The following is a 61,847-nucleotide window of genomic DNA, read 5'->3' as shown; positions in this document are numbered from 1 at the left end:
TTTTTTCAAATAAATAATCATGAAAAATAAAGAAAATGTTGTTCGACGCCCCGACCACACCTTTACGTCACGCAATGCGACCTTCAGGTTCTGCGGGGGAAGTTAGCTTTTCAGCCTTCAAAAGACTAAAGCGCGAGACTGAAGAGCAATGCTGGAATAGAAGCTTGCTGATTGATAGGTGAGATTTGAAAAGATGAAGATATTTACGCTAAAGAAATAACAAAAAACACAGTCTGTGAAGATTTATGTTTTAAAAATAAAGTTCCACCCAAATGCTTAGTAAACACCTTTTTCATTATGTTAGGAAAATTGAAAATAAGTGCAAATAGATTTATTGAAAAATGTACGTGCGTGGAATTACAGTATAATAAGGCAAAAGCAGAATTTGTATTGTACTAAAGAGCTTGAAAGTCAATTCTTTTGTAGGTATGCATTTATTGCACCAGAAGAGTGTTTAGCATCACTAACATGCTGAAAAATAAAGCTGTTGCCATTAAGATGCTTTCCAGAAGGTACTGCATAGTGGATGAATATATTATGGTATTTTTACATGTTCATAATTCCATCAGTTCTGACAAGATCCCAAACACAAGTGACGGAAATGTAGTTCCTTCTTGACAGTCCTCTCTCAATTGACTCAAACAGCAGATGGATAAACTGTATGGGTAGATGCAACTCTCAGGTCCTGTTTCAGGTCTTTGTTGTGTGTGTGTGTGTGTGTATATACAGTGGGGCAAAAAAGTATTTAGTCAGCCACCGATTGTGCAAGTTCCCCCACTTAAAATGATGACAGAGGTCAGTAATTTGCACCAGAGGTACACTTCAACTGTGAGAGACAGAATGTGAAAAAAAAAAATCCATGAATCCACATGGTAGGATTTGTAAAGAATTTATTCGTAAATCAGGGTGGAAAATAAGTATTTGGTCAATAACAAAAATACAACTCAATACTTTGTAACATAACCTTTGTTGGCAATAACAGAGGTCAAACGTTTACTATAGGTCTTTACCAGGTTTGCACACACAGTAGCTGGTATTTTGGCCCATTCCTCCATGCAGATCTTCTCGAGAGCAGTGATGTTTTGGGGCTGTCGCCGAGCAACACGGACTTTCAACTCCCGCCACAGATTTTCTATGGGGTTGAGGTCTGGAGACTGGCTAGGCCACTCCAGGACTTTCAAATGCTTCTTACGGAGCCACTCCTTTGTTGCCCGGGCGGTGTGTTTTGGATCATTGTCATGTTGGAAGACCCAGCCTCGTTTCATCTTCAAAGTTCTCACTGATGGAAGGAGGTTTTGGCTCAAAATCTCACGATACATGGCCCCATTCATTCTGTCCTTAACACGGATCAGTCGTCCTGTCCCCTTGGCAGAAAAACAGCCCCATAGCATGATGTTTCCACCCCCATGCTTCACAGTAGGTATGGTGTTCTTGGGATGCAACTCAGTATTCTTCTTCCTCCAAACATGACGAGTTGAGTTTATACCAAAAAGTTCTACTTTGGTTTCATCTGACCACATGACATTCTCCCAATCCTCTGCTGTATCATCCATGTGCTCTCTGGCAAACTTCAGACGGGCCTGGACATGCACTGGCTTCAGCAGCGGAACACGTCTGGCACTGCGGGATTTGATTCCCTGCCGTTGTAGTGTGTTACTGATGGTGACCTTTGTTACTTTGGTCCCAGCTCTCTGCAGGTCATTCACCAGGTCCCCCCGTGTGGTTCTGGGATCTTTGCTCACCGTTCTCATGATCATTTTGACCCCACGGGATGAGATCTTGCGTGGAGCCCCAGATCGAGGGAGATTATCAGTGGTCTTGTATGTCTTCCATTTTCTGATGATTGCTCCCACAGTTGATTTTTTCACACCAAGCTGCTTGCCTATTGTAGATTCACTCTTCCCAGTCTGGTGCAGGTCTACAATACTTTTCCTGGTGTCCTTCGAAAGCTCTTTGGTCTTGGCCATGGCGGAGTTTGGAGTCTGACTGTTTGAGGCTGTGGACAGGTGTCTTTTATACAGATGATGAGTTCAAACAGGTGCCATTCATACAGGTAACGAGTGGGGGACAGAAAAGCTTCTTACAGAAGACGTTACAGGTCTGTGAGAGCCAGAGATTTTCCTTGTTTGAGGTGACCAAATACTTATTTTCCACCCTAATTTACGAATAAATCCTTTACAAATCCTACCATGTGAATTCATGGATTTTTTTTTCACATTCTGTCTCTCACAGTTGAAGTGTACCTCAGGTGCAAATTACTGACCTCTGTCATCATTTTAAGTGGGGGAACTTGCACAATCGGTGGCTGACTAAATACTTTTTTGCCCCACTGTGTGTGTGTGTGTATATATATATATATATATATATTTTTTTTCCTAAGAACATTATTTTCATCTGCTAGTTTGTTTGTGTTTTAGGACTGCCCGAAGAACTAATTCTCAAGAATAATAATAATAAAAAATACAACAGTCTGGTTCCTTACATGCAAAATATATGGAAGAAGTTCTAAGCAGGAGTTCATGGTTCCTTTTCTGATTAAGTCAGATCCATTCTCTTCCATTTATCCTCATCAGGGTCGTAAATCCCGTCTAACAAAGGGCGAGAGGCGGGTACACCCTGTACTGGTCGCCAGTCTGTCTCTGGGTCACATGGTTTATGAATAATGAAAAGTCCAATTATGGTGCAGGAGGCTTCTGCAACATTCATACTCTAATCAGGGAAGACTTGCCAAAGGTGAAAGTACTTTCTGAAGAAACTCACCTTGGGCAGCAATGCTTTAGACATATTGAACTAATGCTCACAATGCTAATAAACAGAGCACAAACTTTAAACATGAAGAATTTTGATGAAAGCCAAATTACTGCACTTTGCCTCTGTGGCCACAAGAGGGCATTAAAGTAACACAATTCTACAAAAAAACAAAACCAAAAAAAAGTCTGACTTAAAAGGGTCAATTCACCCCACATCAAAATATATTTTAATGCTGCCGACTTAAAAAAAACAAAAACAAAAAATCCTGATGACTTTAGTTAGATCTTCAGATTTAACAAGGCATTGTCTGGACAATAGGTTAGACACTAACTAGCATTTGATCTGTAACCATGAAATAGTTCAAAACAGTTTACAAATGTAAATTAGAGGTCAGTCATTCCCTTTTTCCTCACTCCATATAAAACATACATCTTGTTCTTTTAACAAATCTCTTTATTTTAAACTGGCACTGAATATGTGACTGATGTGGGGGGAAAAGAAGAAGAGTCAACCAATACACCAATTAAGATTTTAAAAAGAAATTACAAAAATACTCCTCAGCACACCACACTTGTGTAGAGACTCATTTAACCATCTGATAATAAAAAAAAAAAGTCAGATCTAAAATATCAACAAGATAAATACTAACTCCAAACAGGTCACAGGGAAAGTTGTAGCAGGGGAATGCAGCTTGTTACTTTGACTAGTAAGCTAGTAAAGTATACCAACATAGTATCCACTTCAGTAAACTCCACACTCATGATTCATCTAAACTACCTGCTTGTTCAGTTTAAGCTTACACACGATTATGAATAGAGAAGTTTCCTTAATCCATCAATATTTACATCATACAATATTAAGTGCGGCCTTTAACAGTAGCTAGAGGCAAGGCTTGCAAAGAGCTTAAGTTGTTGGCTGTGCACAAAAAAAACAAAAAACAAAACCAGATGTTTTGTACAGTGTGGATAAGTTAGTGATATATTTTTTTAGCATATATATTTAAAAAAAAAAAAAAAGTGTTTACTGCTCTTCTGCTCGTTGAACATCCTCAGCAGTGTTAAAAGGTGCTCCTCTCTTTAGCTACAGCCTCATCGCTTTAAAGATAATTTTAAAGAAGCCACTCACACGCTTGACCAGCTTAATGCAACACAATTCGCTGAGAGCAAATATGCATTGTCCTAATTTTGGTCCATATTGTTTCTACAGCTAATAAAAACAACACATCATTACACCTCTGGAAACCTTTCAACCAACTACAACCTGAAGCATTCAAAAGTAACACCCATGGAGAGCTTCATTCATTGGCAGGGATATAAACATGTCCTGACATGGTCTGAATATTTAATCTACTCAAACCATGTCTTACCTCCTTTGTTCTCTGTAACATGTTATATAAACACACTTCATAAAATGATAGCAGGCTACACAAGTGTTAAAAAAAAAAAAAAAAGACAAGACAGCAGGTCAGTGGCAACTAGCCTTAAGGGAGCACCAATTTAGGGGCCGAGGGAATGACAGCATGTCCCCGGCCATCTCCCCCCGTGAGTCCACTCTCACTGAGGTAACTTTCTGTTGGCCACAGCATCCAGCTCTACGCTGGAGAGGAAACGCCTGGACAGCCGGTGACAGTTGTAGCTCAGCTCTGTGGTATAGATGGTGCTGGCTTTCTTGGGGTAGATGATGGTGGTGCTCTTGAACTGCTTGGGACGATGGCGAGGCTGGAACTCTAGCTGTGTCACGTAGTGGCGCCAGGTGCTGTTGGACACAGCCATAATGGTCTGCCTGCAGTGTTCGAGGCTTTGGCCCCACGGCTCCAGGCTGACATTCTGGATGAAGTGGCGGTCTGAGTCATAGTGCACTGAGGAGGTGTATCTATGGATAAGAGAGAATGCAGCGATTTTAGTCAAACAAAATACAGTAAAGCTAACTCGTGAGCCAACAGTGCCACTTTTCTCTTGTACGTGCTTTTTGGGCTGTCACATCAAAGACAACACACCTCATTTCCTTTGGTGGTAATGGATCAAGTGCTATGCCTTCCCCGAAGGACAGCGGGTGTAGCTGTGGGAAAGATCCAGCAGGTAAAGCTGGAACCTGCAAAACATGAAACAGACCCTCAGTGGATACATGGGACCTTTGGCCCAGTTCAGAGCCACAGGCGCTTTAAACAAGACGTTTTGGTTTTTTACGCATATAAACAAATAACTTTAAAAAAAAAAAATGTATGTTCAGTGCTGAAGTGCCCTACTTCTTTACTTAAAAGAGGGCTGTTGCCTAGTAACTTCAATAACCTCTACTTTATGTCTCAAATCAATAGCAACATGCATTCAAAAGTAAAACAGTCATTTTTAAGAGCAAGAAGTCAGATTTCAGGTGCAGTTCACGACCATTTGTTTTGCTCCGACAGGAAACTGATGGGTTAGATCACAGGATGTAGTGAGACACACTGGTGGTACGTACCAGGGAACCCCTTCCTTCGTCTTCGGACACAGAGCTCACTCCACCGGCTTTATCTGCGGACACAGGCAGCAGCCAGGCACTGGGGCTCGGACTAGGGGGTAAGCCAGAGTCCGGGCTATCAAGTCCTCTCTCAGCCCTGCAACTCATATCCAGAGGATCTCCTTCACATAAATTTGGCAAGTTCAAACTGCCAACCATTTCTAGGTAAAAGTTGCAAAATCCCAGCGAGTAAGAGGCAGGTTACGAAAGAGGATTCCTTCCAGCGTGCAGTCCGCCGTATTCTTCTTCTTCTTCTTAATTATTCCGTCACAGAGTCCCGCGGTGTAGCTGCTAACCTCTTCCCGGACAGCATTCACGGCTGCACGCTGGAAAAGTCATCAACCAGGCGGTAAATCAGTTTCCTTCCCTCCACAACGCCAAAGCCAGAAACTCGAGCTTTCGAACTTCTTTATCTTAACATCTCAAAAACGCCGAGCACTTTGTGCCACCTCCACGGTGAAGACATTCAGAGAGACTTGAGCAGGTTTGTCTCTGAGAAACACTGAGCTTGTCCTGCTGCCCGCGGGTCCTCTTCAAACTTCTTCCCCCTTCAAAGGGGGCTTTCAGATCCACGAACACAGGAAAGGAAACGCCTTTCGAATCACTTGAGTGGCTGCTGATTGGTCAGAAGATAATTAGCAACAAGAGACCGGGCCAGGCATGGGAACTTTTCCAGATCCTCATTCACTTGCAACCTGGCGAAATCAGGTTGATGCGTTTTCCTGGTATTGTTCGAAACGCGCAAGTGAGAAAAGTAGTGTACGCCCATGTTATGAAGCATAAGGAAAAACTTTATGCTTTGCACTGTTTTTGCACTGTTGCCCGTGGAATACAGGCAATTCAAAGCAGTGGCATTTTGCACCTGAAGGAACTAATGCAGGAGTATCAAACATAAGGCCTGGGCACAGGAATGGCAAAGACTTTTTCCTAACACAATTTTCCAAAATGTGAAGGAGTGCATATAGATTTTGATTTTTTTAAAACTGTATTTTCATAGGACTAGCGTTTCCTATTGATAAAGACCACCGCCCCACTGGCATTCATACTACACCAAAGTAATAAAAGTAATGGATACAAAAAAATAAAATAAAATCAGTTAACTTACAGAAAATGTTTTTTTTTTTTTCTTTTTTAAATTAAGTCCACATTTTTAAAAAACTTTTTCTCCAGTTTTACACGTTTATGTTGTTTTACTGCTCTGGCCAATGTAGCATAACAGAGGGCTGCATGTGGCCCAAGATGTAAAATAATGTGCACACTAAATGCAGCCATCTAGTTTGCCAATGAGGACTTATGGAGTTGGGAGACACCGATGTCAAAATGCATAAACACAGCCAGGGAAAAGGCATCGGATAAGGTTTTGGTGTCTGCAAGCCAAATTTGGAATATATTTGACCTTGAGATCAAAAAACAAACCTATTTGTGCACTTTTATGGACACACATTCACTAAAAGAAAACCTTTACCTTCTATCACTAAAGATGATTTTTAACAGAGGAGTAACCTTTACAGAATATGACTGCACACTTGTGCGATTAAGGTCAAAGACAGCCTAAGTGTTAAAAACCGAAGGGAATCCAAAGATCCCGTTTGCTTAAAGAAGCTACGAGTTCAGTTTGGGTCACGGGACAAACACAGCAAAAACAATCAGAACACCTATGATCACGCCCCCTTTTAATGAATGGCACACAGATTTCAACCCCACACTGAATTAAAACAGATGAGCAAAAAAAGAAAACCCACGGTTATCCTTGAAGTATAGTATTTTCAGCTTTAATTAAGATCAGGCCTCCTGGAATAGATATGTCGAGAGAGAAGCAGCCAGAAGCTCTCTGATTAGAGTTTAGTCAACAACTCCACATTCTGCAAAACAACAAAAAACTGTGCAACAATTAAGTAATGTTACAAAACTCGGGCTTTAGTGTAATAAAACCACAGAGGTACATGACATGTGTAACAACATCAAACAGTTAAGGAAGTTTCCTCATAATCCACCCTCAGCTTGGGTAGGCATCAGTCAGAAAACTCAGTCAACTTCTTCCTCCTTCTCCACGAATACAGAACGCAGCACAATGATGGAGTCTTTGCGATGAATAACCGCAACAAAGTTGAAGGCCATGCCAGCCTACGCTTTTCAAGATGCGATTTCACAGCCTCTTCTTAATGAGCTTCTCTAGTTTGCGGATACGTGAGGATTCCTGCTCAGGGGTGGGGGTACTGAAGGACAGAGAGGGCCCACCGTCTGCCCCCGAGGGCGGAGTGGGTAGCCTTTGCCTGAAGAGCTCCAGCATGCTGCTCTGCTCGCTGCGCTTCAGGCCCTACGCACACAAAATAAAAATAAAGCACACACAAATATATATTTAAAAAAATAATAATAAAGGACGCAGGATAACAACGACAGGTAAATGAACCTATGCAGCACAGCCTTATGGGAGATATCGTTGAAAGCTAGATGAGAAAATCCACACTGGCAGAGACAAGCTAACTGACCTTCATATCCAGAATCTTCTGGAAGGTCTCGGGATTGCCATCAGCCAGGAGCTTGATGTAGTTATCAACAAACACCACCGGAGGTTCATGTGGGGCCATCACCACCTGCAGAAAAGTAGAGTTTAGGATTGTTGATGTCGCCTTACCCTCCCACCACAACCACCAGCACCAACCACCTTCCTGTGAGCCATCACACGATGACCCGAGAGATCTTTAAGTGATCCCATATGGGGGCAGCTATGGGCCAAATGGGAGGAAAAGGAGGGGCTCCAGCTGATGGAGCCATGCAGTTCTAGCTGCAAACAAAGTTTAGATTATACTTCTATATTTAGGCACTTCTCCTTTTACACACCAATTACCTCAAGCACCAGTGGATCACCCATAATTATTTTGGAGGTATAATGAGTCTGGGTGAAAATCAGCTTTACGGAAGAGCAGGCAAAAAAAAAAAAAAGTTTAATGGGGCGCAACTTTTCTGGATTTAATCCTCTTGGTTGTTTTTTTTTGTTGTTGTTTTTTGTTTTTTCCCTACAACAGAGACTGGGTGGAAAACGCAGATCAGTTAGCATTTCTTGAAGCCGCTACAAAGAAGGAAGACCAACACATGGCTGACAGACCACCCCTATTCCCATCTCATGCATACGCGTCCACAGAAGGGACCAGCTCACAAAATGTTTCTCCTATCTGTCACTTAACAGAGTCTAAAGTCTTTCAAGCTTTGGTTCCATCTTCACTCGAGGTAAAATAAATGAGAAGACGAGCTGCGGAGGGAGTGAGCGAATGGAGGAATCAGAAGCAAAAGACGGAGCGAGTGAAGAGCAAGCATCAAAGGCTCAGGATCGTGTGGAATTCTCTGCTTTCTTACAAGCTCTGCTGACTGAGTGATTTACTAAGCAACTGTCCTGGAGCCAGGCCAAGAGCAAGGCCTGTAGGGACCCTTGTAAAAAAAAAAGAAAAAAAAAAAGAAACAAAGAAAGATGGAGATGCAGTTTAGAAGTAAAATGGGCATTAAAAGGGAGAGAGAAACCGAGTAAGTGGGGTGGGGAGATTTAGCACAGTGAGAAGGGTAGGGATGAGAGCTACCTTTAAAATACTCTCTAAAAGAGAAGAGAACTTCAAAAGTGGGAAAGAGAGACGGAGCCATGGCAGGCTGGGCTGGGTGTGGAAAACAGCCACGTCTCAGAGGCTTTGTACCGGCCAGGAGAGGCCGTCTCAGACGGACCAAAAAATTCCTATGCACTTTGAACATAACTAAGTACTGGCTCGCAAAACAGACAGCCCAAATAAAGACAGGTGACAAATTAAAGGAAAAAACCATAAGGAAAAACGAAACACACCCATTTCATCTTTTCCAGGATGACAATACTCCCATCCACACACAGGGAATCACAAAATGGGTTGACGAGTAAGAAAATAACACATGCTATGACTTTGTCGTCAACAGGTCGCAAATGTGATCAGAAAAGGCACTAAATAATAACACACACAGAAAATTGTCCTATCTATAAAGCATGGTGGAGGGATCATTGTTGTTTAGAACTGTTTTGTGTTTTGGAACTGTTAAAAACAAATTAATATTCTGAGCTAGGCAGGCTGGTGACCTAAAAAGCTGCTACAATAAACATCTCATGGAGGTTGCACTTGATAACTGAGGTTCCCTAGGTTACCAAATTCAAGTATACCAGGGAGCAGATGGAGTGATTTCTCAGTAGGTTTCATTTATTTTTGGCACATTATGTATATATTTTATTTTGTATAGATGTTATTTATTTATTGTGATTACTTCTTGGCCTTCTTTTAGCGCCAATGTGCAACAGTACCGCAATTTTGTTGTACTATTGTACAAATTATGAGTGTGCAGTGACAATAAAGAGGTAAACTAAAAAAAACATGCCTGTGTGTTATCAGTTTTATCTAAAATTCGATTAGAGTTCCAACTGAAATTTTGGTAATTTTAAAAGGTTAAACACAAAAACATGAAAGACTGCATTTATCCTCTGTTTTATGGAGCATTCTAGCAGTTTTCAGGTGATTGTTTTGCTTCATGACACAAAACTTAATATTTTGGTGGTGGCACACTCAATGTGGACTACCTACCTTTATAGGCTAAAGAGGCAGAGTCTGAGATAAAACTGAGCAAAAAAGCAGAGCGAGTGCTGGATGTGTATGAATCACATCACCGTGTCAGAAAAACAACTCCAATAAATCATTATGTTGTTCCACTTGTGCTGTCAGTGAAGTGTTTGATAATCTATTAACCATAACTCTACCTCACACACGCAGCTTGTTATGCTACTCAGGAAGCAAGCATAATCAACGTCTGCTGCTTTAAGTCACAGTAACATCTACTTGCAACAAAACACCATGGTTTTGATCTTCATTTGGTTCACAAATGCTGTTATTCTTATGATTCTAAGATCAGCTGATTTAAATACTAACTATTTTAAACTCTAATTTACCCCCATGGACTTCAAGTTCTCCAGGGTATAAATGAAAACTTGCAAAACAAAGCTGTTTCCGTTCAAAGAACTTAGACTGCACTTAATTAATTGACACGTACAAGGAATCTGCTTTAATCTCAGAGCTTTAAATACTTAAAATTGCCCCTTTAACGCTCCCACTGAATTGCAGTTTCTCAGGAAGACGGATTTTAATTTCAAGCCACAGCATCACAGAGTGTAATTTAAAACTATCGTTGAGGTTAGGCAGAGGAATTCTCGTATTGACCTCCTTTCATTGGGATTGTCTTTCAGAGGCTTCACTCTAAGCTCAAGGTGGAAGCAATTACCTACAAGGAACCTTGATGTTACACAAAGTCAATGCGTAAAATGTTGGATAGTACAAAAAGCTTCTCTTTACCGTCTACAAATAGTTACAGTAATATATCTTCTTTACATATAGTCTATATTATCATTCAGGCTATCATATCATTAGAAATACTCCCTGTTAATGTATTTACAATTTACAGTGAATTTTCCTCAGCAGTTTGTTTGGTATCAAGTTTTTGGTTTTTTGACATGTCTGCTGTATCAGATTTCTAGCCTTCGGAATGATGATTCTGTCTCCAGTTGTCACAGTAATGCATATAAATCAATCAAAGTTAGCAGCTATGTCTGTGAGAGCTTTCCACAAGCCATGCAGATCACATTCCAGCTAAAGGGGCCCACTGGCAGTCGAATTCAGGAAAAAAAATAATAAAAAGAAGCAGACAGTTGTGGGTTGATGTGAATGAATTAACATAATTCTATAATGTGAAAGCCTTCTTAATGTGTGGCAGATGAGTGGAAATGTACGTACGCACATTCAGGGCATTTATCAGGCAGACAAAGACAGGTTCTACAGAGGCCCCGTGGAACAGAGCGTATCCCTGCAGACAATGGGCTGAACAGACGATCGAATATGAAATGGTTAGGAGGGTTTGCAAAGACAGCAAATGTCTAAGACAAAACAATGTTAGTGCGCCCGAGGGCCAGAATCTAAGCTAGGGTGTAAAAGCGCCATCAATCTAAACTATTTCTTATACAGTCTCACAGAAATCCACTCCCTTACTGGGAAAGCTTGGCCAACATAGCATGATCAGAGCAGGTCACACTTAATCACACATCAAGACTGTCCATCTTTTAGAGGAAACACGGCCTCCTGGGAGCCCAAGAGGAAAATCAGGGACAGGCGGGTGTTTTCTACCCTCGTGGGACAGTTAATTAGGGCGAGATTAATCTATGGCATCCGCATACCAGTGTCCTCAGGAGCCTCATAAGGGCTGATCCCAGTGACTGCACTCCACAGCTGAAAACAACGTCCTGCATACAGCATGCCATTCTGCACGTGTGGCTGTGTATTTTTCCGCGAGTAGACACAAGGTTATAAGCATTTATTTATTTACTCACTCATACCTTTCCACTGGCTCAAAGTCAACCACATACTGAGTTAAGAGTATGAGCGTGAGTATTACGTTGGCCTGTTTAGCATTCATTAAAACAGCAGTGCATTAGATTTGTTCCTATTCTTTCATTACCTCCTGTGAGACGCTTTATTTTGTGGAAACATGCTTATAAAGTGTTAGTGTAAGTGGGGTTAAGGACACAATTAAAGGACTGTTCTGCCCAAAATAAACTCCAAGTAGATAATCTGCTCAAGTGACTCAAGACAAACATTTAAAAGTTGGCTCGCCCGTCCAACCACAAACACTCGCAGGAGAAATGTTTGTTCAGTCTATTGTTGAGATCGGTGGAAAAGCAGTTAGCTGTAGGTCGTGCCAGATTGTTCTTGGTTAAATGTTAGTGTCAGCACAAAAGCTCGTGTTTAACTGGATCTGTCAAGTTTCGACATCAAATCTGTAAAACGGCAAATAAAGGATAAAGGAAAACCCCAAAAACCCTTTACACTGCACCTACGTAAAAGGCTCTATCTTACAGGCGAAGCCTTTAAAGGTCAGAAAAAGGAGCTTCAGTTGTTAAAAAAAAAAAAAGGCCAGCAGGAATTTAGCCACCTAAGTTAGATATAATAAAATCTTAAGTGACCCATAAAAAATGACTATCATTGATACTGTGTTTAAGTTTAACTATATGGTATTTAAAGCTCTCATTTAAATCCATCGGTTTAAGATTCTTGGTTTATGCAAGAAGTGTAAACCAGCGGCCTAAGAAGCAAGGTTAAGTGGTTTTCCAGCATACATTTAAGGACGGTTAACTGGGATTGTTTTCATACTTGCACAAACATTCACTTGAAAGCTGCCAGGAAATACGTGCCTGAATCAAACAGCTGCACCGAAGTCAAGCTCACATTAATGCCACCCCTCCCACTCCTTACCTTAAGTATCATCTCTGCACGAGTCATGCCTTTAACCACTATCTTGGTGTAGCTGGCAGGTGCCTTGCGGAGCACCTGGGAGCCTATGGAGGGCAGATCCAACAGGACCGTCTTCAAGGAGTGAGTGTCGAGGAGAAGCTGGTGGGATAGTTTGCACAAGACTTAAACTCAGCCTTATACAATCAATCGCAAGTAAATGTATCCAAGAGCCATAACTTTTCAGACAATTACAGTAGGGGTTTTCTGTTCACCACAACAGTGGATTTTAAATCAACCTATCGTGATGTGACTAAAGTGCAGACTTTCAGCTTTAATTTAAGGGCTTTAAATGGTATTGCATTAACTGTTTTAGAAATCCAACATGCCCCGCTCATAACGATGCCTCCACCATGTTTGATAGATGATGTGATTTGACTTAGATCAAAGCTATTTTTCTCCTTCTCCATCACTTTATTTTCCTATCAGTCTGATATCAGGTCATTCAATAGATGTTTTCTGGCAAACTCTAATCCTGAGTATAACCATTCATTTGCAACACTTTGTATTTATGTTCATACAGGAGTCTCTTGATTGTAGTCTTTGTTAATGATATGTCTACCTCTTTGACAGTTGTCTTGAGAAGGTAGGTGTATCATTTTCTCAAGTTTTCCAAGTCAAGAAAATGAGGATGTTGTCAAGAGGGTTTTATTAAACAAGGAAAAATGTTGCGATAAGCCATTTTAGTTGTCTTCAGCGGCCTTCCAGGCCGTTGACAGTCATTGTCCTGGCCAGTGCATTTATACAATACTTGAATGAATGTACCAGACTGCTGATTTGGCCACTCTTAAGTTTCTAATAGGTCGATTTTGTTTTTCCAGCCTAATGGTGACCGCCTTCACCTGCATCATCAACTTTTTGGACCTCACATTGAGTTTCAGAAAAGAAAACACCCCACTTAACTCCAGATCTTGTATATGCTTTGTAATGAAATAACAAAGGAACAGGCCCTCTGACTGGGGAGGATAACACATAAAAATGACTCTAAGTCCTACATAGTTACCGTAATGTAATACTTTTGTTAAACCCTTTAAAGTAAAAAGGAAAGTCACATTTTAATTGTTTGGTTTTAAATCCCTTGTGGTGGTGTAAAGAGGCAAAGCTATAAAAACACTGTAAGGCCCTCATTGTATATGCATCACAACAGTAATGCATCTTAATACAGATTGCAATAAATGAAACTTACTTGTTCAGCTCCCACCATGCTGATAGGCTTACATCTAAACAAGTGGTTGATGAATTTGGGAATGAAAGAACTAAGGATAGAAAGAAATGACAAATATATCAACAAACAGGAGCTTTCACACAGGGCTTAAATAAAGAAGTGTAAATGTGTGCTTATGCACTGTACTTTGTGAACTTGATGCAGAATTGCGTGAAATATTTGCGTGTGGAGGCGAGATTGTCTCTGATGATTGGCACATTTTGTTTAATGTGCATTATAATGGATGTCACATAAGGACTCTGGTCACCAACATGCTCCACACTCTGCCACGGCATCTAGAGGCGGAGAATTAGAAGTTTAGCATATTTACCATCTGGTTAATACAATAAATCCTTTAAATGCACTGAAATAAAGAGAACTCTACTGTTTTTCTTAATGAAGATTTTTGACAAACAGACATTCCCAAAACAACGATCTTTTGGGGATTTCTAAAAATACACTATAATACCAAAAGTACTCGCTTGTCTGTCTTCACACATATGATCTTCAGTGACGTCCCATTCTTAATCCATAGGGTTTAATATGACGTCAGCTCTTCAGGGAAGCTATTCCACAAGGTTTAGGAGTGCGTTTGTGGGAATTTTTGAGCCACACACTGATGTTGGACCAAAAGGCCTGGCTCTGTTTTAATTCATGCCAAAAGGGTTCTATCAGTTTGAGGTCAGGACTCTGTGCAGGCCAGTCAAGTTGTTCCCCACCAAACTCACTAATCCATGCCATTATGAACCTTGCTTTTTAAACTGGTGTGTAGTAATGTTGGAAGAAGAAGGGGCCATCCCCAAACACCCTGCAGAAAGTCGGTAACCTCTGTGCACTATGTGCCTATGTGACCCTGCTCTGTGATTTTATGTGGCCCACCACTTTCCCAGTCACTTCCATTTGTTATAACACCACTAACAATTGACTCTGAAATATTTAGTAGCGAGGAAAATTCACAACTGGACTTCTTGCACAGGTGACATCTTATCACGATCGCCTGCTGGAACTCACTGAGCTCCTGAGAGCGACCCATTCTTTCACAAATACAGTGGAACCCCGACTTATGAAATTAATTTGTTCCAGAGGGTCTTTCATAAGTCAAAATTATCGTAAGTCGAAGCTCCTTTTTCCATTGCCTTTTAAGTGAGGCGATGCTGGCTGAAGACAGCATACGTATGCATGCATACATACGTACGTGTACATGTACATTACATTATGGAATTTAATTCTAAACTTTAAAACGAAAACTTACATTTACGTTAATTAATTTACGTACGTAAACTGTGCAATGATATTTTTTAAACATTTTTTTTAAACTCGCTCATATTTATGCTTTATGCCGGCCCCATTATGAATGAAAAATAGGCTGATTGCAAACGAAAAGCACACGAAATAGCGCACTGCAACAACAATACATCTTTCACGTGGAACAGTGAAACGCATTTCGCAAACGGATTTCGTTACACGGGCATTTTGTCGTACCACGGGCAAAAATATTGCCGTTAAGTGCCTTCGTAACTTGAATTTTTCGTTAAACGGGGTCTTCGTAAGCCGGGGTTCCACTGTACTTGTAGAAGCTGTCTGCATGCCTAGGTACTTGATTTTATAAGCTGTGGCCATGAAACTGATTGGAACGACTGAATTCAAAGATCTGAGTGGGTGAGTGAATACTTTTGGCAACGTAGCGTATTTACAATACGAGCTGAATGTGTGAGTGCATGATTGTGCTCAACCTTGCTCATAGCAGTTAGTGCAGGATCACAAGCAGCATCAAGATCCTGAACAAGCAGCTGGATACTATTTGAGATCACACTGTGAACACATGAAAAGGGAAATCGTCACACTCTTCACATAATAGCAGCTAGGCTTTTTTTTTTTAGAAGAAATAAAAGCCGGTTTGCAGTTGTCACGTACGTGCTGAATGTGTCCATCTCCCCCGTCAAATTGATTCTCTCTACCAAGACTTTATCTACCTTCTCCTTCAGCTTCTCTTCCAACTGGAACACAAACAGACAAAAACATGAATGTGCACATAAACAGACAAATAAATGGTCTTTACTAAGAAAACATCAAATGTCTTTTTTAAATTGTCTGTGTGAAAGGACAGAATGGATGAAACCTTTAAGGCTTTAATCATGAATGTTTTCCTGATCAAACGTGTCATTCTGTTAACTGTTAACATGATGGACACGTTGCACGCTCCCAAAGGTATTTCTTTTGCTGATGAAGATCTAAGTTACATGATGCACCATATGTGTACATGCCTGCTGTGTTGTAGCCAGACAGTACTCCGCAGTGCTCAGAATGCTACAGATCAGGCAGAGCTCGTCTACAGTGAACTTTGCTGCTTCAGAGACTTCTTTTTCTTTCAACAGGCTGCTGATGGTAAGACCCCCGCTGTTAGTGCTGGATCTGGACAGAGATTGACAAAATGAGAGGGAGAAAATCAGCAGTGGAAAGAGATAAAACAGAAAGAGACAGAGGGGTCATGGCTGGTCCGATTTTTTTTACATTTTGATTTGTCAGACAACAAAACAGTTTTCCACATTACCGCAGTGGATATTTCTGTTAATTTATATTTTTTTCTTTGACTGGCTAAAATAATAATAATAATGATAATAATAGTCTACTAACAGGACACTGCAGAGCTCAGATGGAAGAAACACTGGGTGGGTGAAGACTGTATCCCCATAAATATGGAGGTTTGTGCAAGGAACAGAAATCAGATCCATGGCTGAGTATCGCAGGATTTGAGACTATGTGTGTGGGTGAAGGAGATCGAACAGGTACTGAGGGGGCAGGACATTAAGGGATTTATAAGTGAGAAGAAGGATCTTGTAAATGATGCGTGACTTAACCGCGAGCCAGAGGAGATTTATGGGGGTGGGGGCGATTTGTTGTCAGAGCTTGGTGCATGTTAGAAGCCTGGCAGTTGTATTCTGGACATACTGGAGTCTGTCCAGGGCTTTGTCAGATATCCAAAGGCATGGATGAGGGTTTCTACTACATAGTCATTGAGTGATGACCAAAGTCAAGAGATGTTCATTAGGTGGAAAAAAAATAATCTGGTGACAGATTTGATATGAGCATGGAATGAAACTGTGGAGTCTAGAATGATACCCAGGTTGCAAACTTCAGGGAACTGTTAGATGGTGCAACTGTCAATAACAATGGGTACAACTCCTATCTTCCGGAGTAGAGCCTTGAGGGCGATAACCATTAGCTCTGCCTTGAGGCACACCGTGGTTAACTGGGGAAGAGATAGACCAGGAGCCTCCCGTGATGACAAAATGTGTTCATTTAAGAAGGTACTTATACAGCCCTGAGAGTGCTGTACCAGTTAGGCCAAGAAACTCAAATATGCGTGAGAGAAGGACGGTGTGAGAAAAAAGGAATAAGAATGCTGAAGTGCTGTGGTTGGATATCTTCCAAGGCAAGAGCTGATTTATTATACTTATAAGAGGGCACCGAGCAGGTACGTTCTGCCTTGCAGTTTTGTAATAAGTCCTGGTCATGGATTAAAATGTACTTTATTAAAGCACACACAAACACTCCATTTGACAAAAACTATGAATATACAAAAAACAAAAACAAAAAAAACAAACGGTAAATAAAAAACGAAGACTGTGGTATATTGTTTGTGCTTGCATTGTATTGTAATTGAAATGTTTGTGGTGGGACTTCACATTGTTTACAATTTGAGACAAAGAATTACTCTATGCCATTAAGTTATGCAATATTGACCTCGGGATGTTTTTTTATTCTTCTTCATGAATCTAGCTGATGTGGGTCCTCTTTTCTACTGAGCTTTAAAGAGAACTCCTTTAAAGAATAAAATAAAACACTGGTAAAGAATCCATTATTATTTGTAACTGAGACACAAATGTGGGCCACTGGGCCAGTGAGACTTCACAGACGACCCAGTCATTAATAAATGTCAAAACAAAATATGTGTTTAAAACCACAACACAGCTCAACCTCCATTCTAGGGGCTCTTCCAAAACCAATTCACAGCACACCACACTGGACGGGTGTCTTTAAGTAAACACACTTGCAAAGAGTCTGAGTGCATCTATGACAGTGTATGTATACAAGTCAGAACATGGTATGCATTAGTCGCCATGCTCAAGTGTGTAATTACAGTGCAAAGCATACGCTTGTGTGTGTGTGTGTACACACCAAAGCTAGTGATGAGTTCTTAAGTGGCCAGTGAAGCAGAGATGTTTTTGCTGGTAGCATTTTGGGTTTTGCCACAGCTTAACCAACGCCAGATTGCTTACAACACGCTATTCTCATTCATCAAACAGAGCGAGGACTGAGGATGTTAGTTTCAGACTGAACTGCTAAACGGTCCCAGCAACAGTTTATGGGTGTGACACACTTGTTTAGGAAATGGTAATCCCAAATAAATATGTGTCATTGATGGAAATTGTTGAAAATTACTCATATATTTCAAAGTCTGATTTTTGTTTTTGTGTGGATTCAGCATCTTCAACAATGTCATGCTAGTTCTTTTTTTACTTACGTGTAAAGTGTTGCAGAGAACCACTGAAACGGTCATGTTGATAATATAACTTTTACCAATTACATTTTAGACATATCGTTTTTAATTTAGACTGAAAACCTGAAACGGTCTTACTTAGGCAGGTTGCCAGAGAGGATCTTCCAGGCATACTCTCTGAGGAATTTCTGGAAGATGGTTGTGAGGGCTATCATCGGTTCTCCAGTGCTTAGTTGGGAGCACTGCACCATACACTTTTTGTAATAGACAAACAGGTCAGCACAGCTGGGCAGTACTGCTCCACCCTCCTCCGTGCCAGCCTTGGGAGGGCCTTGTGCCCGGAAATCAGCCACAAACCGGTCAATCAGCTCACCCAGATTCCTGCAGAAACAGAAAAGAAAGCAAGCACCCATGCATGAAGTAGGGTCTTGTGAAATTAATTAAATCTATTTAATTAAAACAGGATTGTGTTTTTTCCCCATATATCGATTCATGGACGAACTATCAAGCAGACCGAGTGAGACGGATAAATAGGAGAAACTAGTTTAAGCATCAAAATAATCAGCGCTGCAGTCAACAGGTCCACAGCCAGTTGGTGTGGCCCACTCCTGCTGAATCAAGGAACTAAAGCCAAGGACAAAACAAGCAGGCCACTGTTCTCTTCTGCTATGTCCCACTGGGGACAAGCTGATCTGGCCGTTGCCTGTAAGGCTGTAGCTGCAGAATAGGTCAATCCCATCCCCTTGGACAGACAAACACTATTTAACGCTCCAAAGAGCCAAGAACCAGGGGCTGCATGCAAGCACCACAGTTCCAGAACTGTTACAGGAGCCATCACCAACACTGGGGGAGGGGAGTGACTGACTGAGGACGTAAGGGTGGTGGTAAAAAAGTGAAAGGGGAGGTGAAAAGAAAAGAAAACAGGCAGGAGGAATAAAGAGAAGGAAAATCAGACTTGGAGAAAGAGGGTTATAAAAAAATATAATATGGATCAAGAGAAACAAAACTGAAACATGTATTACATAAAGGGGGCCTGAAGAAAGGCTACCAAAAAAGAAAAAAACATAAAGAGGTGGGAAAGAAAATAGGCAGATCTGCTGCGGCAGCACTTACTCAACCTCCCTCTCTCTTTCGCTCACTGTCTGTGGTTGTGGAGCTAATGGGAAACATTTATGCCACAGTGGATAGAGGAACAACGGATGGAAAGACAGAAAAAAAGGGAGTGAAGTAGAATAGGAAGGAGGGGAAGGGGGGTCTGATTGATGAGTGGGCAATGGAAAAAGTATGCATGTGCCAGCTTTACACACAACCTGCTCCCAATTCTGGGTTTGTGTACCCTGATCCAATTAGATCTTTCCTGCTTCTATGAGTGTGTGTTGCTCACTTGTCTTGGGACTCTATGTAGACGTATAGATGAGGTTCAAAGCATTTGGAGACAATGCCATGGAAAGGGTTGTCTGGAGCTTTGGGCTTCTTTGGCTAAAAGAATCAGAGAATAAAGGTGACAGGACATTTTTATTTAGCCCCAAGAAAGTTATTCATCAAAAGGAGGAAATATCTGAGAGCGCAATTACTTTGCGAAGAATGTCAATAAGGTCAATCCAGGTTAACTTACCTTAGTCAGATCTTCATCCTTTTCTGTGCCGGCCTCCTCTCCTGGCTCATCCTCCAGAAAGGGGTTAGTTGGGTCTAGTGGGCTGTCTGGCCTCTTCTGCTGTAAAAATAGAATAATAGAGCATGTAATAGCTTGATTCTCACTAAAGAATTTGTGGCATATCTATTACATATTATTATATTAAATATAACAAAGCTGTTTAATATTAAATTCAGGATTTATCACCTTTTTGTCAGCACAGACCAGGCTTTCATAAATCTGCACCTCCAATAATTAAATTCCACTCAACCAAATCCCCGATTGAATAACCAAACCAGCAAGGGTGTTAATTGAACTGAAGACAAGAGGGACTCTGTCTAGCCTAAACATTATCAGTCCTGAACAAGCCTGGCCTACTTGGCCATGGCAAAACTAATCACACCCCTCATAATCCATCCATTTCTGTGTGTATCACTTCCACCTCCACATGGCAGAATGACCTGGATTAAAAGGTTTCTTTAGGCTGTGACACACCAAAAAGCACTCAGTGTGCGTGTGAGCAAAATTAGCTACAAATCAACAGTTTTATGTATATAAACAAGAAATAGAAAAAAAAATGAAGATATGTTTTGACTGACTGGGATTAATCTGTAGCCTTCCAGTTGGCTTAAACTACAACAAAGCCAACTGGAAGTATTTCAGTGAGTGTTAAGTTCCCAACTGGAGGGCACATGTTTTGCATCAGTTTCCCCTGTCAGAGTATTTAGACGGCTTTTTATATAACAAGGAAGGTGTGACTGAAGAGTGCTTTTAATGTTGCAATTATGATCAAATTTGCTACATCTAAACTGTATTTGCATGTGGATATTTTTAGCCTTAAAACGTGTATTGTTAGGTGGGTATTGTTCGTCTCTGTGTGTTTTTCTTACTCCAGGTACGTCCGTCAAAGTGCATCCCGTGAAGCGTTTGGCCAGCAAGCCCTCAAAGTTTGTGGTCCTCTGAATGGCAAACAGAAGCAGTTTCACCTCAATCTCCTTAGCCCGTGTTCGCATCACTTTGGCTAGCTCAGCCCTGGGAGAAACCGAAAACACACACAAAACACGGACATAGTGTCGATTTGAGCGCGTTACCTCTAATTTCTATAATTTGACATCCCAAAATGTTTGACACTGCTGCAATTTTGGCCAGATGTTTTTCATTCCCAGTAGCAACACATGGTGCCCGCTTACTTCGACGTCTTCTCATGTAGTTGAGGGGGGAAAAAAAAGAGACCGAGAAGTGTTTCCCACTAGGTCACTGCTCATGTAGGCCACCTACGTCAACTGCGCAGAAAGTTGTACCGGATCCCGGAGTCAGGCCTGGCACACCATAACAGCGGGGTTCTTTTCATAAAGCCAAAAAGTCCTAACAAGCAATTTCTCGATTTTGGCCTGGATAATTTCATTCAAATTCTTCTCGGCTGGACAGACACACAGTGTTTGCTAATCGGCATAAATTAGACCAGTTATGCACAGTGTAACTCATAACCTAATTTTTGTGTCAACACATGCCCCCAGATGGGTTTTAAATCCCAGGTTTTACTGTACGTCTATACCTGGTGATGTGGCAGAACTCCACGGCGATACGCTCCGTCATGCACCACTCTTCAGGAAACATGCGTCCATATTTTTCTTCATAGTCCAGCAGCTGGCGCTTGATCCAGGCATAGCGGCGATCGATCTTGTCGAGCCAAGCAACCTGATAAACAGGGACAGCCATTTCTTTTAGAATGAGATTTGACCTGGTTCCCCCTCTCTATTATGGAACCATACAGTAAATAAAAACCCATTTTTTCCTCCCCAGTTCTTACGTCTTGATTTTCCTGGAAGAGGACCAGATACTCTGAGAGGTGCTGCCTAATAAACTTCTTGATGATCTCTTGCTTGATGCGTGGGTCGAGTACATTTGCCACCAGACAGGCATCCCTCAGCACGTTACTGGGCCCACCTGGTCTCTATAAGAATAGTTCGGGACATGAAAGATGTGTTTGTTCTAAAATAGAGGTAGATAAGGAAAGTAGGCACATGAAAATGGAGAGTTTGGGTGGAGATATTTACCTTCGAGCCCTGTGAGGGGAAGGCTTCTTCAAAATCTGCCAAGATCTGAGTCCCCAGCTCACTCTGTGCCGCCTTTACTCTAGACAGGTCAAAATGGTCATTGAGCAATTAACTGTTATCTCAGTCCATTTTGCTGAAATTACAGCATTTTAATGTTAGCCTCCAAAAATACTGAACAACAGAGAACAGAGGCAGACATATTTCGGTTCACTAGCTACTGTGACTGAGACCTTTCATGACTAACAGCCAGTTAGCAGATCCCTTATTTAAGTTCTTGTCAAAAAGTCAAACGGGAAAACTTTTTACAGCCGTCAGCCTTTCACTTACACATAATGACCAACTGTGTTTTTGAACTGCTACAAAAAACATAAAGACTCAACAGGGTAAAATACTTTCAAAAAATATTAAATAAATAAATAAAAAGGCCAGTTTGGCTGTTCCTTGAAGATGTTTGTATCCGCCTGCAGACATCCACAGCATCCAATGGCACGACGGTCATTTCAAATAAACAGGAGAGGGTGGAGATGCAACATCGCATTTGGATGTTGTTGTCTGAACATCTACGGCTGTCCTGATTGGCTGCAGAACATAAGACTCTAATTATACGGGGACTCCACAGCTCACAGTGATTTCTGTGGCATCTATCTTACCACGGTTGAGCAGTATGACTCAGATGGGGGAAGAAAAAAAAGAAAAAGAAGAAGAAAAAAAAAAGCATTAAGCGATAAAGTGAGAAAGGCTTATTAAAAAATAATCAAAGTTAAACTTGCTCAAAGGTGACAGCTACACTGGCTCCATTTAGTCATGGTTCAAAGTACTGTCTGAACAAAAAAGGTTAATTTCTCAGTGAATTAAATAGAGGAATGTCAAAGAGAGCCTGTCACATAGCTATAACGTGCATATTAGCCAGTTAAGTTGACATTTTTAGAACATGACTTAATGGAAAAAAAAAATTGAACCGAAATATCTGGGTTTTTTTTTTTTTAGATTTGAAGCAGTGTACATGTTTTTTCATTTAACTTCGTTAAACCGCACTGCCTGAAGAAACCTTGACATCTGAAATTATCACCACATTGAAATTCCAGTGTTTTTTGTCACTCATGCCACCTTTGTACTTCGCATGGGATCCCTAATCCCTTCTCATATACCCATTCTTGTTCATGTTTTATCTGTGCAGCATTCTCTTGTCTGCGTCTGCCATCTGTGGCTGTGCGGTTGCAAATGTGTATTCCCCAGAGGCTACAGTCTGTGTAGGCCGTGTTTCTCTAGGAGAGGTCTTGATACTTTCTATTGACTGTCCAGCATCCAGCTGTCAGCCCTGCCTTCATATCTTCCCCATGTCTTTCCTCTCATCCTTCTCTCCAGCAGAGTCACTTCTTCCATGCAGCTGTTATTTGGTATGAACACTGTCTACCACACCTCAATCATAACAGAACAGAAGGTCATCTTATTATGTTTTTTTGTTTTTAGGGATCAGCTTTTGCTTTGAACCTGAATATTAACCAGCTTAATATGTCCCATACTGATTCTGGTGTTCTTGGAAAATATTAGTAAAAATGGAAATTTGGGAAGAGCTTTAAGAAACAACAACAGCACAGCTAAGAACTGTGCCTGCACGTCTTTGTGTGTGTGTGTGTGTGTGTGTGTGTGTGTGTGTGTGTGTGTGTGTGTGTGTGTGTGTGTGTGTAAATCTCTGTGTGAGGCAACCTTCAGATATTGGCATGACTGACTCAAGACTGAACAAACATCCTCAAATGAAGAATTGCGTTAGAGGTACGAGACTGATGAGAGACACCGCAAGAACAATTAATCTCAAGAACATGGTGTGAAAAAATGCTTTTTCCACACACATATGCAAAAGGAGTACATGGAGATAAAAACAGCCTCAGAAATAGTGTGTCCCTTCTCTCTCACAATGGAAGAAATTCTGGCATAATGCAACCCTATTCAGTGAGTTTCCTTCCCGTGTTTCCCTGTATGTGTGCAATATCTGCATAAACAGGATGCAATAAGCAACATACTTCATCTACTAGTGTAACCAGTTTTCAACCGTTTTTCAGCTGTAAGAAGAAATCACCCTGTGGCTACTAAAAATGAGATTCTCACCAGAGATTGCCCATGTGAGCTTGAACTCAAACTCGAACACATATACCTTATAAAGTGGCTGGTGTGCGTGTGTTCATTCGTATAAGTTACCTCTCTGAAAGCTGTCTGATCTGGGGTATGCCCATATACTTGTGGAAATGTTCGAGCACATTGACCACTCCCTGCAGCAAGTTGGCCACCTCCCCATACTGCCTCTTCCTGGTCATGGCTCTGGAACATAAAATGTGTGCAAGTATAACATTTTTAAAAACTATCAAAACCTGTACTCTGTAACTGCAGGTGTAAAGTAGTTGGGCCAAATTTCTCTATATAATGTGCATCCAAATCAGTCCAGCAGAATTCTAGCAGCATGCTACTCACTGTATATCATGCAGTTATTGCTTCTGTCTATATGAAATGTTCTTGTTTCAGTTTCACGTGCTGCAGTATGCAGTAGAAGGTTAAAAAAAAATTTTCTGCACCACTTATAACACTGTAGTAAACCCAACTGTACCATCGCATCGGTGCAGATCATACACTAAATCACTCGTTATCACGATGGGGAACTTTCTGAGTATTTCTGTTCCTAGATTTAAGTATACCCACTCTAAAGAGTCGACACCCCCCACCAGCATGTGCAGGTGGTTCAGGGTGGTGATGGAAGTAGTGAGGTGGCGCTTGGCATGGTCCAACTGCTTTATGTCCCTCGTTATCTCCTTGACCTGTGCGGGAACAAGTCAGACAGGAAAGGCAAATAACCCACAAGGAGAAAGGGTGGGGAAAACAACATGGAATGAAGGAGGAGGTCAAAGCACACAAAAGGGAAAGGAAGAAGCACAAAAAGGTGAGTGCGCCTTGTGATGCAATATGCCAAAAAGACAGAGCAGGATTAACGGCACACCCACTGCTTTGAGAAACTATTTTTGCCTCCTAAGGGAGAGTCAGCCTGCCACTCCTCCCCCTCACAATCCCATCCCATCTTCTTTGTAAACACTCATTCTACTGGCCTTCCCTGGACTCTTGTAACACAAAGACACACGGACGGCACATTACCTGGACTTTAAATAACTTGCCGCACTGTCTCTCTTGTAACAAGGAGGACACAAATGGTAGCTCCCATCTGCTAGGGTCAAATCCCCAGTGAGCTTCAGAAACCTTTGTGTGTTTGTATACGTGTGTGTTGTTGTGTGTACCATTTGTTCAGACTTCTCAGCTTTGTCCTTGATGTCTTTGATTTTTCCAAAGAGCTGCTGGATAGCTATCTGGGCCTCCTCCAAAGCCTGCACAAAATAAACAGAGCAACATGATAAGAAGACTTCTACTGCGCAAGAACCACTAAAACAATTAATCTCACACAGTATTTGCATGCCAAGGTTTGACCAAGTGGACAGAGAGTTTTCTGCTTGCTTCCTGGTCAACCATTAGAGCAGAATACATAACAAGAGGGGGAAAAGGCCAACAAATGTTTATGTGCTTCTTCATGAAGTACAATGTTGTCTCCACCATCATGCTATGTGTGAACAACACACAGACGCCCCCCCACAAAAAAACAACAACATACAAACAACTCAAATTCATTAGCAGAGAAGACGGAAAGTCTGTTAGGAGCAGATGGTCAAATTTGATTTATTCTTTTAGCAAACTTTTAATTAAAATATGTCACTTCAAATAAAAACATCAACTTTCTATAAAAAAAAATCCAAAATCCAAAAGTGAGATTCACTTCTAATGATGTTTTGTTGTGAGAAGCAGGTGTTGGCTGCAATATTTGTCTGTCATTTGCAGTTGTGGGTCAAACTTTCATGGAATTTGTTTTTAAATTAATTAATCTGGTCACAACACTGGCTTTGGCCCAGGTGACAAACGATCACGCTAATGCCTATTCCCAGCTCTGGAATGAAGCAATGTCAAACATACTAATTGTGTGTTTAACTGACACGCTAACTCAATATCTGACACTGATAGATCCTAAGTTGACACATATGCCATAAGGCTAAGCACTGCATAAATGCTGTCACTATAAAGGCTAAAGACATCATTAGCAGCTTTAACAGCCTATTAAGCCAGGGCAGATTAGATAACATTATACAGTGGAAATTGTCAGATAGCTGAGGTGCCATTCTAATATTTCCCCATCATCTGACATGGCAGCTGTTCTTTGATGGTCCATTTTGCTCTGACATCTGATGCCAAGGTAACGGGCTTCATTTGGCCCGATGCTGTGGCAGCTCTGCAGACGCAGCTTCGACTGGCCTCGGACTCTTTTGCACAGAAGGAATGCTAACAGCCGGCACCAGCTGTGCAAGGAATTTACCACTTTTAAAAGCACCTCTGAGAAACAAGTGGACATCGAGTTAACAAATGCACACAAAACTGTGGCTGTACCACCAACAACCACCGCACAGACATATAAATACAGCTTGCACTGACAGCAGGGGATTAATTTTCCTTCCTGTTTGGTGTCAAAGAGCTGTGATTACTGACAGCCTCCTAGGGAGGCATTCAGCAAAGTAAAGATGACACACTATGACCAGTTCAAGTAGTCACGAAACACTGATTTGGCCTTTAATCCTGCAGAGGGTGTTTTAACATGAAAGTTCTTCTATTAAAACGGCATCTAGCTATCTATCCAGCCTCTCGTGTATCCTTTTCTTCGCTTTTTATGCAAGCTGAGTAATTAATTGGAAAAAATTAGAGGTTAAGTGATCCCTCTTTGATCTGATGTTTGGGAGAAAGAAGTGCCACTGAATCTTTAAAGAGGATCCCTGGAGCACATCTTAAACAAACAAAGTGCGAGCACAAGAGGCTTAAACTTCCCAAGCTGAAATTTGTTGCTCATGCAGACTCAGCTGAGTCAATCTGGCTCGCTTCCTAGCGCTCATTTCCTGTATTTAGCCTTGAGGAAAGCTGAGAGAGACCACTGCCCAGCAGGCACCTCTATGCCAGAGATGTTATCTGCACTCACAAAAACACGCACATCCAAACCAGTGTGTCCCTAACATGCAATAAGCTGCACATGTTCCATGGCGCACACAGACTGTATTATGGAGAGCAGACAAGAAGCGGAGAGCTTCGATTCATTGTTTGAACGCAGTTGGGATGCATTTTACCTCTCCCTCTGGCAGACTCTCAGCGTTTAAAAGTAAAGGGCATATTTAATGTTACTTTTGAGTTCTGCGCCAAACACAATAAATCTGATCAACAGCTGAAACGCTGCCTGAGCAGCTTTCGTGTACATTTCACTGAGACAATTTAGACAAAGGAGAAAAGCTCAGGAAATCGCCACTCATGTTAAAAAAGCCAAATGTAACAGAAAATAATATCAAAGGCAGCATTTTTCAAACGCACTCTTGTGTATTTAAGAGTGGCCAGCTACTATGCTGCTTCTACTGTTTTTCTTCAGAACTTCATCTGCACAAAACTGTAAAACACACATGGTGAGATAGCTTCAGGACTGCAGAAGACTAAAGATGAAAGCATGGAAACTACAATAAAAGCCCAACAGCCAATTTAAAATGAACATTAACTAACAATCTAAGGCAACTCAATAGGAAGATAACCCAAAAGTAACATAGATATAATATGCGCCTAACACCGTGCAGGGAGACTTATTACGGTGATCCAAATCAAAAGACACCAGAATTTCTAAAAACAAGAGTTTTCCTTTGATTACTAATATAAACAAGTTGAAATTTGCAGTTATTGTGCATAACTGCTGCCAGGAAAGCATGACGTGGTCTAAGCAACCCAAGGAAAGCCTTCCTCCACCCTTTATGGGGTTTATACAATCATCATTTAAGCACGCACAACATCCAAAGACTCAACAACGACAGCCGCCACCAACAGATTATTGTTTCAGTGCACCAGCCACTCAACAGCAAATCATTATTTGGTTCTTTACCTCTTCCAGCCACTTTTTTCTTTGTCATTTAACCATTATTTGGATGGTGGCTGGTGCCAATCTGCCATAAGCCTAAACAGCAACCAGTTAACAGGATTGTGAATGGTAGGCAGAAAATGATACCAAATATTTGATCTGCAGTTCGAACCCATTCAAAACAAAATTATTTAACGTCCTTAATTTTCATTATAGAAAAACACAAAATAACCTCTTCATTAGTGCTATGGCGTTATAATCAGATGACTGTGGAGCAGGTGTGCGCCCCAAAAAAACCAAAACCCCTCGTTGCCATGACAACGAGCAGGCGAGAGGATGCAAAGACCAAGCTGTATGTGGTGGGAAACTTGCAGGCTGGTAAACAAAAGCTGGTAAATTTAAAATATAGCCAGATTAGCAAAAACATCAAAATTAAACTTTATCATTAGCATGTTAAATAATAGCATCTGTAATACTAAGTCATGCATGTAAACTACATATGAGCACTGCTGCCATTTCTTTAGCTAATGGGAGCAACCATCCTATTATAAACCAAGTTCGTGCTGATAAAAAAGAGAAAAGCATTTGGCTGATTGAGTGTCTTGTGCAAGATCCAGTGTTATTGTTTAAAAAACATAAAGGCAAGTAAATTAAAACAAGCGTTTCATTTTCTTCACAAAGATGCAGATTCTTAATCTTATAGGTGCAATTTCACAAGGTTGCCAGCTGAGGATCTGCGAGGTGTCAAACCAGAAACTCTGATGCTCTTGTCCTCTTACTCACTCTCTCTCTATTCCTGTTAGAGCCAGTTTGCACTGTTTTGGAAGGAGTGGTGCACATGTATGAAAGGTTCACTTTTTGCAGTGTCCTGCAAGGAATAAATTTCATTTTTTTACACTGAGCAAACCCTGACAAGTTTCAGATTAGCCCTTTTTCTGGGCATTTGGAACTAATTAGAGAAAGAGTTTTCTAGTGATCAGTTAGTCTTTTCACGTAGCAAACAGCCGTTGGAGCACAGATGACGCTGGTGGTTGCAGAAAATGGGTCTTTGAGCACCTGCAGATATTTTGTTAAAAAAGCTAAACGCTTTGTGATTATTAAAAATAATAATAATAAACCCACTCATTAAAAAGAAAAGAGAGAGGAGAGATAACAGATCTCTCCTGGACATTCATGCTACATCCACTCGCACAGTGCTCTCTGTAATTTCACCCTGGTCCTCAAACATGTGCAGAGAGAGAACATTAAGTTGTGTTTCAAATGAACCGAATACTTCGTCAACAATCGTCGCTGCTTATGAGAGCACAGTCTTTGGTTACAATCCAGACACTAAACCAACATTTTCAGTTTAAAGGTTAAGCCTAAAGTTAGTGTGATGAGGGTGAGAACATCTACAGGGTTGTGCACTGTGAATTTGCCCCCAAAAGCTTTTAAAGTCCTAAAAACACAATCTTCAATTATCACCCAATTTATTCACCCATCTGTATTTCACCGGACTCTGACCACTAAGGCAGTCACATATCCATATTCAGTCAGCACATGTGACAGTCTAACTCTATAGAAACTCAAAAAAACCTCAGTTGAAGTCATACCCAGACTGCCTCAACTTTCTCTCTCTTCCTAATGTGCTCACCCCATCCTTCATTGTAAATATAACTATCTTGGGTTTCAACTGGAGGAATGCGCCGAGCTCAGTGAACAAGTTCGGTCAATAGCAGAAATAAGAAAATTGCTGATCTTGTTGTTTTTACTCTATAGCTGTCTGCATGTTTCAGTTGCCCTCTTGAAATGCACACTCCTCCATCTTTCCATCTGCAGAAAGGATTTTCCCCCTGGAAAAGTTGGAATGGCTCTGTGGGGTTGGAAAAACAAAGTAAAATTATTGTGTGAGACTGTTTAATGTTATTGGTCTGGAGGGGATTTAAAGTGTTTCCGCTACCAAACAGTAGCTAACTGGGAAAGACGCGGCCACCGGGCCAGACTACCTGACGACAATGCACACCTAATCGCATGAACTGGTCAGAACACGCAGGGCTCACCCACCAGGTGTCACATTCACTTTAAAAACTCTGACTTTGCAAGGACCTGGATTAAATCAGGAGGCGCCGTTTTTTCGTTTTGTTTTGATTTTATTGTTTGTTTTTTTCCCAGCCATGATCTCTAAAGAAAAGGCAAAGATTCCAAACCCTGGGTTGTAAAGAAATCTAAGTATTTACATACGGGAATCTATTTCACAGACGTGTTTTCCGTAAAGAAGGGGCAGTGTGAGCTGCGGGAATGGATCTGAGTCATATTGTCCTTTTCCATGGAAGCAATATGGAGAGACGAAAGAGAAGGAGAGGGGGAGGGGCAGCGTCTTCTGAGTTTGTTACAGCCACTGGCACCCTTTTAACTTCAGGAGAAGGATGTAAGCCTGAACACCACAACTAATGAACAGACATGTTATGTATGGGCATAATTACTTTCCTTCGTCTCCCCCACTGGGGATTACAAGGTCTTCAGTGTGTGTTTTAGCATCGATTTGTGAGAAACAGCGGTGCATAATAAAACACACCTGCTATACATGCCTCGGGGGACAATTATATCAATATTTCCAAAACAAAGTATATTTCAAGGACAGCTTACCTGTCTGCCATCTTGGCCTACATTGGTTTGGCCCCTCACAACTGTCCTGATGTTGTCATCCAGACGCCTGCCAAATGTGAAAGAGCAATTTATTCACACTGAGGGTAAGATACAAACAAGGAGAAAAATTGACAAAAAACAAATTGACTGAAATCTAACTCACCGTATCTTCAATCGAATTTTGTTTACCACATCGTCGATATTAGCCAAGGACTGATGGAAATACAAAGACAGGAAATCAGGGAAGTATACAGTGAATTTTCCCAACACATTTTAAAAATCTGCGTTTTAATGCAAGTTGACTACTGTTTTTTAAGTTCTTCCATTTTCCTAACTATGTATCATTTCATGTGTTACATTTAACACAAAACAACACTGAGCATAAACCCATATGCAGCTGCTTTTCACAGATTTGTGCTTCAACAAGCAGATAGCTTTGTCTCAGATGATACAGTCAGTTCAGTAGATCTACACAGGGCTAGTGTAACTCCTAACCTAACTATTATGCATATAACACAATAGGACGAAAATGCCTCCACAACTGTGCTCACCTCTGCAGTCTAAACACAAACTATAGGGTTACAGTGACCCCTTATGGAACTAGAGTATACACATGTTATGATATAGATGGTTTAGATTTAACTGTTCCAAGAGGAATAAAACAAATTAATATGAAAAAGGATACTTTGCCTAATCTATCAACCAAAGCTGCAAGAAAAGCAACAATAAATTTCAATCTTTTCTTTTTTGTATTCCCTCTATGTCTCACAGTCAGGTTTGAAGCAATCATATGGAGCCAAGTGGCATTACTCACAATCCAGGCCCTCACTGAAGCAGAGGTAGTCAACAATTGTTCCATTCCCTTCACAAACAAGCCATAACTGTACAGTTCTTCTCTCATGACCTTCTTCTTACATTTAATCATATTTAGCAATTTCAGCAGGACACTGACACACTTCAGTTGCATTAGGTCGTCACTTTGGGACCCTTAGTACAGACCAAACCATCAGCAGGACATCATATTGGACATGATAAAAAAAAAAAATGATTGAGTCCTCACCAGGTCTAAATACAACCTGAGATGGACAACAAAAACATGGCTTTTTACACCATGTCATTGTGTTCACTGTTTAGTTAAAAAAAAACAAAAAAAAAACGCAGAAGGACAGTGTCACATTTTCAGTACACCCTATTCAGTAGCTTGTGAAACCAAGTGTTTTCTTGGTCTCTCACATTTTGGTGGAAGACTTTGAGGCCACTCTTCTTTACAACCTTCTTTCGGTTCATCGATGTTTTCAAGCATTTGTTTATGCTCAGCTCTAGTAAAGTTTGCCCCAGAATTCAGTCAAGTTGATGTCTGGACTTTCTTTTTTTGTAAACATTGCACGGTTCGACCTCAGGGGTGAATTTGCTCAAACATCCAGTTCTGGGAAGCCTGGCAGCTGTCTTGAATGTATTAATTTTTTATTTATTTTGTAGAATGATAGACTTCAAATTGCATAGAAAATTGTTGAATCTAATTTGCCCATAGGTGTGAATGTGAGTGTGAATGGTTTCCTGTCTCTCTGTGTTAGCCCTGCGTCGGGTGTCACATGTCCTGCCCCTATGGTAGCTGGGATAGGTTCCAGATGACTATATTCACAATACTACGACAAACATTCCTGGCTGTCTGATTGGCCTGAATATGTAAAGCCTAAATGCAGGAACCTACTTCCAAATGGGTCCTGTTACTCTGCCTGCTAGTTTAAAGCTCCAGAGTAGAATGGGATCATTCATTGTTAATACTACATTATAAGTAACACCGGGACGTTTCCCACTGTGGCAAATGAGAACATGACTTCTAACTTAAAGATTATCACTTGATTATCAATTGTGTCAGTCTGTGTCTGGACCACACCACATCTGTATATATGTGTAAGTGAAAACCTGGCTGCAATCAGTTGTGTAGCACTTCAGTGTACCTGCTCGGTGGGGAAAAGTGTGTTGATGTATTCCACCGCATTGAAGTCGGCTCTATCCAGCGGGTCTTGGCTGGGGAATACCTTGCACACAAAAAAAACAAACAACGTTTGGTCGGAAACTCACGTGCTGACCGACAGATACTTTGTATAAACATGTTGTTAAATGAGTTGTGATGTGATGCTAATTATTCATTATATGATATACTAAATTTAACAACAACAAGAGATAAAAGCTAAGGCTAACGTCGTAACGTTAAAGCGATCATATTTTAATTACTTGACATGCCTATTGCAAGCCCAACACTGTTAATATTACGGTCAGCTTGGTGTTTAATAGCTAGTATTCTTAGTCCAGCTTTTTACCCTACAGTAAGCCCGCAAGATGGTTAGCCTACCTGCTGAAAGCTGTCAGCACATTAGCAAAGACCAACAACAACAGGTTACAAAGAAATCCTTCAGTACCGAGGTGAAGCGGTTACCTGTTCAATGGCTAGCTGCACCTCTGGGGTTAGATGCAAAATAGCCTCTAGATCTTCAGCAAATTCAAATTCTTCTTCCTCCATCATTGTCAAAACAAATACAAAGCAAAGATCTCTTCGGCATAACACTTCCTGGACAGGAGGCTTCTGGGATACCGGTGACGGAAGAGGAAATGCTGCATTCCAGGACTGTCGGAATTTACAAATTTTGGGAGGGTGGGGGTATTATTGTAGGGTCTCTACCTTACACTATAAAGTGTCTTGGGGTGACTGTTTAGCAAATCGTGATTTGGCAGTACATAAAGAAAAACTGAATTGAATTATTTTTAGATTATGATATAAATGTAAAGTAAAAGTAAATACTCAGGACCACAGAAATGTTATTTAATAATGTTGTGCATGTTTTATGTTTGGTCATGTTGTTTTATGTATGGAAACAGGGCTGCAAATCAGTATTAGTGTTTTCTTAGAAAAAAGTCAAGTATAATAAAGACTATAAAGTAAGGTAGGAAACTTAATTTGTCTTCTTTTGATAATACAGATGACAGTGTTCAATCTATTCAATCTAGTTTGAAAAAAGTTAAAGGATAGAAAATATGTCAAAGAGGATTGACCTTTGTTCTGTGGTGTTAGCACAGGGCTTGACTGTGCACCTTTGTTATGCCACTTATTGTTTTATCTCTTCCTTTTGCAAGCTAAGTAGGTTTTGGTTACAATGTTGCATATGTGCTGTGGGACAACTTGCAGTATATAATTACTATTTTTAAAAATCTATTGATGTTAAAAAAATATCATCTAACAATTATAGGAGACATGACAGGTGTAATTAACACAACAAGTGTTTTAGTGTTTTTCTGCATGGATTATTTTCGAACTTGTGGGTAGGACAAAATTGTAGTGGCCCACAAATAACTTAAAATGAGGAATAATGAAAGTCCACGATGAACTGCCAAAACAATACAATTACTGGTAGGTTATATAATCTCATATCTCAAGTTACATGAGTGTTGCAATACCTTGATATGAAACATGATGCTGGTGAATTAAATTAATCAAGAAATCATTGTAGATATTCGGAACATTGTTATTTGGCAGATTACAAGAATATCCTAGATTTTGTGCACAACAACAGGAACTCATGAGAAGCATCATAAGGTCCCATCTTTTCTCCTGACTGCATGAGAGGTCATGTGTAGTTTCAAAACTATTAAATGTAAATATAATAATCAATTAAATACAGTGTGCTTGGAAAATATGCACTTTCTATTTACTCCCACTCCTTAAAGCCTTGTGTGAGATGATGTGATGAAAATCCCTTCCCAGACTATTCTAACTAAATTTTACACAGCCTTACGAGCTCTTCCCACACCGAGTGTCTGCCTTCAACAAGTCTTTAAATCTCCTCATAGCTCTGCTCTAATTTTAATATATCACCATCTGCTCCGACCTGTAAATGATTCCCTGGACAAGGTGCCTGCTCCTTATTGTAAGCACAGTTTTATAAGCTTACCAAAATTACCTGCTATACATATATATATATATATATATATATATATATATATATATATATATATATATATATATATATATATATATATATATATATATAAAAACTGACCCACTCCACTAGACTAACATATTTATAACACACCTTGTCATTTAAGGAGCAGCAGTGCCTCCTGCTGTCATGAGAAGCAATACACAAACACACGTGCACATGTAGACATGCCTCATGTGCTCCAGTTTCTGAGTATGTATCTGCATTTCGTAGCAACTGTTATGAATGCCACAGTTAAAACCCTAACATGCAAATGAAAAAGGAAGCAACATAAAATCCAGAAATGTTGCCGTGTTCTTGGAGTTCGTTCAAGAACAACGGACCAGAATAGGAAAATTATACCTGAGACAAAGTGCTGTAGGTCTGGAAGCAAAATGCTGCTTTTGGGGGGGAAATCTTGGAGCTGCATTGTGCTTCCAGGACTACAACACTTTGTTTCCTCAGTTCACAAACACTTACGGAGTGTTGTTTGCAGAACAGATGATGCAAGACAGTGGTAAACATGTCCATGTTCAGACTGTTGGAATTAAATTCCATCCATCCATCCATCCATTCGCTTCCGCTTATCCTTTTCAGGGTCGCGGGGGGTGCTGGAGCCTATCCCAGCTGTCATAGGGCGAGAGGCGGGGTACACCCTGGACAGGTCGCCAGTCTGTCGCAGGGCCAACACACAGGGACAGACAACCATTCGCACTCACATTCACTCGCACATTCACACAATGGCAATTTGGATTTTCCAATTAACCTATCCCCTCAAGCTGCATGTCTTTGGACGGTGGGAGGGAATTAAATTCAAAATGAGCATATATTTTTCAAAGGACAGTACAAAGATAGCACATCAAATGCTAATGCTATTTCATTCTGTTTATTAACTTTGCACACAGCATCCCAAATTTCTTGGAAACAGAATTGTAAATTTTTATCCTGTTCGGTTTTTGAAATCAGTTCTCCCCAGTGTCGAGACTGGGTTTCCTATAAATGGACTGAGGCAGTTTCAGGATGATTTTTATGGTCGAAACATCTGAAAGTAAAGTTTGGTCACAAGTTATTTGATCATTTGTAATTTTTTTTATGTGACACTTTTTAAAAAATAAAATATTCATATACAGTTTGGTCCATAATATTCTTTTTTTTGTAGTTTTGCTTCAATCACACAGGATTTAAAATGAAACAATCAAGATGTGAGTGGACTGAAGGGTGGAGTGCCCACTCCGGGTCAGGGATGATTTCCTGCCCCAAGTGGAGGAGTTCAAGTATCTCGGGGTCTTGTTTGCAAGTGATGTGAGAAGGGAGCTGGAGATTGACAGACGGGTTGGTGCTGCGGCCGCAGTGATCCGGACACTGCACCAGTCCGTCGTGATGAAGAGAGAACTGAGTGTAAAAGCGAAGCTCTCAATTTACCGGTCTATCTACGTCCCTACCCTCACCTATGGCCACGAGCTGTGGGTAGTGACCGAAAGAACGAGATCGCCTTAGCTGGGAAGCATTCGAGTGAATAGGGATTCAGGTCAAGCAAAAACAAGTGGTCTAGCAAGTCAACGCATTCCCGAGTCTCTGGAGAGGCAGAGGAGGCAGATGAGATTAGTTCATGTCAGGATAAAGTCATCACAAGGTCTTGGACTTATTTGTGGAGATGGACATGACGTCTTTCAGGTTCATGCAGAGGTCAAGGTTTATAGCGTTTATGAAAATCGTCGATTCAAACTTGTTAAAAATAAACAAGTTAAAGACAGGGTAGGGAACATGTTTTTGGCATCGCTAGAAAAACAAAACCCATTTGAACTTTTCATCATATTATGGTTCAGGGGATCAGAAGGGTAAGAGCTGATCCAAGGTGCATGGTTACAGCCAATCGCAGGTCTGTTTTTAAGACGAGATCAGACAGGTTAGTAATAATAAAGTAGCGTAAAGAGCAACAAAAGTCCATATAAGAAGAAGGGAAATCATGCAGTTGGTTATGATGAAGACTTTCTCTTGACAGAGCTTTCTTTAAATCCTGCTTGAATCTTTAATCACAGCATTAACAGAAGGTGCGGAATATAAACAAGGGGCAAGCATGTGTGCCCAGAAACCAATAAATTTGTATGGGACAAAGAAGCAAACATCAAAAAAGCTGAGAGGTAGTCTGAAATGTTCATACCTAACTTAAAAATAAAAAACACAATACATTGTTCATGTTGCTTTATTAATGTGGTCCGAATATAGTATATTTTCTCTCTTGTTATAGAATAAGGATGAAACGAAGCTTACGTTTATTTTCATGTTCTCATGCCTTTGTATACTTCCATATTCTCTTTAAGTTCACTCTTATTTCAACTGCTCTTCTGTCTGGTATTAGGTTTTGAGTTTTAGTTTGGATGATTGGCACACCTGTTTTGAACCATATCTGACAACGTAAATTTTTATCCATTTATAACACATATATTGTGTCACTTCACACCATGTTGGTGCACTGTGAGAAACTAGGAAGCAAAAAATGCAAAACCTTTTTCGTTGTAGTTCCAGTTGTATTCAACAAAATCTGCAAAGCTTGTGAATTTTTGGTGACTTGAGACAGGGGCAGTGAGAACAGAGGTAACTAGCATCAATTTCTTATTTATTCCAACATCTCTGCACCATCACATCATCATGTGCTGTTATTGTCTTTGTCATGGTGCTATTGTCTGTTATTTATTCTGTTATGTAAACATGTACAAAGTTCAATTCTGGTCAATGAAGCTGTTTCTGATGTGTCAGTCCTAAGTAAGCTGTGGTGTGCTTCTTTCTTCCAAAACAAGCTACTTCAGCCATAATTTGCTTCTGGAACTGGACTAAAGCCTTACAAAGTGGATACAACAGGCAGGGATTGGAGTGTGGTCCAGGGATTTAACGCTTGGAAGAAAAGGAAAGAACTGTCAGTGATTCTAGCAGAGCTAAAGTTACTTCCAAGTTCAATACAAGACATTTTGCACTGCTGGTTCTACATTGAATTCTGCACTGAATCAACATTATTGATATATTAAAGCATTGTATAATTAAGATAAAAATCTGAATTATAAACCCAGCAGCCTGTCTAATTATAGATAACACCAGTATCTGACTATTTGACAGCGGGCAAGTCTTTGGGATTTGCAAGAGGAAACGGCTAGTCCCAAATCATTTTATCCTATGACCTTTGACAACCACCTTATAATCAGTTCATCCTTGAGATCAAGTCAGCATTTGTGCCTGATAAAATCTAATTTCACCCTAGTGTGCCTGAGGTACATACACATTTTTCTAAATGCAGTATGTGTGGTCAGTGTGCCCCTAACATTTGACATTTTGCCACTAAAATCTGTATAATTTCTGGCCTCACAAAAAATTGAAGAAATTTCTAAAATGCAGTAGTTTTTAATGTATTTTTGTTTTTATTTTCAAAGGGCAAAACTAGAGCTGACCAATGTAAGATTTTTTAAAGACTGATAATCATACAGACAGTTGCTAATTTAAAAATCGAACGTTTCGTTATGTTGGTCAATGCTTATTTCTTTTCGCCTCACAAAAGATAAACAGATTTCCGTCACATGTTTATGTGTAGTTATTTATTTATTTGTATACACTCTACATGACTCTGCTAGTTGTTGTGTTTGTGGTGTTCCAAATGTGTGTTGTCAACAGGAAAGTTGCAGACTGCCCTCTGGTACACAAACTATGCAACATCAGCACTGAAAATGTCCAGGTCTCTCCTATACATTTGAACTTTTCATTCATTTCTTGTTTTAAATTATGATACCGATAGAAATGGCTAATACTGGCAGTGTGCAGTGTGTCCTTAAAAAATCTTAAAGAAATTGAACAAACAGAGGACAACAGAAGAAACAGTAAGTCTAAAACACCAATAACAGTAGATGGAAAGTTATGAACCTGAGGCTGCATTTGGTTTTTGAATTGGTCAAACCACTCAAGCTTTCTGTGCTTCGTTGCCACCAGGTCAAACTTGACACTACAATAAAAGTTGTATTGAACTATGAAACACGTGGTTTAACTCTGGCATGACTCTCACTATGCTTCTTCTTCAAGACGTCAAACACTATGCGTCAGAGTTCCTTTAATTTCTTAAAAAAAAAAAAAAGAGCAACAAAACAAAAAAATTCTTGGCCTGTATAATCACTTGCTTTTATGAAAAACCTCATGAGGTATCAGCAGCATGCCATTTGCACAAACCTGATAAAGAGTCATGCACAGTGGACACTCTGCAATTGTATTCATAGACCTGCTGATGACAGTCAAACAAGAAAATTTCCACATATTAGTATCTAAACAGTTTGTCTGGCCAAGATCGTCATCATGCATAAATAATAACAGATGAGAGACAAGAAAAAAACAAAAAACATCAAACACCAAACAATCCACACCCAGTACTGTTGTAGACGAAGAGCTGCTGCAGAGGAGGAAAAACTCAAAAGGCAGACATCCAAGGCTGGCAGCGCTACATACTTGGCAATCCAGTCAGTCTTCAAGCTGCAGCCAGACAGCTTTCTGATCAAGCTTGAAAACTGATCAACTGAACATGCAGATCTTGCCATATGAGCACTTTTCTTTCCCTCTTGGTCTCTACCACTTATCTGAGTATAATTTTAAAGCAAATAGTATCAAACCACGGTATGTCCGAGGTGGTGTGTCCCCGCTAACGTGAAATAAAATTTGACAAATGATAAGATAAGATAAGATAAGATAACCTTTATTAGTCCCACACGTGGGAAATTTGTTTTGTCACAGCAGGAAGTGGACAGTGCAAAAGTTATGACGCAAAAATTAGAATACAATAAGAATAAATACAGTACACAACTGTACAGAATAGAATAAAATAATATACTATATACAGTAGAATAAAATAGAATAAAAATATACAATAAGATAAAAATAGAATACGAATGCTATATACAACTGAGTAAAAATACAACGATGCCAGAAAGGATTATTGCACTTAGTGTTATTGCACATGTGTGGATGTGTGTGTTTGTTCAGTTAAAGTCTTTGTTGTGGAGTCTGACAGCAGTGGGGAGGAAAGACCTGCGAAATCTCTCCGTCCCACACCGTGGGTGCCGCAGTCTCCCACTGAAGGAGCTGCTCAGTGCTGTCACAGTCTGCTGCATGGGGTGGGAGACGATAAAGGAGGTAATAAAAATTCTATTTGATAACAGCAATTACATGTATCTTGCTCAAGGCTAAGGTTAAAATTACTTCATTGTCTCCCATAGGTGAAAATAACTCTGTCTTTAAATGACATCTTCAAATCTCATTGCACGGTACTCGCCTGCTCTGTGTGACACTAAGCATAATAGAAGCATGTGGTTCCAGCCTCCCCTCTAGCAGTTTAAAAATAACATTCAGATGTAAATGTCAAGGTTAAATTTGATATGAAGATGTAGCAAGCACTGCAATAATTGTGTTTTCTTCCCTTATTTTAATTTTGATGACAGATGTAGAAGTTCACTTGGCTTGAATCTGATGAAATATAATGAATATAATGTAATGAATTTAGCCACGCGGATTTATTTAGTGTTTGTAATTGTCGCAGTGGAAGGTAAATTCAAAATGATTGCATTCATTTACTTGTACTATGACTATGGGGTGCAGGGGATTTAGTTTCTATGATACAAATGATTTAATTACTCATAAACTAAACTGCATGTTTTATTGATGAACTTTTTGCTGACAGAGTTAAATTAGGTTGTTCAAAATGCAATGCTTTCTAAGCAAATGATATCGTCTTGAGATTTTGAATCCAGTTAGCACCGTGCCTAGAAGGGCTTGGGAAGAGGTTAGCATGCTAATTTTGAATGCTATACCGTAAGATGGGTGAACACAGAAATTGAATTTGTGCTATAGTGCTCAAGTCCAGCACTCATTTCCTTTTTAAATTGAAACACCTGATATTGCTTTGCAACAAAGTACCATTGATTTGCTATATTGCTACATTACTAAACTGCATTTCTCCTGCATGCAACTGCATGAAAAATATGTTGTGCATAAATAGTTTTTTGGATGTAAAGTTTAATTCTGCGTGCAAGCTGATGGCTAAGCATTATTATGCATATTAGGCCTATCTTTTACCTGCGCGTGTGTGCGTATCTGTGACAGATGGTCCATTTAATGGTCCATTTAATAAACTTGCTACGATGGTCGCCTTCGGGGTTGGCATGCCCAAGATGTGGGGAGTGACCTTGTTTATTATGACCTGTTACAACTGGGACTGTGTATTGTGTGTGTTTGTGCAACATTAACAATCAAAGTTCTATGCCACTTCTCTTTTCTCAAAGGGCTTTCAAGCAGACACCCTCTTGGATACTTTTGCAAAAGAGAACACAAAAAGAAGAAACATCTTAAAATAGCATTCAGACTCACGGCAGCTCATGTGTCCCTGTTATGAGATTTCATCAAAATGTTCCTGAAACAATGACAAACATTAAAAAGCATTAAAAAAAACCCAAAACAACTACCTTTCTACTACATTCTACTACATTTTTTTGTGTGAATTTCACTCATTGCCTTTAATGATAAAGAGTGAAACTGACATGGTCAGTATAGTAAAAATCCAGCTTTGCAGTTTACCCAGTTAACATTATATTGTGGAAGTATTGTAAGGATTACACGAGAAATCCCAATATTTTACTCCAACTTTAATCTTGGCTGCACACCCAACTCAAGGCGCCAAAAACCTAACCCTCTCGCTTTACCTCACACTGGGTGTGAGTGGAGCCACCTGGTGGTCCACCATAATATCTCCTTTTATACATTTAGAAAAATGATCTTATAAAAAAAAACAAGATACTTTTGACCAAGGATGTATAGCTGGGACATATGTAGCCCAGTTTAATTTGAAGTGTGCCGAACCAGTAAAACAGCATGATAAACTGGTAAAAATATAGAAAAAGGTCCATTGCTACAATGTTCTGTAATGTTATGTTATTTAATTACTTTGAAGCAGTATGAATGAAAATCAATCAACAGGAAAAGCTGTAAAACTTTTCAAACAATGCAAAAACAACCAGCAACTATTCAGAATTTCATTAAACTGGGAAACAGCCTAAACAAAACAAAACAAAAGTGTGAATTTAATAATGTTGCATTAAAATTTACATGAGGGACAAGTCAGGAAACAGATTGCACAGTGATCTAAATCACTGGGGAAGACATGCCACTCAGAATATGCTGTTTAAATTGTGAGAGATGGTCCTTCCACAGTCTGGTGAAGCAGTTAAGCAGGACTGAAATCCATTTCCTTTAATAACGCATGGTGCAAAATGAGACAGAGCACCAGAATTAAGAAGGAAACGTAGGCTATATCACATTCAGGATAGCGAATGCTCCTTCTGTACATGAGAAAAAACAATTTCTATTTGATTAAAATAAATCCTTTTAGGATTTTGTTTCTCTCCAATCTCTCTCCAGCCGTCTGTTTTTGATAGCAAATTTGCATTTCTCTCTTTTGTGTTTAATTTCCCCTCATTTTGACTGTCCTCCACCCTAATTGCCTTTTCTCTGCTATATATTATTGAGCTCAAAAGTGCTATGACAAACCAGAGAATTAGAGTGTGTGGGAGGGTTTGGGTGCATCCATTCAGGTGTGGGTGAAAATGACCCTGAAGGGGTACATGTATGATTGAATATGGGTTGTGTGTTCCCAGGAGCATGTGCATGTGTGTGTGTCTGTGCACCTTTTTGTGCCAGGATGTGTAGGACTAATCAGAGCATGGAGGATCCTGTACTGACAATAATAGTAGCAGAACACAGGACGGTACAGTAATGTCTTTTTCTATCTCCATCTCTCTCTTTCTTCCTCTTTAAATCTTGATTTCAATGTCTGTCAGAGAAATCAACAGGGTAATTACATGCATGATTATGTTGCCCTCTTTCATGCTGTCTTTCTGGTTTTCTTTCAACTTTTTCTAAAATATTCCTGCTTTCCCCTGCTTTGCTCTCCGGGGATATTTTTGAGTAAAAAGTGAGGCTTTGTGCCAGTGTTCTTTTCATGGCGTCAAGGCGGATAATGTAAAAAATAAGGAGATGATATGGAAGACATTCTGAGACAATACACCATATGTGAGGCAATAAAAAAGGAAACTAAAAAAGTAATCAAGGAAGGAGATTAAGACAAAACAGAGAAATAAAATACGCTCATTTTCCTTTTTTGATGTAATTTGTACATCGTGCTTGAGTATATCTACAGTCTTTTCAAAAATCAAACCATTCACAATGAAATCATGAGATGGATTCTTCAGTTAGTGCCCGGATTACTTGCATCGAGAGGCATTTTTACTATTCAAACATAATTTAAACTTTGGTTACGCTTCATAAACAATTACTTCTTCTTTTAAGAGTCCTCAGGGATCACTTTAACATCCCACTCAATGTGCTCCCTCCAGGGGCATTGTGATACTTTACAATGTATAATAATTCCTCTTTGAGTATCTATAAAGGTTTGTTTGAAATATTGGAGCTTTCTCTTCTGTTCCCTTCTCTTCGCTGGTATAATCACTACCTGTTTAGACTATGATTGCCCCTAAATATTGATGAGTACATTACAGCTGTGTAATTAGTTCACTGAACTCATCTATTTTCGTTGCCAGATAAATCTGCCCTCAAGCTGTTGCACTGGAACACCAGCATATGGAAATGCAGGAAAAACACACCCAACTGGGCAGGATTTCTGGGATCTTGGAAGCAAAAAATAAATAAAAAATAAAAAATTACTGAAATTAATGCCAAATGAGATAAAGTAGTGAGTTTGAAATGTTAAGGAACTGTTCAATTTCGATCCTTGGCTACTTCTGCTATTACTTGATTTTCAAATGAAAATGATAAAAATAATAATTAATACCTGAGAGTTTACTGTTTTTCATATGTCATCTACATTAAAGAAGCATCTGCTTAACTAAAGCATTTTATTCTGTCAGCACCTGACATTCTTTATATGTTAGTTATCAATAATTAGTTACATAACTTCAACATGTTTATTCAGCAGAGCCACAAAATCATAAAATGACTACATGCAATGACTAAAGAAATTAAGAAAACATCTGCTGTGATCACATGAGACTTCACTGGGTTTAAATCTTGCATCATTTGATTTTTAGTTTCACTTTCAGTTGCCGTTCATTGGACATGAAACTGACCTGGTTAGGGCAAATAAAAAGTTTATTGTTCAGGTTAAAATACAATCTTTACAAGCTTATACTTACATTTTAAACACTGAATTCAGGTCTTTTAGTCTCATTAACAGAGTTGTATAACATCAAACACCTATCTATGCAGTGTGCTGTAATAGGATATCATCATTGCAATAAGTCAGTCTGGTAAATTTTTTCCCTCGAAGTGTCAGAGAGCGTAAAGTTAGAGAGTTACAGGGTTGCAGAGTGCTAATGATCATAGTTTGTAAAAGCCATCAACACTTTGCTGATTCAGTCATTTCCAGATCTCCTCTGGTATGAACATCAGCACAAAATCTGTGCGCTGGGAGCTTCATGGTATTGGTTTACACGGCTGCAGCTTCTACAGGCAGAGTGTGTAGGTGGCCCAGCACTTTCACACATGTGGTGATTGTCTGCTCATTATCATTTTTTTTCTTTTTTGCATTAGGTGAAGAGTTGTACTCCATCTATAGATGAATTATAATAATAACTCTTACACTGATCACTAGGGATGGGTACCGGTATTCGGTGCCATGATAGCACCGGTTCTGACATAAACGGTAGTGACCAGACCGAAAAGCAACGCACATTTTGGTGCTTTATTTCGATGCTTTTTTTTTTTCCTGAGATGTCATACACTTTGGATTCCAGTCAATCATTTTACCTTTCCAAGCGTAGTAGGCTTGGAAAGCCCAGGTACGTACGTTCTTTTAGAGCAGGGCTACAGATTAAAAATGCCCAAGGCGAAGTGGTCAAAAGTCTGGCTGTACTTCACACCAAAAGATGCAAACTCAGCAGCCTGCAACAAGTGCTTTAAGCTGATACTGTGCAAAGGAGGTAACACCGTGAATCTGATGAAACACCTGGTGACGCATAGCGTTTTTTTAAAAGCCGAGAAATGCACCGTATTTGATAGTTTGCTGCGAGACCTCACAACGAGCACATCTACTGCGGGTGGGTTGCCTGTTATCAGACCCGGAGTTTGCAACATCCCCCAAAAACCCGAAGAGTAGAGTCCTGGCCCCTAGCCCTGCCAGTGTAGCAGAAATGATGACGGATGATGATGGCAATGGCAACATTGTTATCTTTTTACAAAAAAACAGCTAAACATGAGAGGTTTTTGTACAAAGTTTGTGTTCTTCATTCTTTAAGCACCGGCACCGTTTCAAAAAGTACCGGTTTGGTACTGGTATCGGATAAAACCTAAACGATACCCATCCCTACTGATCACATGTATAGACAGCCAGGATATCGTTTGAAGCTGTTTTGCGTGTTGGTTTTGTTACCAGACGATACAAGAGACAAACCTTCATAGCAACAGTTGATAAGTAACAAAATTTTTTTGAAATGAAAGTACATTTAACGGTCACTACCTCAACTCCTGGTCACCAGGCTGCTCCGTAAAAGCATTCTTGATAGCATTAATAATACATACTGAGTCTTTTATAACCAGAAGAACTGCTTTTCATTTGATGCTCCGTTTATTCTCTGTTATCCTGTATATCAATTGATATTTTGTGGTGTGCCATTTAAATCCTCAGCACTTTCTTTTTAAAAAATTTTATAGCCTGACCTTCATGAACAAAGCCCCGTCAGTGATGTGTCTTGATCACGTGAATTAAAATTTCTCTTGACCCATTTGCAAGCCCAAACATGCACTCATCATGCTTACTTGCGAGTACTGACTTCATCTCTTTGAGTGCAACCATCGATTTGTGAGTCATCACCACTTTATTAGCCTTTTCCTCTTTCTGACCACATCTTCCGCCCTAACAGCTCTCTATCTCAGTTGCACAGAGCCAGAAATCCTTCAACATTACGTAAAAGCAAAGAAAGAAAGAAATTGTTTTGTTCTGTCGTGATCTCTTGTTGCAGCATTTGAGGGCATGTATTTCCTGTTAGTTGGTGTTAATCTTGCCTTCATAAAACATGTTAATGCCAGTGTTAATCAGAGCTTCCACTGAATGTGTTTGTGCGAACAACAGGCTGCTAAATGTCAACTGTTACTGGATTATCTGCAGGCTGGAACCCTGTGATAATGATATATGGAGTATGCATCTCTGTGTGGGTGCTTTGGAAACTGCGCATGCGTGTGTGTGGTTGCAAATGTGCATGCAGTGATTAACACAGGCCATTTCTAGTTTCCTGGCACCCTGAATGAATCCCTTTTGAGTATAAATCCTTTATTCTGCCACTTTTATTAATCGGAGAAAGACAGGGAGAAATAGCAACAGAGGAAGAAAGACTGTGCAAAAGGGGGGAAAAAAGATATCAAGGCAGGAAAAAAAACACTAAAAAAAGACAGAAAACAAGTCTGAGAGATGCATAAAGACGCAGAGAGGAAGAGTTTTAGAGGGGTGTATAATCCCTATAGTGTTTTGTTGTTGCTTCTGTCTGCAGGGTAGCAGAATTCTAACTAGGCTTGAACTATCCCAGCTCACACAGCAGCCACTGCAACGGTGTGTCCTGCTGTACTGTTCAAATAACACGATTTACAGTACATATGTAAAAAATACAAGCTTGAAGCGAGTAAGTGATAGCAGGTGAGTAGCTTTTTTCAGTAGCAGGACAGGACTTCTGCCAGAGGAGAAAGCAGGCTTGTGTTTAGCTAGTGAAAGGACATAGAATTTGAGGTTGAATTTAATGGAAGGCGTTTACTATTTATTTTTGGGTTTTTTTTGCCTTTTTTGATAATTGTGCAGTGTAGAGCATACAGGGAGAGAGAGCAGGGGAGGGCATGCAGCAAAGGGCTAGAGTTCAGACTCAAACCCAGGCAGCTGCATTTCAGCCGCATGCACATGAGCACCTGCTCAACTTGTGAGCTAAACTGACACCCTCATAGGAGGTTTATGAGCTTGTCTGTGATTGGCAGGTGGCAAAAGGGGTGAGCAACACAGACATTTCCAGTAAGCAAAGCAGCGGAGAGTGGGCAGACAGGTAAGTGCAGGTAAGCGGAAAATCCGTTAAATCCTTTTTGCAGGTTTGTCCAGCTCTGAAGTGTTGGGAAAGTTATCGTTAGTTAGGATAACAAGCACATTTCATCTTGCGTGGGATATTTGAGCCAATGAGTGGTTGCACTAGAAGGCAGAGAGAAAACAAAAGTCAGTAACACCTGTTACACAGGAGCACCAAAACTAGAGACAGCCTGATTGCAGCACACAAGCAAGGGCAATCTGGCATGGAATGGAAATGCAAGCTGGTCCGTATATACTGCAAATAAATGACTGATGGAGAACAGGTGTGCCAGCTAGCGAATGAGAAACACACAGGCTCCGCCCATGGGGAGAAATGGCAGCAAACCAACTTTGATAGCTGCTATTCTTCTATTATGAGAGTGCATGGAAAAACACAATCACGCGGTATATTTTTTCCTGTAACACCTAATCATTACGCTGCATACAAATTGGGTTCAGGGGAACCCATTCTTAGTTGGTGGGGGACAAGGAGTTAATGGTCTAGATATGCATACTGTAGCTCCAGCGTTACACCGCCACCCATCAAGCTTCAGACATGGAGGCTAATCTGAGGTGCTTACACCTTGCTGGGAGAATCTTTGCTCCACCATTGTAAGCAGAAATCATTCAGCTTATAAGCTAAATGTTTGTGTTTTAATTTGCCAACAAGATGTGTCTGCATGGAGTAATTGTCACTTGTCTTTTACACATGTGAGGTAACAATGTAGAAGCAGCTTACTTAACTGAACTGCCGAGTGTCTCACTGGTCTAGCATGCAGAGATTTATTGATTTAATAACTGACAACCAAAAGTGGCTGAAAGGGACCTTTGTCCTTCTGGAATTAATTTGACTCTTTCACCTTATTTAACTAAAACAAATACAGACAGGTGCTTTTGATAAACACATGCTTTTAAGCTCACAGGTGAGAACCTGGACGGTTTATAGGTAGGAAGGATTTGCAGTCCATTTACTTAATTACATTAAATCTCCACAGAGTAAATTATGTGGCTGATCACACAGTCTACACCACAGAGGTGTTCTCGCTGCTCCCCATATTAATCACAAGTGCTTTTCCCCCAGAAAGTCTCAGCGTTACAATTCATTATACAATTCATTATATTGTCACCTTTGAATTGATGCGTTTGAAAAGCTTAAATGGGACTGTCTTGGTGAAATTGCACAAAAACAGGATGTCTATGTTAATCACAAAATATTCCACTTATTAGGGAAACTCCCCTCCTGGCAACTCTAACCTAACCTGATAATAATTGTTTCTATCAATATCACATTAGCATTATCACTAGGGCCCAACTATATGGTATAATTGGAACTTCTCTACCTCACTTTTGAGATTAGAATCTTGTTGGAGATAAAAGGTAATGAACTTTTTTGTTTATCATTTTTCTCATAAAACTTCCATGTCTCATTGACACACACCTGCATACACACACTTTAAAAGTTTGTAGATAAAATCACACCACTCTAACCTAGAGATGAGCAACCTGTGAGTGAAAGAAGGCAATACAGACTTATTTGAGAGCCTCAAATCATTCATTTAGATCAGCAAACTGTAGAGCACAGTCAGTGCATAAAAGCTCATGTTTCTGCCCTGCAGTACAGTATACTGCAAAATGTGGCTAAATCCAAGACTGCTTTGGTGTAACACCAACTGCTGACTTCATCACTACAGGAAGTGTTTATTGATCCGGCATCTGATTTGTAGATGAGGCTGCAGTTTTAGTCAAAGACCTTGGCTGCATTTTTGATTGAAACATTGAAAAGGTGTACCCACTGCAATGTCAACGTCTTGCCACATCCTAACTGTGTGAAATAGATTTTTTTTGTTGCCTCAATCAAGACAAAATGGTGGTCAAAGCTCAGCATTGAAGAATGAGCTAAGAATAGCAGTCTCACAGCTGCTGCCCAGCTTTCAGAGGATCTCCAGCACAAAGGAAGCCCACACCATCCACTGAAAGACTGCAGAACAAGAGATGTAGTTGTTATGGAGAAACAATTAGATGAAAGTTTTCATAACTTTAAAACATTAATATGTTCAGGAATATGCAATTAAAGACAGAGAATTTCAATTATTACTAAGCATTTTTTAATTAAAAATAATAAATAAAAGACTGAGCGACGGGACACAGACACTTTGGCCCTTTTACTAACACAACACCCATCTTCTGACTCAATCTCTAATTTGATCTCGACATCCATGTAAAGTTCTGCAGCTGTATCTTACACAGCTGATGAAATCTATCTATAGAACGAGCACAGGCAGACTGACAGTTCTCTGCTAAATTCTAAGCCACTGTTAAGCCACTTAACACTGACCTATGAATCATTCAAGCATTCAAGTACCTAACTCAAGGGATGTTGTCCGTACATGTAACAGACAACTTAGCTAAGAACTGAAGAAGAAGTTTTAAATTGTATCTAGTAATTTTGTTACTTGCAAAAACACATAATTTGCTCCCATTTCCTGGCTTGAATCTACAAAAATGGCAAAAATAACACAGTTTGACAGGGAAAAAAATAACATTTTTGCACCAACAAGGTGATTCTCAAAAGGCTGTTAGCTGAAAACCTGGCATATGCAGGCATGGTGCACGGAGTGTCCTTAAAAGTTCAGAGCAAACTGGATAAATGGAGAACAGTAGAAGTGGTCTAAGTGGAAGTGCGTCTGTCAAGAAAGAAAGGGAAAAAGTGTGTGCGTGCCTGTGTCAACAGGTGTAATGGGAAAGTTTAGGTTCAATTTGTCATCAATTTGTAAGGAGGAGTTCCGGTAAGTGGTAGAAAAGTGTGTGTCTACAGTCATCTATAAAACAGATGGAGGCTCTGTCATTGCTTAGAACTTGTCAAAAAAGATGTAATTTTGAATACAGAAAAGTACCATTTGATCCACCGTGCAATACCATCTGGAAAGTGTCTGATTGGTAAGAGCGTCACTTTTCAGCATGACAAGTCCAAATACACTGCCAATTCAGTAAAGCATACCTGGATAAAAACACAAAAGAGCTCTATAAGTTATGGATTGGTCTCCTCAAAGGCCAGACCTCAACATTATTGAAGCAGTGTGTGATGATGTTGACAGCATACAGAACCGAAAATCTAGAAAGGAGCTTTGAAAATGTCCTTCAAGACTTTAGTGCAATGCTGTACATAAAACTAAACCATTTTCCAATTTTTTAAAAAGCAGCTTTAAAAGAAAAGAAGAAAAGAAGGTTAAATAACAATCACATTACTAATGTATTACAGATCAAATTATTTTCAGATTTCTTGGAAAACAACATTTTTTGGCCTATGAAATATAACATATACTCAATTTATCACTAATAACAACCCACAGTTGAAAGAAGTTGACCTTTGAATTGCCATTCTGCAGAAACAGCTACAGAAAGCACCAAAAGAAGAATGACTCAACCTGGATTCAGTCATCTTCAAGACAGCTGAAAGGAAAAAGGATAGAATGTTATAGAGATATGATTTGATCATTCTTTTATTCACCCTCAGCTGTTCATCCATATTTGCCACCCAGTGTGGTGCCTACAGTCAGTGTGAAAGGGTTTACCTTTCCTTGAAACATTCAGCTCAGTGCAGCGCAGCCACTGGAAAACTATCTACATATTTTGTACTTATTGCTATACCATTTTAAACTAGGTAAGTATGCTTTACATTTTTTTTTTTACAGAGTGCAAAGGCATTTGCTTCTTGCGGATGTTGAAAAGAAATAGAATGTTTAAGTCTCCTCAGCTTTAGACGAAAAAAGTGGTACAGGTGTAGTTATCAGAAATAATAGCCCAGCAGGAACTGACTGTAGATGATGATGAAGTCAGGTGAAGTTAGGTTTTAGAGGTCCTTCATTAGTCACTTTGGACTGACCTCTCAGAAACTACCTTATTAAAATGTTTCTTTCTGTGTGAATTTATGGTCAAAAAGTTTTGACAATGAGACGTAAGTGGCAAAAATGATTGTGTTTCTTAAACTTGCTGATTTTTTTTCTCTCTTTTTTTTTTTTACATGTTTCTATGATAAAGTAAAGATCAATCAAAAGGATATGGACACAAATTAACACATTTCATCAAATGAGGACTATATAAATTCTAGATTTTTTTGTCATAGATTTAATATAGTGTTACTTGAATTCCTGCCTTGCTATGCCCACCTATTGTAAGTACAAAGTCCCATACACACCACTTCCAGATGCCCATATCTAGCGAATCAACTTAAAATAAATAAATAAAACTGATGGATCGACTAGTGAATACTGAACTTTAAATGCCATTGCTGAATCTGTCATTCTGTCTTTCAGGTTGAGTGCTACATAACCTACCTCATCACTGATCACCACCATGATAAGGTCTCTGTATTATCCCACGGGAGAGTCACAAAAGAAGGTATGTTTCCATCAAAGGTTGCACAGTCCATTCAACTCCAGATTTTAAGGGCATAGATTTTAAACAAGTTTAATCATAATTATGAGTCCACAGTAAACATTGTTAGACTTACGGTTGACCTCTCTTTATTAAAATACGTGTTTTTTTAAATGCACGATTATCTTAATTTACATTCTCTAAGAAATGCTTGAAATTTCATCATTGACCAGTTCCAACAATAATCACAAGCTTGTCTCCCTTTTTTGCCAGGTTGGCTATTGGAGCTCTGCAGTTACCACCTACTGTTATTGTTAAATGTGAATGTGAACCTGTGTTTAAAGATTCTGCAAAGCAATTCGGTAATATCAAGGTACTGCACAAATGAGGCCTAAGAAGATCTCAGTGCAGGATTAATGCAGTGTTCTTACAGGCAGCAGAGTTCTACTTTGAACTGCAGTGTGATTACGTGATTCATAAAGATCTATAAAACTGACAATAATTCCATTTTAAACAGTATGTTACAGTGGAAATGAAACGCTACATATATTAAAACTAATTTACACCATGGCGCTTTACTGTAAATTTAACACTGTCTGTGGAACTCTATTTAAAATATAAGCGTTTTAAGTTACAGTTTTTAGAGCATGTTTAATGGCATCTTGTCCAAGTGAAGAACATGAAGTCACTAGTTCGGTAGTGCTACATTCAATGTTAGCTAACTACTGATAGAACCAATAACTAAATAATATTGAAAACAAGGAAATTAAAATGAAAAAGACTTATGAAAAGACTGTCCACTTTCACTCTTTGTCTCTTAGTCCACTGAAGCAGGTGAATCCACCCGTTGGGCATGATGCTTGGGTTTGTAGAGCACTTTATGAATGAAGGCTGGTGAGGATGGTGTTTGTGTCAAGTACCCCAGTAGTGTGCTGGCTACTGTCCCCTCTGTGTTTTCCTTGTCGTGTCAGATGTACGGAAAAAGTGGCAGAGCATATGTCTACAAGATGTGTCAATCACTATTTCATGCAATTTGTCATTTAACCCCCTGTTATATCAGGATTAAGTCTTTCTTTCCCCAAGCACACCCAACCAGTTAAAAACATAATATTATATAACATATAATATTGTTGGGTATGACATTTTATAGTAACGCGTTACTGTGATCACATGACATTTGTCAGCAACATATTACTGTACTAAATTTAGTAGTTACATTACAGTTACACTTATGTTGTTACTGCAAAGGTTCTTCGGTTGTCTTCCTGCATATTTGCGTTACAATCAGCTAATTTTAGTTCATGTGTGTGAGGAGTGAAATGGTGGACAGCAATACAGCTACTGAGGATTGAAGATGAGGACAAGAGCACAAAGCTTAACCCTTGTATGGTGTTCGGGTCTGTGAGACCCGTGTTCAGTTTTTTTCAAAAGAAAAATTAAACAATTAATTATTTTTTCACGTGTAAATGTGTTGTGTCTTTCCACTCACTCCACTTGATTATAACTGATTTATTTATAACATTTTATATAAAAGAAAAACGAGAAGCACATTAATTCATAAATGTGATCTAACAAAGGTAAAGGGAAAAAATTAACCATGTTTGCTGTTCATATGTCTTGTAATTGGGATGAAGTAAACATCTGTTGAGTAATTTAACATAAAATTGTTTGATAGTGTTAATTTGGAAAGCCAAAACTCTAGCGGGTCCACCAGACCCATGAACACTGGCTGAGTAACAAAAATACGAACACCACACAAGGGTTAATTGGAAGCTGCGTCCAGGACAGAAATGCTAACAGCTCTTTGTTTCTTTGCAAGCATGTGCACAGACAGCATGCTAATGCTAAGCTAGTCAAGAACCCAGAGTGATATTAAAGCTGAGTGCATGCAGATGCAAACTCAGCGGTCAAAGACTCATTCTTCTGCACTTCACTTCTTCCACACTTCACTTCTGCAGGTAACAAAAGCAGCGATGAGCAGTCAGGCTTGTAGCCTCCATTTCTACCTCTTAATGTTTGTAGCGTAGAATCACTGTGGCGATCACTTTGAAGTCTCTGGTCTAGTTTTTGTCTTTGTGTTGTCAGCTTTGTGTTCATACATAAATACTAGAGAAACATCATACTGCATGTGTGTCCTGATTAGGATATGGATTTGTGTTGGTGTGTGGGACTTTAGCCTCGGGTTTATATTGTTAACTGGTAACTACTGCATGACGATGTGTTTACTTTAATGCCTTGTTTGTTGAACTTAGTTGGACAAGCAGAAGAAAATAGATGGCTGGATTGATGGAAATTGTTGGAAAAATTTCTACTTTTTAAATTTCTTAGTTCAAAGTGAGAAAAAATGAAGCCCAAAGGTACATTGAAAGTATGACACCTAGTCAGTCTGGATTTAATCCAACTGAGATGCTTTGGCCAGACCTTAAACAGGCAATCCATGCTCAAAACCCCTTCAGTGTAGCTGAATCAAAATTCTGCAAAGAAAAGTGGGAAGAAATTCCTCCACAGTGATGTGAAACACTCATTGAAAGTTATCACATGACTGCAGTTCTTGCCACCAAGGGTAGAACAACCAGTTATTAGGTTTGGGGGGGGGGGGGGGGGGGGGTTATTAGGGCCAGGTAGATTTGGGTAGCTTTTTTACCTCGATAAATGAAATCATTGCATTTTGTGTTTACTCAGGTTATTTTTGTCCAATATTAAAATTCGATGATCTCAAACACTTGTGCAAGAAAATAAGTAATGGAGAATGGTGCAAATACTTTTCCACTGTACTGTATAATAATAGTCATATTATATGTAGCCATATAAAAGCCATCTTTCTGATTTCATTTTTTAATATGACACCATCTCAGAATGGGCTTAAAACCAGATCAAATTTTTCAGAAAGTCTGCTTCATGAACTGGATGAATGGAGTTTGAAAAACAGAAAAAAAAGTGTTTAAAAAACATAATCAGTATTACATTTGACCGTTTGTCCATTTTTAAAAAAATGTTTTTGTAAATGGCTTTGATGGGGTGTTGTTATTACAAGAAAAAAAAAATCTTTTGGGTATTTTCAGCTCCCTGATCAGCATGACCAGGTTTACAATGACAGTTTCCTACTGGGAAAAGTGATTACATGAGGGTAGAGGTGACATTCAGATTAATCGGTTATTAACATGCATTATTCAGACTTTACAAACATACTTAAAAAAATAAAACGAATATGTGAATATCTGTTATGGTTGATTGTATGTGTTAAAACTGCATTTTGAATAAATATAAAAACAAATTTGAGTTGCAGAAACCGCACTGTCTCCTCCTCGTCTCCATCCCTATCTTCTGCCATTTTTCATTGTTCTTCCTTTTCCTTGCCCCTGCTTTCCCCACGTCTTCCTTGCAGTTAATGTGGATTTCTCTATCCTCTTCTGCTGTCAGCTGTCTCCTTCACCTCCTGCTGTCTACCTCCCTGGCTGTCAGTCATGTCATTTCCCTTGAGGCACAGTTGATTTATATAGAGACAATTCAAGACAACAGACAATAAAACAATAATGTCATAAAATCAGGCCTGGAGATCAACACAGGGTTTCTCTTGGGAATGAAAAAGAAAGAAAGGGATAAATAAAGATCAGCATATGCTGACAAAAAGAGGGGTAAGTGAGGGGAAAGACTCAGAGGGTGGAGGAAAAATGAGATACAGAGGTGAATGAGGTAGAAAAATAAGGAAAGAGGAAACAATAATATAAAGATGAGTTTAAATCGGTTTAGAAAATTGATTATTTTACACACATTGTTGAAACTCTGACACTCACATTTGTGTTATAGGCTGTCAAAGTCAAATGATCTGATCTGCTGTGATCATATCAAACCTATTTGTTCTTTTCAGTCATTTGGAGGGTACAAAGATCAAATATTTATTCCAAACTAGAAATAGAAGGCAAAATAGTTCACAGTCAAAAAGACTTGTTTTCCCCCATCAATATGTAAATTTACATAAACCCAGCAGAAAGTGTGAATAATGTTTCAGGAGTCAGAAGTCAGTTTTCATAAATATGTGACAGCTGTTCCTTTCCAAACTGTTTGAAATGATCCTACATATATTGAATACAGAGAAATATATAATGTAGTAATTTTATGCTGTAGCTCAGTAGTTCAGCTGAGATGTTTCATTGTAATGATGAATTATTTTGTGTGATTTTGAAGTTAAAGCTGTAGTTAGAACTTCCAACGGTTGGCAAATTTCTGCTGTCAGTTTAGTTTCAGTTCAATTTTTATTTATTTCGTTTTTGCAAAAGCTTTTACTCCGAGACATTTGCCGTACACTTTATGTCTGTCACGGTTTGCAGGGGCAAGCCGTGTGGAATATATATAGGACCAAAAGGCGGCAGCTCTGGTGCAGGTGAGGGTTTATTAACAACAAAAATGCAAACAACAAAGGTGCTAGGAACATGAAACTGAAACCTAAACTGGGTAAACTAACAACACAAACCAAGAATGACGGTGCAGGGAGGTCCGGGGAAATACATACAGGGAGACCGAGGGGAAACAACACAGACGAACCAGCAACGAGGACACGGTAACACACACTATAAATACACATGCCAGGAATCAGGGGATGGGAAACAGGAGGGGAACACACCTGGAATACATGATAACTGACAAGGCAGGGGAAACGTAAACAGAACACACTGACATAAGACAGAGCCCTTCAAAGTAAAACAGGAAACACATACACGTAATGACACAGACTCAGAGACGCGGACAAAACACAGAGACTTACTACACTAAGGAAATGCACAAGCAGGGAAGACATCAACCAGAGGGAACACCACTAAATGCTAGAAAATACAAAACTATCAAAAGTAAAAGTACATAACCAAAAACACTGGGTCACCGACCCAGGACCATGACAGTACCCCCCCCTCAAAGGCTGGCTCCAGACAGCCCAACAAGAAACAAAAACAGCCAGAAAAAACAGAAAACAACCCGACCAGGGCGGGCGGCGGGGGCCCAGGAAGGAGGGCCCGAAGCAAAACAAAACCGGAGCACCAGAAGGCCAAAAGACCAAAAACAAAAAACGAGCCCAAAACCAAAAGAAACGAAGCACACCAAAACACAGGAAAAAAAAAAAAAAAAAACAGTCCAAAACAGAAGAGTCCAGGGGGCCGACAGCACAGGAGTCCAAAACAGTTCGGGGGGCCGACCGTGCGGACGGCAACGGCGGCCACTCAGGCGATGGCGGTCCGGGGGCCGGCCGTGCGGAAGGCAGCGGCGGCCACTCAGGCGATGGCGGTCCGGGGGCCGGCCGTGCGGAAGGCAGCGGCGGCCACTCAGGCGATGGCGGTCCGGGGGCCGGCCGTGCGGAAGGCAGCGGCGGCCACTCAGGCGATGGCGATCAGGGGGCCGGCCGCGCGGAAGGCAGCGGCGGCGCCCAAGTGTCAGGCGCACCGGCCGAGGCTTGGAGGGCACAGGACCAGGCGACGCTGAAGCAGAGGCAGGACCAGGCGTAACAGGAGCACAGGCAGAGGCTGGACCAGGCGTAGCAGAAGCACAGGCAGAGGCAGCTGACGAAGCACAGGCTGGAGCTGCAGCTGACGAAGCACAGGCTGGAGCTGCAGCTGACGAAGCACAGGCTGGAGCTGCAGCTGACGAAGCACAGGCTGGAGCTGCAGCTGACGAAGCACAGGCTGGAGCTGCAGCTGACGAAGCACAGGCTGGAGCTGCAGCTGACGAGGAAGGTTGCTGAACGGGCCCCTCGGACCCTCCAGCGGAGACAGGAGGCTGAACGGGCCCCTCGGACCCTCCAGCCGACGAGGCATGAGGCTGGTGTGGTTCTCCGGAACCACCAGCTGACGAGGAAGGCTGCTGGACGGGCTCCTCGGGCCCCCCAGCTGATGTAGCATGGTGCTGGTGCCCAGCTGACGAGGAAGGTTGCTGAACGGGCCCCTCGGACCCTCCAGCGGAGACAGGAGGCTGAACGGGCCCCTCGGACCCTCCAGCCGACGAGGCATGAGGCTGGTGTGGTTCTCCGGAACCACCAGCTGACGAGGAAGGCTGCTGGACGGGCTCCTCGGGCCCCCCAGCTGAAACAGGAGACAAAGGCCAGAGCGGTCCCTCGGACCCTCCAGCGGAAACAGGAAACAAAGGCCGGAGCGGTCCGTCGGACCCTCCAGCGGAGACACGAGACGAAGGCTGGACGGGCCCCTTGGACCCTCCAGCAGAAGCCATCACAAAGCCCGCAGGCATGGAGTCCACTGGCAGACATGAAGGAAATGGGTGCTGTGCTGAGCACTGGCCCTGCTCAGACAGCACTGACACGGGGCACTTCCCAGGTGGCTGCTTAAACTCCAGGGGTCCAGAATCAGCTGAGGACTGGGACCTAGCCTCTGGGGAAGCCCTGGAGCGGCAAACAGTGCCAATGGCGGCTGAACCAGGAAAAGCACCTTGAGGTGAAATTAAACTTTCTCCCTGCACGGAGTGAATGAGTGAAGCCAATGATACTGGAGCCAGAGCTACTGGGGCCTGCGCTACAGGCGGCACTGGAGCTACTGGGGCCTGCGCTACAGGCGGCACTGGAGCTACTGGGGCCTGCGCTACAGGCGGCACTGGAGCTACTGGGGCCTGCGCTACAGGCGGCACTGGAGCTACTGGGGCCTGCGCTACAGGCGGCACTGGAGCTACTGGGGCCTGCGCTACAGGCGGCACTGGAGCTACTGGGGCCTGCGCTACAGGCGGCACTGGAGCTACTGGGGCCTGCGCTACAGGCGGCACTGGAGCTACTGGGGCCTGCGCTACAGGCGGCACTGGAGCTACTGGGGCCTGCGCTACAGGCGGCACTGGAGCTACTGGGGCCTGCGCTACAGGCGGCACTGGAGCTACTGGGGCCTGCGCTACAGGCGGCACTGGAGCTACTGGGGCCTGCGCTACAGGCGGCACTGGAGCTACTGGGGCCTGCGCTGAGGGTGGCACAGGAGACTGAACTGAGGGTGGCACAGGAGACTGAACTGAGGGTGGCACTGGAGACTGAACTGAGGGTGGCACTGGAGACTGAACTGAGGGTGGCACTGGAGACTGAACTGAGGGTGGCACTGGAGACTGAACTGAGGGTGGCACTGGAGACTGAACTGAGGGTGGCACTGGAGACTGAACTGAGGGTGGCACTGGAGACTGAACTGAGGGTGGCACAGGCTGCGGGGGAGCTAACTGGGCTGAGAGTGGCTGCGCGGGAGGTGATATGCTGTTCACAAAGTCATCTGCCGCACAGAACACCGCCCCTGAATGAACCGTCATACAGTCCGCAAATGGAAAACAGTCCTCACTCACCACAGCCGGCGAATTAGAAGTCCAAACGTCCAGCTGTGGTGTGGCGCGCTTGCGGCGCGATTGGCGTCTCCTCCCCGCAGACGGCTCCGACGGGCCGGGCAAGATCACATCCGGCGAGTCGGGCAGCGAGGCAGGAGTGGCTGAGAGTGGCACAGCCGGCGAATTAGAAGTCCGAACGTCCAGCTGTGGGGTGGCGCGCTTGCGGCGCGATTGGCGTCTCCTCCCCGCAGACGGCTCCGACGGGCCGGGCAAGATCACATCCGGCGAGTCGGGCAGCGAGGCAGGAGTGGCCGAGAGAAGGTGCGGTGTGAGCCGGAGAAAAGCCTGCATAGTCGGAGGAAGCGAGTTCAATAGCCATGGCAGGCCGGAAAAGAGCCGTTGCAGCCGGTCTTCTGTTGCGCGGCGAAGCTCTTCCGGGGGATGTTCCAGCCATAGGCTGAGAAGGATCTCCACATTGTACGTGATGTCGTCCTGGAGCTCCTCGGACGGATTTACAGCCGCTGGGTCCATGGTCGCTGGTTCGTTCTGTCACGGTTTGCAGGGGCAAGCCGTGTGGAATATATATAGGACCAAAAGGCGGCAGCTCTGGTGCAGGTGAGGGTTTATTAACAACAAAAATGCAAACAACAAAGGTGCTAGGAACATGAAACTGAAACCTAAACTGGGTAAACTAACAACACAAACCAAGAATGACGGTGCAGGGAGGTCCGGGGAAATACATACAGGGAGACCGAGGGGAAACAACACAGACGAACCAGCAACGAGGACACGGTAACACACACTATAAATACACATGCCAGGAATCAGGGGATGGGAAACAGGAGGGGAACACACCTGGAATACATGATAACTGACAAGGCAGGGGAAACGTAAACAGAACACACTGACATAAGACAGAGCCCTTCAAAGTAAAACAGGAAACACATACACGTAATGACACAGACTCAGAGACGCGGACAAAACACAGAGACTTACTACACTAAGGAAATGCACAAGCAGGGAAGACATCAACCAGAGGGAACACCACTAAATGCTAGAAAATACAAAACTATCAAAAGTAAAAGTACATAACCAAAAACACTGGGTCACCGACCCAGGACCATGACAATGTCTTTCAGTAGATTTCATCCAAAGTTAGCAAGAAGAAGAAGAAAAATACTTAAAAGACTCAAATAAATCCGTAGACATGATCACTATTGACATTGCAGTAACTAACAAGTTTGTCTACATTTTTCTTCTGTAAATTAAGTAAATGAAAAAAACATTTTCAGGAAGCTGATGTGGGTATGTGTGTTTGAGGATGCACACCAATGACTCAGCAGCAGTCCTTCTAATGAACACCACTGAGTGGTCTGCGACTTGTAGGCAGAGACTTGTCACATCAGCCTAGAGAGCTGGAAGGTTTTGGTCAGTTTGACGTGGGAGCTGATATTTTGTTTCACAGTGAAATTGTTGATGCGCACATGCTGTGGGTCACAGTGAGCCTTCTAGGGAGCGATCTGAAAGTGACAGCAGCAGTGGAAGTGGTACACACGCGTGAAAATAGATGGAATTATGGACAAGGGATTTGTTTTTTATGAATGGAGTTGCAGAACTTTGGAATTGTTGTAATTGTCACTGTAACTGTTTAGCATGAGTATGTGTTGAATATTTCAGGTAGGTTCCTTGTACTTTTATTGCAACACAGCTCTCGTCAGTAAGCCTCACCAGGCGCACATATTATCCATCAGCTATATTATACCCTTGTTTGCACATTTCTTGTCCACCGAAGTTAAACAACTAACTTGAATTCTTATTTGGTTAATGTGTGGTTTCCAACTTTATATCTGCAGTGTTTTTCCCATAAGTCCAAAACTTCAGCAATAGAGGAAATACATTTTAGGGGAATAGCAGAAGTGAACTAGAGTCATCTGTTAACACTATTTTGGTGCTGACAGAGCAGGAATGCAGTGCTTTTATTTTGTGTTTTTAACCACCAGACACTAATTTTTCAACATAAATTGGATCATAAGGTTTTGCAGGCTTTTGTTGGCTAATATTCGGACTATTAGTGTCAATCATCTGTGCTCAAACCTTGTACATCATGATGTAAATTTGCTGAACAGCCTGCTTGCTAACTCAAGCAAAGCTCATAAATCAGGTCTCATAAATCTAATCTTGTGCACCACGAAAACAGGCCATTTATCAGTGGAAAAGCTGCAAGACTTACATAACATGTATTATTACCATGATTACAAAGAGCAAAGGAAAGAGAAAGAAAAGGCAAGAAAGGAAGCAGGATGACAAATAATCATCCATCATCTGTATTTTCCAGCAGACAGTGCTGATTAAATATTAACAAAATAAAATGTTGTTAAACACCCTAATTGTGGCAGGCATGATTAACACCTGACAGTTTAAGGATTGTGAGTTCTTGTCTCTGTGTGTGTCCAGGTTGGTTGTGTGCGTGTGAAATAGAAACTGTGTGCCCTGCGGAAAATATGTGAGTGCAAGCTGTGCAGCTGAAGGTCACTGTGAATAGAACCAGATAAATGAACTGGAGACACCAACAAGCTTATTACTGTAGAAAGCGTACCCACACAGCACATACACAGATACAGCACACACTTGCAGACTCTGCAGACTTATTACAGCTACTGTAGTGACATGATTGCTCCTCCTCTGATTTCCTCTCCCTGCCGCTTTATAAATCTTACTTTAGCAACTGGGAAAAAGGTTTACAAATTCTAGCTGTAGCTAGAAGTCCCATAAACATTATATCAGTTACAGTTCCTCTCTAAAAAAATGTATAAAATAAAATAGCCTCAATTGTTGCTGACGCTTACATCCACTGGTGCAGAGGTGCTAGAAATAAAGATACTATTTATGACGTAGCACGGGAAAAGCAAAAGATGCAGACTGAGAACAAGCAGACTTTCCAATATTTCCAATGTTTGTTATCTTATCTTCACTGTTGGCAAATATCTCTCAAAACTATGTTGTCTATAGTGAAGTTTATTGAACAATTTTGATGCTTAAACTGCAAATAAACAGTGCAGTATTTTTTCAGCTACGAGGACAACCCGCCCCCCCCCTGCTCAGCATTGCCACACATGCTAAGAGGTGCAACCTCGCCAGTCAGCCAGTGAAATTTGTCCCCAGGGAGATGCTGGTGACTTTTCCTTCTTTAGCCTTTGGCGATAACGTTGAGAGGATTGTGATCTACTGACAGTTTCTTGTGAACCTGGTGGACTTTTTAGAAGAAGGTTAATCACTTACAAATGTGTAGTGAGCATTTATCTGTTTGTGTTGTTACTAAACCACAGTAATTCAAGGAACATTTTCACATCTTTAAGCTACAAGTTCATGGAAAATAGGTAGAGATTCTGCACGTTAATGTAGAATTTTTCAACTCTTAGGAAACATTAAAAAAAGTAAAAAAACGAAATCTGCCTTTTTGCATGTTTAAGATTCAGCATCTCCATTGATTAGGGACTGTGACAAAAAGTAAGATTTTTT

The 61,847-nt window shown here is 40.9% G+C and overlaps 2 protein-coding genes across 2 annotated transcripts; both read right to left on the bottom strand.

The window, feature by feature from the left end:
- Window positions 1–4,173: 4,173 nt before the first annotated feature.
- On the bottom strand, window positions 4,174–5,760 carry rflnb (refilin B). The gene is made up of 3 exons (XM_085371024.1): window positions 5,209–5,760; window positions 4,748–4,842; window positions 4,174–4,623 (listed from the first exon to the last, which is right to left on the bottom strand). Exons 1-3 carry the CDS (start codon window positions 5,404–5,406, stop codon window positions 4,305–4,307), a joined length of 612 nt encoding a protein of 203 aa, XP_085227150.1. The 5' UTR covers window positions 5,407–5,760; the 3' UTR covers window positions 4,174–4,304.
- A 1,210-nt stretch (window positions 5,761–6,970) lies between these two features.
- On the bottom strand, window positions 6,971–33,132 carry vps53 (VPS53 subunit of GARP complex). Its single transcript, XM_085370319.1, has 22 exons — window positions 33,004–33,132; window positions 32,525–32,605; window positions 30,727–30,776; window positions 30,564–30,630; window positions 25,255–25,341; window positions 24,668–24,783; window positions 24,173–24,292; window positions 21,977–22,055; window positions 21,730–21,873; window positions 21,475–21,617; window positions 20,810–20,951; window positions 19,902–20,000; window positions 19,671–19,765; window positions 18,425–18,667; window positions 16,050–16,197; window positions 15,700–15,782; window positions 15,519–15,597; window positions 13,933–14,081; window positions 13,768–13,837; window positions 12,546–12,683; window positions 7,737–7,841; window positions 6,971–7,564 (listed from the first exon to the last, which is right to left on the bottom strand). Exons 1-22 carry the CDS (start codon window positions 33,088–33,090, stop codon window positions 7,394–7,396), a joined length of 2,496 nt encoding a protein of 831 aa, XP_085226445.1. The 5' UTR covers window positions 33,091–33,132; the 3' UTR covers window positions 6,971–7,393.
- Window positions 33,133–61,847: the final 28,715 nt, after the last annotated feature.

The sequence above is a fragment of the Diplotaxodon limnothrissa genome, linkage group LG14 (assembly GCF_057381915.1).
Source record: "Diplotaxodon limnothrissa isolate DT_005_m linkage group LG14, D_limnothrissa_male_GT1.1, whole genome shotgun sequence".
Taxonomy (NCBI): Eukaryota; Metazoa; Chordata; class Actinopteri; order Cichliformes; family Cichlidae; genus Diplotaxodon; species Diplotaxodon limnothrissa.
The sequence above is the reverse complement of the archived record's forward strand: the minus strand, read 5'-3'. Positions and strand labels throughout refer to the sequence as shown.

Bases quoted from the DNA above. Each gene is read 5' to 3' on its own strand.
- rflnb (XM_085371024.1), bottom strand. From the start codon at position 5,406: ATGGTTGGCAGTTTGAACTTGCCAAATTTATGTGAAGGAGATCCTCTG. The intron at 4,843-5,208 runs GTACGTACCACC...CATGTTTTGCAG, and splicing joins ACGAAGGAAGGGGTTCCCTG to GTTCCAGCTTTACCTGCTGG. The intron at 4,624-4,747 runs GTGTGTTGTCTT...TCTTATCCATAG, and splicing joins TTACCACCAAAGGAAATGAG to ATACACCTCCTCAGTGCACT.
- vps53 (XM_085370319.1), bottom strand. From the start codon at position 33,090: ATGATGGAGGAAGAAGAATTTGAATTTGCTGAAGATCTAGAGGCTATT. The intron at 20,952-21,474 runs GTATAGACGTAC...GGTTTCTCCCAG, and splicing joins GAGTTCTGCCACATCACCAG to GGCTGAGCTAGCCAAAGTGA. The intron at 7,842-12,545 runs GTAAGGAGTGGG...ACTTTTCTGCAG, and splicing joins GTGCAGAGATGATACTTAAG to GTGGTGATGGCCCCACATGA.